The 72089-nt window shown below is 35.7% G+C and overlaps 3 protein-coding genes across 4 annotated transcripts in view; 2 read left to right on the top strand and 1 right to left on the bottom strand.

Moving 5' to 3' along the window:
• The window catches only part of LOC127848510 (centromere protein F-like), a 34342-nt gene extending 4427 nt beyond the window's left edge, over positions 1 to 29915 (top strand). The window contains exons 3-12 of the mRNA XM_052381012.1: positions 1386 to 1544; positions 3966 to 5063; positions 7406 to 14083; positions 14628 to 19187; positions 19398 to 19544; positions 20215 to 20330; positions 23783 to 23876; positions 24236 to 24281; positions 26044 to 26101; positions 28577 to 29915. Coding sequence (XP_052236972.1) covers positions 1386 to 1544; positions 3966 to 5063; positions 7406 to 14083; positions 14628 to 19187; positions 19398 to 19544; positions 20215 to 20330; positions 23783 to 23876; positions 24236 to 24281; positions 26044 to 26101; positions 28577 to 28598 — 12978 coding nt within the window. The 3' untranslated portion in view covers positions 28599 to 29915. The remainder of the gene's footprint in view (positions 1 to 1385; positions 1545 to 3965; positions 5064 to 7405; positions 14084 to 14627; positions 19188 to 19397; positions 19545 to 20214; positions 20331 to 23782; positions 23877 to 24235; positions 24282 to 26043; positions 26102 to 28576) is intronic.
• A 2123-nt stretch (positions 29916 to 32038) lies between these two features.
• Positions 32039 to 49183, bottom strand: LOC127848499 (glutamyl-tRNA(Gln) amidotransferase subunit A, mitochondrial-like). Of its 2 annotated transcripts, none has more exons than XM_052380997.1 (10): positions 49037 to 49183; positions 44486 to 44630; positions 43814 to 44003; positions 40959 to 41144; positions 38759 to 38934; positions 37643 to 37755; positions 37184 to 37376; positions 34173 to 34293; positions 33644 to 33849; positions 32039 to 32260 (listed from the first exon to the last, which is right to left on the bottom strand). In XM_052380997.1, the coding sequence occupies exons 1-10, from the start codon at positions 49058 to 49060 to the stop codon at positions 32094 to 32096; spliced, it is 1521 nt and encodes a 506-aa protein (XP_052236957.1). In that variant the 5' UTR covers positions 49061 to 49183; the 3' UTR covers positions 32039 to 32093. The 2 variants fall into 2 exon arrangements, with proteins under 2 accessions (XP_052236957.1, XP_052236964.1); XM_052381004.1 differs by having other exon boundaries at positions 40959 to 41072.
• On the top strand, positions 49153 to 67911 carry LOC127848489 (putative uncharacterized protein DDB_G0282133). The gene is made up of 5 exons (XM_052380985.1): positions 49153 to 49283; positions 49556 to 49697; positions 57169 to 57303; positions 58695 to 58879; positions 61046 to 67911. Exons 2-5 carry the CDS (start codon positions 49608 to 49610, stop codon positions 67254 to 67256), a joined length of 6621 nt encoding a protein of 2206 aa, XP_052236945.1. The 5' UTR covers positions 49153 to 49283; positions 49556 to 49607; the 3' UTR covers positions 67257 to 67911.
• Positions 67912 to 72089: the final 4178 nt, after the last annotated feature.

Genomic DNA, 72089 nt, shown 5'->3' with positions numbered 1-72089 from the left:
TACTGAAAAGGCATGTGAACAGGTCATACATGCAATACATTCATGATTTAAAGCTGTCCAGCTTTGGGGGGTTTTGTTTCACTGTTCTAACATGAGACAATTTGTCCTGACATATTAAATAAAAAACGATGCTTGTTCTATAAGTTATCTTTGAAAGTTGCAAATCCAGTTTGTTTTGGCCAAGAATATGAATCACATTACTGCCAGCTAAAAAACAACACTTGCTAGCAAAGTGTTGTTGACAATTTATCAGCCATACAGGTATATTGGTTTAGTCACGCTCTCATGATAAGCCATATGACTGCAGTCCCCACTCTCCTATTGTTACAGTACTGATAAAAGTTTTGCTTTGTAAAAAGCTGACCGTAGGTTTTTTAAGCAATGATTTCAGATAATGAGCTGATTTGTGGTATGAGAGTCTACCAACATGAGTGAGTTTTGTTCCTGTTCATTGATTTTTAGCAAAGTTATAGGCATTGGACTTCCCTGCAACTGTGCGGCTTCAAAGTGCCATAGGGGGCATTGTGTTTCACAAACACAGGTTTTGTTAGGATATAATGGATGTTGGATTCAATCTCAATTTAAATTCTTTTGTTTATTTTTCAGTTTAAATAAATAGGAACAGTGCCAAATGTGTGCACATTGGGTTATGATTTTACACATGTTACATAAGACCTTAGACATCCCCATATATGTATTGAAAAGATAACATTCAACAGCAGAGCAATTTGTGAGTTGCATGTAATTAAGATAAGGTGTTTCATGTTAACATGTTTCTAACTTCATTGATATGTTAATACACATAGAAAGCCTATCTATGACTTGATGTTTGCAAATCCATCAAGAAAACTTTTTGTAAGTAGAGATTTATGTACCTTATTCGCAGATGCTTCATACAAGAACTAAGGTATTTAATCAAAGAATAACTTTTTAACATTATCATACCCATATTGATGTTCACATCCACTTGAATAGTAAAGTTACTTTTTTAATCAATTAGTTGTGTCATCAAGTTGTTAAAAAACAGACAACTTTCACACAGAGATATTGTTTTTGTCTGTTATCTATTGTCCAAACTTAGTTGTAAAATTCCTTATACTTACCTTTTACAACAGTGATTGAAACTGTAAACCCTTTACCCCATAAGAAGCAAAGTGAAAATGGCTTTTGCAACCAGCATAAAACCAGAACAGCCTGTGAGTAACTCGCAGTCTGTTCAGGTTTTATGCTGTTTGCTTCTCATCAGTAACTAAGGGTATGAAACAAAGCCTTTAAAATTTGAATTCAGTAAGAAATGTATTAAATTATATGTAACTTTCTAAGTGACTACAAATGCATCAAAATACGTATCTAAGTGGTTAAGGTTTAATGTTTGGTATTTGCAGAGTCTTCTTCAGCAAATGTACGCCCAGATTGTTTACAAGGACAAGAACCTTCTAGATCTCAACAACAACATCCTGGAGTTAGAGCGACGATTGATAGACCTCCAGGAACACGTTGGGGACAAGAATGAGGTGATTCGGGGTCGAGATAAAGTCATAGAGGTAAGCAAACTTTTTTTTTGTGATCGCCTTTTGTCCGTCGTCCGTTGTGCGGCGTCAACATTTGCCTTGTTAACACTCTAGAGGCCACATTTATTGTCCAATCTTCATGAAATTTGGTCAGAAGATTGTTCTCAATAATATCTTGGATGGGCTCGAAAATGGTTACGTTTGCTTGAAAAACATGGCTGCCAAGGGGCTGGGCATTTTTCCTTATATGATTATATTTGGCTATAGTAAAATCTTGTTAACACTCTAGAGGCCACATTTATTGTCTGATCTTCATGAAACTTGGTCAGAAGATTCATCCCAATAATATCTTGGACGATTTCCAAAATGATGCTGGTTGGTTGAAAAACATGGCCGCCAGTGGGCGGGGCATTTTTCTTTATATGGCTATAGTAAAACCTTGTTAACACTCTAGAGGCCACATTTATTGTCCGATCTTCATGAAACTTGGTCAGAAGATTCGTCCCAATAATATCTTTGATGAGAACGAAAATGATGCCAGTTGATTGAAAAACATCGCCGCCAGGGGGCGGGGCATTTTTCCTTATATGGCTTTAGTAAAACCTTATTAACACTCTAGAGGCCACATTTATTTTCCGATCTTCATGAAACTTGGTCAGAAGATTTGTCCCAATTATATCTTGGATGAGTTCGAAAATGGTTTCCGTTGCTTTAAAAATATTTTTCCTAATATGGCTATATATTGCTTTTGTAAAACCTTATTAACACTCTAGAGGCCACATTTATTGTCCGATCATCTTGAAACTTGGTCACAAGATTTCTACCAATGATATCTTGGATGAGATCGAAAATGGTTCCAGTTGGTGGAAAAACATGGCCGCCAAGGGGGCGTGGCATTTGTCCTTATATAGCTATAGTAAAACCTTGTTAACACTCTAGGAGCCATATTTATTGTCCAATCATCATGCAACTTGGTCAGAAGATTTGTACCAATGATATATTGGACAAGTTTGATAATGGTTCCAGTTGCTTGAAAAACATGGTCACCAGGGGGTGGGGCATTTTTCCTTATATGGCTTCATGAATCTTCATGAATCTTCATGAAACTTTGTCAGAATATTTGTTTACATGATATCTTGGATGTGTATGAAAATGGTTCTGGTCTGTTCAAAAACATGGCTGCCAGGGTGTTTACTAGTCATGAAAGTTGGTAAGAACATTTTGTTCTAATGACATATTGGGCTGCACAGAACAGGTCAGTTCCTTTGAATCTTGAGCGACTTTGGACCTTTCAGGCCCTCTTGTTTGGGGTATGTTTAATTATTTCTTAAAGCCCATAAACATTCAAAATTAAATCTATGTTTGATGATTGAGGTTAAGAAACGCTCTATAACAGCAGCATGTTTTGCTGTTTTGCATTTCAGCTTTTGGGTGATTGTTGCAGATATGTTTTTATAATCCCTGAAATAAAATTTTGGCGGAGCATATAGTTGCCAGTTTGTCCTTCTTTACTTACCATCTTTCGTCACACTTTTGCTACCGTTTCTCATAGCACCTTCAATACTTTACCAACTGCTTTCATACTTGGCATGTAGGTACCTTGCATTGACCTCTACCTTTTGATGAGGTTTGTGGTCACTGGGGTCAAGGTCAAGGTCACAGAGGCTAATAATAGACTTCCTTCCGTCACACTTTTGCTACTGTTTCTCATAGTGCCTTCAATACTTTACCAATCGCTTTCATATTTGGCATGTAGGTACCTTGCATGGACCTCTACCTTTTGATGAGGTTTGAGATCACTGGGGTCAAGGTCAAGGTTACTAAGGCTAATAATAGACTTCCTTCCATCACACTTTTGCTACCGTTTCTCATAGCGCCTTCAATACTTTACCAATCGCTTTCATATTTGGCATGTAGGTACCTTGCATGGACCTCTACCTTTTGATGAGGTTTGAGGTCACTGGGTCAAGGTCAGCGAGGCTAATAATAGATTTTTTAGGTGTTTATTAACACATACATTGACAAAGCGCATCATCGGGGAGCATCCATCAGTTTTATTGATATTCTTGTTTAATACAAGTACAATGCATCTTTTTATTTTTTTAACTTAAAAGTACAATAGTTTGCTCACCAATTTCAATATTCCAATATTTGTCGAATGTAAAAAAACCTCCTCATTATTCTGCATCAACTTAGGGCTCTTAGCCATCTTACATCTTCCTTCTAAGACGACTGAACTCAAGAAAGACCAGTTAAACAAATAAACAAACAAATGTCATCAATACACAATCATATTATATAATTGTATTAAACAAATAACAAATTTGATGCATATATACACTTTGCCATTAAGACAGGCGACCTTAAAAAAAATTATGCTCAAGTATCTTTAATGTGGATATTTACATGTAATATTGATATGCTTTCATTCATAACAACATTTATCTGTAACAGGTCTTACAACTTACTATCCAAGAAAAGGAGAACATGATAAGCAACCAGGCTAAGTTGGTGTCCAAACTGTCACAGAATATGGAAAGCAGTGATGAAAAGGTATCTGAGCTACAAGAACAGTTGGTGAAAGCTAACTTAGAATTGACTAGTGAACGAGAACGATTTAATGTTCGACTTTCGGAGTCCCAGAAGTATTTTGAAGAAATACTTAAAGAGCAAGAAGACAAAATTTTGAATTTAAAAGAGAAGTACAAAGAAAAGGAAAATGAGCTGGAAAATGTGCATGCAGAATTTACAGAACTTATCAGAAGACAGGATAGGAATATTAAGGAAATCATGTCAGTAAATCCAGTCAACATAGAGGGCAGTGTGATACAAGCGCTGCAACAGCAGATAGGGGACCTGCATGATGTTATTGCTCAGAAAACCAGTCTCATAGAGGCACTGGATAGTAAGTGTAGGCTTCAGGAAAGTGAGTTAGAGAATGAGAGAAAAATTCAGAGGTCAATGAAAGAAAAGCTTCAGGATCTGTCAGAGAAAACCATTTTGTCTGAGTCACATCTTATGCATGTGGAATCTGAACTAAACATTCAAAGGCAAAACTTTAAAAGAAAATTAGAGGAATTGTTAGAAAAACATGAAGCAGAAAAGACAGAAAGGGATCAACAATTGAGTACTTTGAAATCAGTGTGTGCCAATTATGAACAGTTGTATAACCAATCAATGAAAGAATATAGCTCTTTACAGGACAGGCATTACAAATTGTCTAATCAAGTTTTAAGTTTCAAGAGCTCTGCATCAGGGTCTGAAATTGATGCAAGTGCTTTGATTGCAGAAAACCATGGTCTTAGTTCGGATCATGAGGTAGTGAAAACTGATGGCCTTAAACAGTTGCAAGATATGTGTGAGGATTTGTCAGCAAGGTTGAAGGCAAAAGAGGAAGAACTTTTGCATTTACAGGACACAGTTGACCAGCAAACACCAAAGAAAGATGAAAAGAATGTAGCTAAACTCAAAGAGAAAATGCTTTTAAAGACCAAAACACAATTATTAAGCAAGGGTAGATCTGTGAAAAAAGAAGCAAAACAAGTCCGAGAGGTAAATATATTATATTCTTGTTATAGTTAAATATATTTAAATACACAGATGGTCAATACGCTGATTTAAAGGTTTAATTCGAATTTGGAGCATGTAACTTGGAGCATGTCATGGCATTTGCGTACACATCAAGCACTTTTTTCCCTGAAACTGACTTATGAAAGCAGATAAAAGTCCAAGGTATTCAATGCAATCTAGCAAATAAAAATAAAAAACAACAACTTGTCATAAGACCTCGAGATAAATACTCCATTTGTCTTCATGCTATTTTAAAATCACATGGTTATGAAAAAGTGTATACTTTTGCCTAACAACTTAGTGTCACAGATTTTTTATTACCTGCAGGAAGGCGTAGGGATAATATAGAAAAGGAAAAGGTCACGTCCTTGCATTTGCGCTTCTGTCAGTCACACTTAAGCGGTGTGCGCCAGGTTTATGTATCAAGGATATTTCAACCATATCGTTTGTCATATGCTATTACATGTATTCGGATATTGTGATGTTTAACTTCTTGTTTTCAGGTACATTTCAATTTTTTTTAGTTTATTCAGATTTATTTTGAAAAAAAGGAGATTTATGTCTGAAGATGTTGTATACTGTTTATTGGGTATCTTTACCCATGTAATTTTGATACATGTATCGTCTTTGATATACAAAACAACTTAAAAATCATTGCATAAATTTTAGCTCGGCTGTTTTCGGAGAAAACCTGAGGTTTTGTCATAGCCAGCTCGTCGGCCATCCGAATCGTTCAAAAACCTTAAGATTGGCTCTAAAATCAAAGTGCTTCCACCTACAACTTTGAAACTTCATATGAAGCTGCACCTTGATGAGTTCTACACGCCACACCCATTTTTGGTCACTAGGTCATACATGGGTCATGCCAGGTAAAAAACTAGGTCACGGGGTCACTTAGTGCATTTCAAGGATTTAGCATGGTGTCTGCTCTCTAATTGAAGTTTGTTTCATCCAATCTTATCCAAATTTGGTCAGAAGTTGTATCTAAATGATATCTAGGTCCAGATCAAATATGGGTCTTTCTGGGTCAAAAACTAGGTCACGATGTCACTTAGTGCATTTCAAGCATTTAGCATGGTGTCTGCTCTCTAATTGAAGTAATTTTCATCCGATTTTCACCAAATTTAGTCAGAAGTTGAGTCTAGATGATATTAAGGTCATGTTCAAAATGTGCTGCTTAATTTTCAAAAATATATCATTTTGCCACTAGAATGGTAAACTTTTAAACTTGTCCAAAACCTTCAAACGGGCGTATCTTGTGACAGTTTGGCACTCTTGTTCATATACCATTTGTTTGTATTATTTCTAGACAAATGTTCAAAAATATATTTATGGAAAAAATTCAAAAACTGCTGCAACACCCCTTAATCTTGCCATATCTCAAGACAAAAAAGTAATTAAGTTAGACTGGTTTAACTCTGTATGTTGATAGAGTGCCATATGGAAAATATGCAAATTTTAGTTTTTCATCATACTAAAATTGTGGTTGCCATTATAATGAATTGTTACATAAATAAGTGAAAAGTAACATCTGGATCTCACACATATTTAAGCTAGGTTGATGAAACTCAGTATGTGGATAGAGGACCATTATGGGAAACACAAATAATTGGAATCTTAAGTCTGGATCCTCAAAAAATACTTCAACAAGCAGTGGACCATATGGGGAATATGCATGTTGTATCAGTTTTTCTGTCAAGACTTCACAGGGTGAGCACAACCCTCACTGTCTTACACTGCACCAATAATGTTTGGCTGTGTTGCTTGGCACCATAGTTTGTTACAAGTCAGGTGTGCGGCCAGAACCTCCGCCTTCAAGACTTGATGCCTTTGTCAGGGTTACTGGGTTAGCTCATGGTTTGAGGGCTTGTGTTACAGGGATCCTTACCCTGGGGAAAAATGTATTACCGCACCTCTGGATCGCTTCAGTTTTCTGTCATTGTATATTTGGGGTTATCTCTGTTGGGGATGGTGCCAAGCTTACTCCCCCCCCACACACACATTTTGATATGAACACCCCATAGTTGGTTCCCATGTTTATTTGTTCAACAGGCATGGTTTATCTAAAAGCTATGTCGCGAGACCGTCCCCTTTCCGCAAACTTTGAACCCATTGGGTTGAGGATTGTCACCCCACACCCTAATTTTAAGAAGTCAAGCACATTTATTTTGTCTGTGACAAGGCTCATCGTTTTCTAATGGCATTGCAAATTCATACAGTATCCTTTCAGCAAAAATGCACCTGTGGCTGGATATACACAGAGTGTGATAACTTTTTTTTCTGATATGATTACAGGTTCTTAGAAAAATTGCATTATTTTTCAGGATGATGAGGATTGTAAAGCCAGAATGAAAACAGACGTACCTATGGAACCGGAATTAAGAACTACAGGAGGTTTTGAGTCATTAGAAGATAAAACAGTAACCAAAATGTCTGGAGGAGATAACAGTGCTGCATATGATGTTGTTGAAATGGATTTAACAAAAGAAAGAGTAATGGAACTTCAGCGGTTGAATCAGTCTCTTGACGCCCTATGCTGTAGACAAGTAATTGATATTAATGTTTTGAAGAAAGAAAACAAGCAATACAAAGAAGAAATAAGAAAACTTTTTTCTCACCTGCTAGATCTAAGAATGTCTCTCTGTCAGATATTAGATAAAAAAGATACTGAAGACCAAGGGGATACAAAACACGTGGCTGATGTTAAGCATATACCTTTAGGAGAAGGTGATAAGACATTTGATCCTAAAGAAATAAGTGAAATGATGCAGCAAGTTTCTGACGATCTAAATAAATACAAGAATGACAACAAAAAGGTTCAGAAGATAAGCAAAGGTAAAGATGCAAAATTAAAAGCATTGAATACAAATCTAGAAGAGTTGAGAACAGAAAGAGAAAATCTGTTGAAAGAAAAATATCTTCTTGAAAATAAAGTGCAAGACTTGACTGGAAATTTCATTACAGACTATGCAAGCTCATCTAATGTCGACCTGGAAGTGAAATGTGCAAAGTTAGAATATGTTTTGCAGCAAAAAGATGAAGAAATTCAAAAACTACAATTTACAATAGAGTCAACACCAAAGTTTACAGATAGAAATACTATGCATTCAAATTTTGACTTGCTAACAAAAGAAAATGAGAAATTGAAAACAGAAATAATTAGGTTAACAACCATTGACAAAGCAAAAACTGCCAAGATTAGGCAAATTAATGAAAACACTGATTTGGTTATGAATGAAAAGACTGAAGAATTAAGTAGCAAGAACACTGAAGCTCAAGAATTAGAAAAACTTTTCACAAGTAGTAAAAGTCAGATTCACGTTTTGGAAAATGAAACTGAAAAGTTGAAGGGTGAGATAAGTAAATTGCAAAAGATTAATAAAGGAAAAGAATCAAAAGTAAAACAAATGGAGGAAATGGTGGCAGAGAAGACAAATGTGCTAGAACAAGTTAATGCTGAAAATAGTAGACTAAAAGAGAAACTGATACAATTAGAGCACGAAGTTGGAGACTTGAATAATGATATAATGCAACTAAGAAAGGTAAAAAGTCATTTTGAAGAAGAATTAGAAAGATCTCATAAAAGTTTGTTTGACATTAAGGACAAAATGGAGTCCATTCAAGAATCTGAAAATGGCGTGCGAGAAAAAGAATTATCAAAAGTAACAAGTTTAGAAGAAACAGTAAAAATTTTGCAAGAGGAAAAAATAATTTTAGAATATGAACTTGATACAGCAAAAGAGGAAGTGAAAAATCTTAAGGCTTCACATGATGATTTTCTACCAGAAGGTGATCAATTTGAAACAATACACAAAGATTATGTTGAAGATCTTGGTCATGAAAATTCTACAGCAGACATTGTATTGAGTGGGGAAATATCAGTGTCAGATAATGAAATAAAAAAGAAACTTGCAAACCTGAGTCACAAAAACAAAATGCTACTGCAGGAAAATACAAAAGTGAAAATGCTAGTAAAAGGAAAGGACAAGAAAGTCAAGAAACTGGAAGAATTATTAAAAGATCAGCAGGTTCTTATCAGCGAAAAAGAGACTGATGTACTAATTTTACAGGAAAGTGTCAAAGATCTCAATAATAAAGTCAAAATGCTGGAGGATATTGAAGATGATTTAAAACATAAAATTGATATAACTGCAGATGATTTATGTGAATGGAAGGAGAGCTGTCATGATCTAGAAGATCAGTTAGACGCTGCACATGATATGTTAGATAGAAAAACAGGAGAAATTTATAGACTAGAAGATGAAATTGTTGCTTGTAGAGATGACATTGAAAAGGTTTGCATTGAAAGGGATGAGCTTGAAAGACAACGAGACCTGCTGAAAGAAGACTTAGACTTATTTCAGAATAAAATTTCAGGTGAACAAGATCATTTAGCTTCATTAAGAATGCAAATGGAAAAGTTGGTATCTGTGAATGAAGAAAACAAAGCTGACATACAGAATTTAAACAAGATCATACAAGAAAAAGATTCAATTATAATGGAAAGTGAGACACAACTTAAAGCAAATGAACTGCAATTGCAAGAAAGTGCCACTTATATTGGTCAATTAAGTAATGAAATAACTTTATTAAAAGAAAGCTTAAAACTTGAACAGGATCAGTTAGCCTCGACCAGAATGCAAGCGCAAGATGTAATGACTATGAATGAACACAGCAAAACTGAAATATTTAATTTAAACAAGTGTATAGTAGTTTTTGAGCAAAAATTGAATGAAGGTGTGATTGTTAATGATCAATTAAATGATGAAATTTCAGCATTAAAAGAGTGTTTAAACTATAAAGAAGATCAGTTAAGTTCTTTGCAAGTGCAATTACAACAATCTTCAGAAATTTATAATAACAACCAGACTGAATTAGGGAAATTAAATCAGATGCTTGAAGAAAATGCTGTTACAATTAATGAAAAAGATACAATGCTGGAAGCCATTAAATTGCAACTCAAAGAAAATACTGTCTATAACGATGAGATAAATAATGAAATGGCAATCTTAAGTGATAGGTATAAAAGTGTTTGTGATGAATTAGACTGTGAAAAGAAATCAAATGTTGAGTTAAGATCTAAATTAAACAATCTTACAAAAGAAATAGAAAAAATGACTGAGGAAAAAGGTAATTATGAAAAAGATATGTGTATGCTAAACAAACATTCTGAGAGCCTTCAGAAAGTGAAAGAAGAGCTTGAATCAAAATTAAGAGAAAAAGAAAACGAAATAGTAACATTGAACTCTGACCTTCAGAAACATGTTGAAAGATTGTCTAAAAATGAATTTGAAAACAACAATATTCTTGCATCCCACCAACAGATAGCTGAAATATCGCAATCTTGGGAAAGCAGATGTTATGATTTGCAGACAGCCTGCACACATTGGCAACAGCAGTGTGAGTCATATCAAAATGAGCTTCAGTCAGTTACTGATAGGTTGAACTTGGCAGAGAATGCAGCGCAAATGCATACTGAAGAAATTGTCAGATTAAACGAACAGGTATCTGCCTCTCAGGCACAGGTTTTAGAATTTAACTGGAAAATGACCGAAAACGAAAAAGCGCAAGAAACTGTTTATAAAGCTAAATTAAAAAATGAAATGGAAATGTTAAATGATAGGTTTAAAGGTGTTTGTGATGAATTAGACAGCGAAAAGAATTCAAATGTTCAGTTGAGAACTGATTTAAGTAACATTACAAAAGAAATGAACAAACTGACTGAAGAAAAAAGTAATTATGATAAACATATTTGTATACTAAGCAAACAATCTGAGAGCTGTCAACAAGAGATAGCAGAACTTGAATCAAAATTAAGAGAAAAAGAAACCGAAATAATGAGATTGAACTCTGACCTTCAAAACCATGTTGAAACATTGTCTAAAAATGAAATAGAATACAATAATATTCTCGCATCCCACCAACAGATAGTTGAAATATCGCGATCTTGGGAAAACAGATGTAACGATTTGCAGACAGCCTGCAGTCATTGGCATCAGCAGTGTGAGTCATATCAAAATGAGCTTCAGTCAGTTACTGATAAGTTGAAAATTGCAGAGAGTGCAGCGCAAATGCAAACTGAAGACATTGTCAGATTAAATGAAAATATATCTGCCTCTCAGGCACTGGTTTTAGAAGTTAACTCGAAATTAGCTGAAAATGAAAAAGCACAAGAAACTGCATTAGAAAGAATTGCAAGTTTAACTACAGAGACTAAAGAAAAGGAAATGGAACTAGTTTCACTACGGGAAAAGTTGATGGCTACAGAGAAACATCTAGAGCAGTTTGTTTCAGAGCAAGATTCTTTCAAAAAGGCAATAGTATCACTTGAAACTACAGTAACTGAACAAAACCAGACAAACAAGAGACTTTATGAAGATTTATGTACCAGGATGGCTGAAGTGGAACAGCTGAATTCGGATTTGGTGAATACAAACCTGTCAGTTGGAAATATTAAAACTGAAAGTGAAGAGAAAATGCAATCTCTTGAAAATGATATCAAGCTCTTAAATCAAAAGTTAATGGAAACATTAACAGAATGTCAACAATACAAGCAAACTCTGTTACAATTGAATGTCTCAGTGGATGCCTTATTTCAAGAAAAACAAACATTAGAACAGAAAATAGACTGGTATCATAACAAGTATGAAGAAGCACAACAAGAAGTTGGTACAAAAGACCATAGTTTAATGCAGATAAGTGAACAACTCCAAAGTAGACAAGTACTTATGTCAGAGACAGAGAATTTTATTGCAGATTTGCTAAATAAAACTGTATTAGATGATGAATTAGAAACAAATAAGTCAAATGCTGATGATTTAGCTTTGGCACAGGTTTTCAATGAAAATGATGCAGACAATAATATTGTTAATGAAGTTGATGTCAGTAGAAGAAGAATACAAGGCTTGTTGAAAAGTTTGGAGTCCAGATTTATTAAACAGGCTTCACTTGTTAAATCTGTTCAGGACAATATTACTTCCAAGCAAACACTTATCCAAAATGAAAATGTGCTTGATGAAATTGGAAACAACGGTTCTGCAATTGACACTGCTGATGGAATAATTGTTGAAACAATCCAACCACTAACTTCAGCAGTTTTGGAAACTGCAGGTGTTACACAAGGGCAAACATGTATGGATTCCAAAACAATTAAAATTGCTCAGTTTGGCCATAATATTGAAAATGTATTACAAGACCATATGGAGAAAGAAGTTTCATATGAAGAAGAAATAAGTCTGCTTCAGGATAAAATAAAGAATCTTGAATCAAAAGCTGAATCTGAAAATGAATTGAAATTTGAAACAGAAAAATTGCATCAACTGATAAGATCATTAGAAGAGGAGTTAAATACTGCCAATGTTGATGCTAAAGATCTTGAAAAGGTAAATATTTCTCTAAAAAGCACAGAAAATGAATTGAAAAATCAAATAATACAGTTGAAAAAACAAAGTCAATCATTACACGTTGAAAATGATAGTCTTAGAAAAGAATTGAAAGATACTTCTTTTAAAAAGTCAGAAGAAAACCTTCTACTGTGCAGAGAGAGAGATGATAATTTACAACGCACAGAACAAATTTATCGTGAATTGTCTGTGGCTCAAAGTACAATTATGAATTTGCAAGCTACAATATCGCAGCTGACTGCTGAAAAGCAAGCAAATGACGATTATGTAAAAGACAAATTAACAGAATTAGATACATTCAAAAGTAAATTGTCTGAACAGGAGGAAGTGATAGAAAGTTTGAAAGTTGAACTGCAGCAGTTGCATCACCTAGTTGAAGACTTCACTGCAAAAGATCATAATTCACAAATTCTTATTGCTGAGCTCAAAGAAAAGTGCAATATTATGAAAGAAGAAGCTGATAAACAAAATGTGAACATGACAGACCTTCTGCTGCAGTTAAAAGACAAAGATGTTACAATTGCTTCAAGAGAAGAAGAATGTTTGAAAATGCAAGAGAAGTTAAACACAGTTATAAAAGACCTTGAAAACTTGACAATGTCTCAAAATGATATGCAGAAGAAATTCCAAGATCAAGAAATGGAAAGTACTAGTATGAAAGAAGTGATAGACACAGAAAAAGAGGAGGTTCAGTCATTGTATGAGCAGATGAACCAGCTTGTATCTGAAAAGTTGGATCTTGAAATGACAGTGGAGCAGTGTAAAAGAGATTTGCAAAGAGCTGCTGAGGAAATGAGAAAATTTTATCAAGATAGGGAGAACATGGATGAAATACAACAAATGAATGAAAACATGGTTATAGAAAACAAAGCATTAAAGCAAGTGAATGCTGATTTTTCCAAACAGATTGAGTTAAACACATTAAGAATAAAAGAGCTTGAAAATCTGCTTGCTAACAGTAATTCTGAATTAAGTACTTTGAAAACTGAATTTGAAAGTTCATTTGCTAAACAACAGGAATTGGAACATAGAGTTACTGTTTTGACACAGAATTTAGAAGAGGAAAGAGACCAAGTTCAGAGTGTGTCTGGTGAATTATATGCTAAAAGGGAGAGTTGCAATAAACTGAAAGTGCTTCTTGAGGAGCAAAATATGATGGTGCATTCTTTGAAAGAGACAATAACATCAATGTCAGATGATGTTGACTACTCTAAGAAGCAATCTTTTAATGTTCAATCTGAGCTTGATCAATGCAAAGTCAAGATTGGGGATCTCTTGAACATAATAGAATTGTTAAAGGCTGAAAAAGAGCAAGTGTGTGAGAGCAATTCAAAACTAGAGGATATTGTTTCTGAGAAAACTAGAGCAATTCATACAATTTTTACTGAAGTAGTTAAAATGAAATCAGAGTTCATGAAATTGAAAACATCACTTCAAGAGAATATTCAGTCAGTCAATGTTTTGCACACAGCTGTTGGTTATGTTGGAGTTGCTATCTGTGTAGCAAATACAGCTGAACGTATAGAAGGCCATCTTGTACACTCAAGCGATGGCGTTGGGACTGGAGATATGGCTGACTTTGCCCTTGAAGTCATGAAGGTACAACAGTCATATCAATTATTAGCATGTCTTGTTTGTTCAAATATGTGTGTAATAAAAATCAGTTTTGTTGAATTAAAAATTAAAAATATATTTACAATTATAGCTGGTGTAATACTTTGGAATCTAGGTTATATACTATATTTTTTATTCGTAGTTTGTTCCAAAGAACTGTTTTGGTACTTCCAAAATCGTAAGAATATACATCTACCATACAATAGCATTGAGCACATTTTAGTTTGATGTCAGTTCAGAGCAGTCAAATGTGTAAGCCCATGTAGTGAAAATATAAAGCATTGTGATTCAACATGAACACTTGCAGACAATTTAGTAGTACATATTAAATTAATTGCAAAATATTTGTATAATCAATTTAATTCTGAATAATAATTGAATACATTATTATTCTACAGTGTAGCTGAAAATGGCCACAGTCTTCATCTCTCATTGTCGCTAGTATTAATAATGTTTTATTAGTTTAGGAAATATTATTTTATGGGTATATGTTTTAAGTGTTTGAAAGTTTCTTTTATTTGTATTTTAGGATGAAATGGAGAACATGTCTATGAAGGCAATCATAGACTGCATGAAACAAGATCTCTTTGAATGGTCCACTCAGTTGTCTTCTGGAACTCAGGACAACACTCAGCTGTATGTTAAAGTGTGTTCCTTGAAAGAGGAGATAGACAAAGTAAGAAATGAAAATAAATTAATGGAAGCAAGAATTTCTGAAATGCAAAGTGAAAGTGAACATGCTGAAAAAGAAAGAAGCATACATTTAATGTTAGAAAATCAGACTCAGACAGAAACCAATACCGACTCAGGTGATACCCTTAAAAGTAAAATAGAAATCTTGGAGAAAGAAAATGCAACTCTCAAGCAAACTGTGAATGAGAAAGAAGAAAGATTTACCAAAGCTTTGGCAACTGCGAAGAAAATAAAATTTCAGTTAACAAAAGCAAATGAAAGCCTTCAAAAAGAAATTGCCTTGAAAGCAAAGTTAGAAAAAGAGTTACAGGATGAGAAAGAACAGTCTGTGTCAAGAGAGCAGACATTGCAAGAAGAATTAAATTTGAGTGTTGAAAAAATCTGTTCACTACATGAACAACTTACTCAGAGCCATACCATCGTTAAAAATCTTGAGAAGAAAGTCTTGAAGGTTGAAAGTGATGCTGATAATCAAATGAAGTCCTTGCTTGAGGAACATAACACTGCCCTAGATGATGTTAAGAAGGCCTTTGAAGAAAAAAAATCTGATTATAATACACATATTATTAATGAAGAAGCAATAAAGAAGAAAGAAGAACAAATTCAAATTCTTTCAAAAGAAATTGATGAACTTAGAACTTGTTTGAGTAGTTTTGAAAACAAAACATCATCTATGATTGAAGCAGTGGCAGGAATGGTAGTTAAAATGACTGTTTTGAATGCCAAACTTGAAATACAAAATACACATGAAACATTTGAAGCAACCATAGACCATGCAGACATTGGTAATTTGGATAGTTTAAAGAAAGATACAAGTACACAAAATAAACAGTTTGAATCGAAACAAATTTATGAATTGCAAACAGAATTTGTGAGGCTAAAGAGAATGCTTGAACAAGTAAACATGTCATATGAAACACAGTTGGACAGGAGTGATAAACTTCAACAAGAAAATGAATCTCTTAAGTGTCAGCTTACAATGATGCAATCTGAAAGTTATACAGAACCTGTGGTAGTGGATGAAGTGACTGTTGAAACAGTAAGACCAGTCACATCAGCTTTATTGGAGTCTGCAATTGGTGCACCAGTCAAAACGGATTCTTTCGCAGACAATCAATCGCAATCAGTCAATAATGATAACTATCAAAAAACAGAAGTTGTTTATGAGAAAGAAATCAGTCAATGCCAGGAAAAGGTACTGAATCTTGAATCAGATATTAGTAGTACAAGTAATATGAAGGAAGTTTTGCAGGAAAGAATAATTGCTTTAGAAAATGAGTTGAGTACTGAAAGGGGTGGTGTTCATGAGCTCAATATGTTTATTATTTCTCTTCAGAATGAGCAACAAAAATTGATTGATCAAGTTGCCCATTTGGAGGACCAAAGGCAAGCACTAAAAATTGAAAATGAAGGTTTTAAGCAAGAATTGCAAGAACTTGTTTCAAAGAAGTCAGAAGAAAGACTTTTATTTGACACAGAAAATCAGCAGTCAATAAAAAGGGTTGAGGAACTTTCCCGAGAACTTTCAATAGCTCAAAATACAATTGTGACTTTGAAAGATTCATTAAAACAAATAACAACAGAGAAACTAAATCATGATAATAATGAAAGAAATATGTTGACAGAATTAGATAATTGTAGAAGTCAGTTGTCTGAACAAGAGGAAAAGATATCGCATCTACAAAATGATCTGCAACAGACACAATATTTAGTTGAAGAGTTCACTGTTAAAGATCAAAAATCACAAACCCTTATTGCAGAGCTTAAAGAGCAATATGTGATGCTCCAAAATGATAATGCTTCATATCAAGAAGTTTTAGAGCAGATGAAATCATCAAACATGGACTTGCAGGAGGTAAATAGTAGGCAAACAATAATGTTGAAGTCACTTCAAGAGGAAATTTCGAAGGCAGGCTCTGTGTCTGAAACTGTGGAGCATTTGAGGAATGCACTAAACTTGGTAAATGAAGAGAAAGAAAAATTAGAACAAGATTCACTTACAAATCAGGCACAGCATGGTGAAATACAATTACTGGTTACTAAGTTGCAAGATGAAAATAAAAATCTGGAATTACAGCTGGTGGAAATGCAAAGGAATATGGAAATGCAAGAAAGTCAAAAGAAGATTTTGGAAGAACAATCTAATGGGCTTAATTCAAACTTTGAAGCAGTGCAAAATGAATGCAAATTGCTTGAAGCCCAGACTGTGGAACTTAGAAGGAACGTGGACATGCTACAAAATGAACACACAATAATGGAAGAAAAATGTGCTAGTCTAAACAACAAGTTTGAAGCAATACAAAAGGAAAATGGTATGTTGGAAGCACATAATGTTGAACTGAATGCAGTGGTTGAAACATATCAGAATCAAAAGAAAATGCTGGATGTACAATTTGCAGACCTTAAGGGAACAGTCGAAGGAATACAAAATGAGAAGGAAATGTTGGAAGTGCAGCTTGAGGAACTTAGTAAAACTGTGGAAATGTTTCAAAACGACGAGAGATTGTCTGAAGTAGAATCCAGCAATCTCAAAATGAATTCGGAGACAATACAAAATATAAACACTGTCTTGGAAGCTACCAACGCAGAACTTAGTAGAAAGGTGGAAACACTTGAAAATGAAAAGAAAATGCTGGCATCACAAATTATGGAACTTAATTGTATGGTAGAATCAATGCAACATGAGAAAGAGAACGTGGAACTGCAAATTGATGATCTGAAAAGAGTTGTGGAAACCATACAACCTGAAAATAAAATGCTAAAAGACAAATTAAATGAACTTCAAACATTGCAACATAAATTCACTATATTGGAAGAACAATCTGTGGAACTTTACAATACATTAGAAATACTTCAAAATGAAAAGAAAATGCTTGAATCTCAAATTTTAGAATTAAGTGGTACTTATGAAACTCTACATAATGAAAAGGCATTGTTGGAAGTGCAATTTGATCAACTAACAAAAATGATGAAAGAACTGCAAAATCAAAACGAAATACTTCGAACACAATCAAGTGAACTTAATACGACTGTGGAAACACTGCAAAGTATGCTAGACTCGCAGTCTGTGAAGCTTAATAAAAAGTTGGAAATATTAGAAAATGGAAACAGACTGTTGGAAGCACAGACTGTTGAACTGGGTTCAACAATAGAAACACTGCAACATGAAAAAACAGTGTTGGAAGCAAAAACGGAAGATCTTGAAATATCTATGGAAATGGTGCAAAATGACAAAAGCTTGTTTGAAGCTCATTCTAGTGAACTGAATTCAAACATTAATACACTACAAAGTAGAAACACTACATTAGAAGCTAAGTTGTTGGATCTTTGCACAAATTTAGAAACACTCAAAACTGAAAAGAAAATATTAGAAGAGCAATCTTCAGACCTGCTTAGAAATGTGGAAACATTACAGAATAAAGACAATATGCTACAAACTCAAAACAGAGAACTCAATATTCAAATTATTTTGCTGAAAAATGACAACAAAGTACTGGAAGACCAAATTTTGAATCTTAATGCAACTATCACATCTACACAAGCACAATTAAAATTGTCTGAAAATGATAAAGAAGAACAGGTAAAGATAATAAAAGAGCTAGGTGCAAATCTTGATGATGCAAATATAAGTATACATGATCTTAACACTGAGGTAAAGTGTTTAAAAGAAATTATTTCATCAGTGACTGAATATGTGAAATCATTTAATGAAAGTGATTTAAAACAAGCTGTTGATCACCATGGCTTTTCAGAAACTGGAAACATGTCGTTAAAAGAGTCCACTGTAAAAAGTATCAAAGAACTTCAAGAAAATATCACTTCAATGGGAAATGTTGTAAAAAATACACATGATGAAAATGTGACATTCAAAAAAGCTATGGCGAAAGCAAAATCACAGTTAAGTAAATTTGATGCACTTAGATCAGAGTACGAGTCATTAAGTGATGAATACACCAAGGTCATTGCTGATAACAGTTCTCTTACAACACAAGTAAAAGAACTTTATCTAAAATTCAACAAGTTAAACGAATATGATAGCCAAAAGGCAACCACCACTGAACTTCAGCATCTTGAAAAGACTAACAAAACATTGCTTGAAAGAATCTCCCAACTTGAAAATGAATGCTCAACATTACACTCGCAATATGTAAAGCTTCTTCAGAGCAAATCCACAGTTGAGACGTCCATGCAACAAACATCCCTGGAGAATAATGCCCTGAAAATGCAGCTAGAAACGAAAGGTGACAAGTCGGGGCAGCTCCACGGGGAGTATTCCAAGCTGCACAGGCAGTTTGAGGTGACAGTGCAGGAGAAAAGTAGGCTGAAGTTGGAGCATGACATGATGGAGAGACGGCTGCAACAGATGGAGGCACGCTGTCAGCAGCTGGCCTTACAGGTAGTTGAATGCTTGAGACACTTCATAACTCTTTTTGTATTGGGCTGATTTCACTTCTTACAGAGGAGCTCAATTTTGTCCATTAAAGACCTTGTAGAACTAGCTATACAGGTTATTTAATTGCAATGTTAAATAACCCATTCTACTAAAAGCTTATACTTTTAGTTTTATATTTTGCTCATAATATTGTTGCATTCAATGTATTCGCAGGTCAGTCAACTAGCAGAGGACAGAAGTTTTCTGAACAGCCAACTGGGCTCGCTGTCCAAGACCCTGCGGGGACGTGAGAAGGAGATCACCGTAGTTCAGCAGCAGTATAGGGACTTGTACAATACACACACATCTCTGCAGAGAAAGGTAGGAGTATGAGGGATTTATTAACTTATGAGGGTTTTGTTATTTTAAGTGCCATAATGCGAAACAGGCACGAGTGTAAGGTTTCTGGTAATTTAGTTGGAAGAAATGTGGTGTATTGACCTAATTCTATCTGAACCTGGTTTTGTTAGATATGTTTTGTTATTACTAGATCTCTTGCATCTCATGTTTTGTCATTTGTAAAAGGGCAAGGTCACCATTACTTGTAAGTTTATACTAATATTAAATTTAGGGGATAGATACAGGCTAATAAGTCTTACCTGCAATTTATCAAAATTATGCCCCTTTTTGTTCAACAACTCCATTTCTGTATATCCTCTAATGATATTTAATAATACATCAATGTGTGTCTCAGTTTTCATCATATATGGTCAACGGCGAAGGGCCACAATTGTGATAGGCAATTTAGTAGAATAATGCCTCTTTTGTACTAGTTTGGTTAAGGTTTGTGTTTGCTAATCAGTAACTTAAGTTTTCATTCCCAAACAAGTTTTCATTCCCAAACCTTGATGAATCTTTGGATATATCAGGTCTGCATGGAGACCCAGCATTTGGGCTCCATTGGGTCAAGGTCACTGTTGCTTCAAATAGAATAGAGATAGAGTTTCTTGTGAATGACTTCAGGGACGATGAAAATTTCTCCTTCTTTCAGATTTCTCAGTTAGAGAAGAACCTGTTTGTTGAATGCATTGACAAAGTGACCCCTCAGTCCTCTGGACCAGTTACACCTGTTGGATACAGTCCATCTCCAACACCCGATCTGAAGAGGTAGGTAATGTCTATTGGAACTGATGTTCTTTTTGCAGATGGTATGGAAATCAGCTATTTTCCCACTATTCAATGGCCCCCAAAATATATGGTGGGCACCTAGATTTCCTCTATGCAAAAAGTATTGATAGGGTAAACTATTGTCAAAATGTTCGTTTTTAACCCTATTATAGGGATAAAAAAATAGATCTTTAATGTGTTTTTCTAAAGTTTTTAAAGCATTTCCAGGACCTATGTAAATGTAAAACTTTGATTTGTAGGAGTATTTACTGAAGGTTTTTTATGTCCCCCATACTGTAGTGGGGAACATATTGTTTTTGCCCTGTCTGTTGGTTGGTTGGTTTGTGTTTGTTTGCTCCAACCTTAACTTTTTGCCATAACTTTTGCATTATTGAAGATAGCAACTTTGGCATGCATGTGTATCTCATGGAGCTGCACATTTTGAGTGGTGAAAGGTCAAGGTCATCTGCACAGAAGGGGACATAGTGTTTCTGACAAACAAATATCTTGTGTTTTTTTTTAAATATTTTTAGTTTGGAACAATTGTGTTTGAAAGCTAAATCGATGTTAAAATGTCATAAAATGCATGCATGATGGTCCATAAAACCAGCTTTGGTATCAGACATCTGTCAAGATTATGCAATGTCTGGCAATATAAATTGATTCCAACTTGTGAACCTAGGGTATGTGTGACAAGGTTTTGCAACATTAATGAGCCACGTTCTGAGAAAACTGAGCTAAATGCTTGTGCATAAAGTGCGGTTCCAGATTAGCCTTTGCAATCTGCACAGGCTAATCAGGGACAATACTTTGCCTACATTGGATTTTCATTTAGAAGAAACCTCCTTTAAACAAACAATTTTTTATGCTTCCCAAAAAATTTTGGGGGGGAGCATATAGTCGCCGCTTCGTCTGTCCATGCGTCCGTCAGTGCACAATTTTTGTCCGGGTGATTTCTCAGCAACTAATGACGGGAATTCAATGAAACTTTATGAAAAGCTTCACTACCAAGAGGAGATGTGCATATTATCAGCCGGTTCTGGTCGGATGATTTTTCACAGAGTTATGGCCCTTTGAAATTTTCCATTAACTGTACATATAGTGCAATTTTTGTCCCCCCAACTACTGACTGGAATTCAATGAAGCTTTATGGGAAGCTTAACTACCTTGAGGAGATGTGCATGTTATTTGTGGGTTCTGGTTAGATGATTTATTTAGAGAGTTATGGCCATAACTAAGTTGTTCATTGTGAGATTTTAAAATCATTCGGCACAATTGTTCACCATCATTGGACGGTGTGTCGCGTGAAAGAATTACGTCGATATCTCAAAGGTCAAGGTAACACTTTGAGTTTAAAGGTAAAAAATGGCCATAAATGAGCTTGTGAGCCATAACTATGCCGTTCATTGTGAGATTTAAAAATCATTTGGCACATTTTTTCACCATCATTGGACGGTGTGTCGCGCGAAAGAATTAGGTCGATATCTCCAAGGTTAAGGTGACACTTTGAGCTCAAAGGTCAAATATAGCCATAAATCAGCTAATGTCTTGGCCATAACTATGTCGTTCATTGTGAGATTTTTTAAATCATTTGGCACATTTGTTCACCATCATTGGATGGTGTGTCACGCGAAAGAATTACGGTGATATCTACAAGGTCTAGGTTGGCGCTAAGGAAAAAAACTTAGTCGCCAAATCTAGGGGGGTCCGGCGGCATGCCCCCCCCCCCGGATTTTTTTTTGATCCTAGATTGTCTGTGGTGCGTTTTGGGGCTATTTCCTGAGCAAAATTAAGACTATTTGTTTCTGAAATTAGCCCTTTTTTGCTTGAAAATTTTTCTTTGCTGGTGAGCCACTTGCTGACATTTTGCAGCCAATTTATTTGTTTACATAGACACCAGTGGCGTAGTGATAATGATACACTAACACCGTTAAACAGTTTTCGGTACATGTGGTATTTAGGTTTGAAACCACTAAAGCAGCCCGCCCGTCTCGGAAGTAATTATACGACATTTTATAAAATCCAAACATTTTTTTTTCGTTTTTGAAGAAATGCGTGAGGAATTACTAAGTCAGCATGAGACCGCCTTTGCATGTCAAAAAAGTGAGACTCACGACGAAACCGTGAACCTTGACAGGTATAGACGTTTCTGATTCTGCATTCAACATTTGGTCATTTCCTGAGTTTACATTATTCTGTCCGCTTTCTTTTCTAAAGAATTGTGTTAATTTCTGTTGCTTCGACTTTCCATTTTCGCTCGCAGCATCCATTTTTCCCAGAATCTGCAACTCACTTTCTAAATCGGTCTTTCAAGTCGCATAGCGACCGTAAAGGGAAGTAACTCTTATCTACTTTTTTAGCCAATCAAAATCGTTGTGTCTTGGGAAATTAGTTTATAGTGGCTATGTCAATGCCATAACTCCGCCCATCTGATTAAATGCCAATCCGTACTGGTCGATTCGATAACGTTGAATCATAACATCTATAGCATAGGTCATTACACGGCACGCTTCAGTGATTCAGTCATCACGTAAATAGCCAAGTAACCAAAATGTTCAAAAAGTCTGGTTGCAGTGTAAAGCTTGACCAATTAAGACATTAGCCATGTGGATTATCGACCTGGGCGGTCGTCATTATCCCCTGGGGCCTTTCCGGTAAGGATGTTAACTTTGTAATCTTGGCGATGTTTCTGGCGATTGATACGGCCTGAAAACAGGCATTTAGAGTGTGCATTTGTAAAGCATAGGGTCTATTTTTTCCAATCGCCAATTTCATGAAAATCTTATTTTTAATCGCCAGCTAGGAATTGTAATCGCCAATGGCGATTTCGGCGATCGGTAACGCTAACGTAGAAGGTCAAGGTCACACTTTGAGTTCAAAGGTCAAAAAAGGCCATAAATGTGCTTGTCTGTGCCATATCTATGTTGTTCATTGTGAGATTTTAAAATCATTTGTTCACCATCATTGTACGGTATGTTGCATGAAAGAATTATGTTGATATCTCCAAGGTCAAGGTCACACTTTGAGTTCAAAGGTCAAAAATGGCCATAAATGATAATAGCATAATAATTCTTAAAATTCGCCATAAATTAGCTTCTCTTGTTTTGTGAAGACAGCATGCAAAATAGTCTGTGTCAATGCCGCACGTGGGGGTATACGTCATGTCTAGTTTTGTCCAAAGTTATGCCCCTCAAGACGTTTCCTTTTATCTGAATATATAGTGCAATATTGTGACCAAAAAAAACTTTGGGGAGCATCACCCGTCTCCGACGGTTTCTTGTTTTATAAAAGTGATAAGTGTCACACCTGATTAGCCTGCATTGACACCTGATTAGCCCGTGTGGACTTCACAGGCTAATCTGGGACGACACTTTGTGCACATGCGTTAAGCCCAGTTTCCCCAAAAGGCAGCTCATATGGATGTCAACCCATGTTCCAACTCTTGTCTCTAGGCCAGAGAGTGTGCCCAGGTTTGTGAAGGGAGATCACCCTCACCTGGAACAGACACTGGAGATAAGTCTGCACGAGAGGCTGGGAGAAGAACAGGTGAGCTGAAACATTCGATGATGTGATAATTTATTGGGCTGATTATGAGCTGATAATGAAGTTCCAGTGTTAAACTGTTGTATCTGCTTAAAATTCTAGAATTGAATAGCCTTTTTGTGCATTTTTGTGGTGAAGGGATAGGGACTGAATAAAAATTAAATTGACATCTTATTTGCAAATGCAAACAGAATTAAAACTGTTCAAACATCAAAGAAATGTTGAATAATAATGGTAAACTCTTTAAAAATGGTCTCTAAAACTGCTCGAGTCAGTAGTGTTGTTTAAAACCGTAAAGTAGTCCTATGCTAAGTTTGGTTTTAAAGTACCACAAAATAACATTGCCGTTAATCCTTTTTCAGATCATGAAATCAGATGAAAGTGGAAAGATGCAAGACATAGAATTAAGTAAGTATTCAGTTTTTGAAAGACCATTCTTTATTATCAATATGGAATCATTGATTTTTAGCTCTGCTGTTTTCGCCATACTTGCTATCAGATTATGTGGAGTTTTTTCAATGGGAAGAGATGCAAATGGTTTGGTGTTTTCAATTTCTATTCAATTAACCGAATTATTCGATAATTCTTTTAAGTGGAATCTACTGTATTGTCATAGCCAGCTCGTCGTGTCGTCCAACGTCCGCCATCCGCGTCGTGCTAAAACCTTTACATTGGCTCTAAAATCAAAGTGCTTCCACATACATCTTTGAAACTTCATATGCACCGTAGATGCATCTTGATGAGTTCTACACGCCACACCCATTTTGGGGTCACTAGGTCAAAGGTCAAGGTCACTGTGACCTTTAAAAAATCTAAAAAATCTGACATGCTTTCATTTATTCAAAACTGCACCGGCAGCCAAGCGGTGGCACCCGTTATGGGGTGCTCTTGTTAGTTATCCCCCGCCAGAGGCGGAGGGATATTGTTTTGGCGTTGTCCGTCCGGAACTTTTGTGCCCGGAGCCATATCTTGGAAGTGCTTTGGCTGATTTAATTGAAACTTCGTATATATATATGCATAAGAGGATGATGCACGCCAAATGGCATTGTACACCATCTGTTAAAAACAGAGTTATGGACCTTTGTATCTTGAATAAATGCTTTTTACTATAGGCTTTTTTGTGTCCGGAGCCATATCTTGGAAGTGCTTTGGCGGATTTCATTGAAACTTGGTATGAGTATATATATGCATAAGAGGATGATGCACACCATATGGCATTGTACACCATTTGTTAAAAACAGAGTTATGGCCCTTTGTATCTTGAAAAAATGCTTTTTACTATAGGCACTTTTGTGTCCGGAGCCATATCTTGGAACTGCTTTGTCGGATTTCATTGAAACTTGGTATGAGTATATATATGCATAAGAGGATGATGCACGCCAAATGGCATTGTATACCATCTGTTAAAAAACAGAGTTATGGCCCTTTGTATCTTGAAAAAATGCTTTTTACTGTAGTCACTTTTGTGTCCGGAGCCATATCTTGGAAGTGCTTAGGCAGATTTCATTGAAACTTGGTACGAGTATATATCCCCCGCCAGAGGCGGAGGGATATTGTTTTGGCGTTGTCTGGCTGTCCGTCCGTCTGTCCGTCACTTTTGTGTCCGGAGCCATATCTTGGAAGTGCTTTTGCGGATTTCATTGAAACTTGGTATGAGTATATATATTGATAATAGGATGATGCACGCCAAAAGGCATTGTACACCATCTGATAATAACAGAGTTATGGCCCTTTGTATCTTCAAAAAAATGTTTTTTTAGTGTCAAATATAACACTTTTGTGTCCAGAAGTATATAGGCGGGGGATATCAATTCAACAAATTTGCTTGTTTAATATTTCACCTGGTGACCTTTTTTAGACCTAAATTCGAACTTAGCCTTGATATTGTCAAGATAAACATTCTGACCTTGTTCTAGGATCAGTCATAAACAAGAAGTTTCTAAAGCTGTTACAAGTTTTTCTTAGATTTTGACCCAATGACCTAGTATTTGAATGGACTTGATCTGAATTCGAACTTGGTCTACAAATTTTCAAGATAAATATTCTGTGCAAGTATCATTGAAATTGAGTCATAAGTGGGGTTTCTAGTGGGATAACCATGTTGTCTTTCGGTTTGACTATTTGACTTATGAACTTACAGGATTTTTTATATAGTTCTCTCTCATTGTAGCCCGTGATGCTAGTGGCAGCTACCTTCGACGACTGCAACGCTGGATGGCTCTACAGAGGTACGAACATATGTTTAAGAGGGGGTATATTGGAGTAACCCTGTATGTGAATTTGTATGCCCCTATGAAGTGAGAGGCATTAAGCCATGCACTTGTCTGTCTGTAAGTCCTGAACCTTGTGTTTTTATCTCCTCTTTATCTTCTGGGTGGATCTCAAACTTTTTCACAGTGGAATTATGATAATGTGTTGATAATAATAAAGAAAGGAGTCTTGGATTTGAAGAGCTTTTCAAAATTATGGCCCTTTGTCTTTTTTTGAACTGTGGAATATATAGTCGAAAAAAAGTGTTTTCAACTCATTTTAAACTGCTTGGTTGATATTGCTTAAATGTTCAGTTTAACAGCCTCACTTTGTAGGTGACCATAAAGAAACAAATATTCGCACTGACAAGTTGGCCCTAATAATGCCCTTTCTGTTTTTTCACATTAGAATGCATAGTCCCAAAATGTAGTGTTTTTGACTCACCTTCAACAACTGGTTGGATCTCCCTCAAATTTTCACAATAGCATGACCTTAATGTGTAGACTATTGTAAAAAATGGAACTTTGGCTGTGACTAGTTTGGCTGAATTATCGCACATAGTCTTTTTTTCTACTCTGGAATATATATTCTTAAAATGTTGCGTTTTCATATCCTAATTAAGTGTCGGGCAGATTTTGCTCACACTTTTACAGCTAAATTACCTTAATGTATAGATGATTGATAAGAAGGGAATTTCAATTGCATCCAGTGTTGGCTGGATTATGGCCCTCTGTCTTTGTGTCCGCTGTAGCATACATGTATATGGTTGATTTGATTGTGTCTAACATGTGTTGTGGGGGCATGAGGGGCACATTTCTAGTAAGGTGGGCTTCATATTCAGTTGTGATCAGCTCTTTATAAGATTTAGTGTTTTTCCGAGGAGGGCAAGGGGGCATGGGGCATTACTTTCAAAAAGGGCATTTTAGCGCGCAGTTTAGGCAAAAAAGGGCAAAAACGTTCCCTGAACATTGAATTACGGGGAAACATGAAATCGCATCAGAAGCAGTTGTGGAAAAAATTACATATAATCAAGCACATTTAATGGTAATAGATGTATTTAACTTACTATGATTTATATTAATATATTTACCTTGCAATGTACATTAAGTTCCATGCTGTTTCAATAAACTGTACAGCACGACAAACATAATAAAGCAATATATGCATATGAATCTGATTATACACAGATCCACTAACATATAAATGAAACCATGTTTGTCTTATCCCATTTTCTAACAATTATCTTGACAGATGTTTAAAATAACATTGCGAGTAAATTGATCGCTAACAATATGCAAACACTCGTTTCCGTGACATACATCCACCGAGTAGATTACAAATAAATAAATAATGTTGTTGCTATCTAAAAAAAAATTATGCATCGTTGATTATCACAGACATTTCATTAATCCCTTCTTAATGTATAATCTCTATCGTTAATTCGATCGTTTACGACGTTATTTGCCATTTTTACCGAGTCGCAATTTAATTCTGTATAGTCCGCCATGTTGATAAAATGTCAAATGATGTAAGCGACAGGTGCGCATAGCAACGTTAAATCGTATACGCGATTCGCATTTTGTTAAATTAGTATAGATCTACGTCTCAGTAATTATTTCAATAATTAGATCTAATTATCTTAAAAAGGAAAACGATAAAGAATAAATTTGTTTGTGATTTTAAATGTAATTATGCGTAAAAATATATGTTTTGATATAACTGAATAATGCATGCAATGCACAATTGCCACGAGAATAACATCGAGTTTTTCATCAAAAGTGTCCGAAGTAATGAATTTATCGTGGAGGAGTACACATTGCCGACCGAAAAGTGCGCTTGGTATAACATAGCCTCCGGCATTATCGATTGATACTGACATGGGGTTATTCACGCATGACTAATTCACAGCTTTGGAGCAGTCAGTAAGACCTACCTATAAATCGAGCACTATAATAAGATTAAGTCTGCTCAATTAATATAGTCGATTAGACGTTGACGTCTCTCGAGTAAATCAAGCACAGTCGGAGCGTCACAGACAATCAAGGAAGCTGATTTTGTGGACCAAGTAAGATCGAAAGGCAAAGGGCGCGTGGCGAACTTTGCCTTTGAAAAGAAGGGCGCGTGGCGAAATTTGTCTTTGAAAAGTGCAGAGTGATGATCGGGGAGGGCGGCGTGGCTTTTCGCCACGCTAAAATGGCCTGGGAAAAACACTCAAGATACTTATTTTAAATACAAATATGTATTCAGAGACATGAAATGTGTAAATCCAGTTAAATTGCTACGTCCTCATGAGTCATGTGTGTTGTTTTATTGTGAATACTATTTTTGTGCTTTCTCACCAGTCCAAAAAGAATCTTACTTTTTGTTTGGATTTAATACAGATGATCCATAAAAATATACCGGTGTTTTGTGATATAAATATGTACGTCAGATTGTGTTTTGTTCTTTTGCAGAGAAAAAACTCATACGGAATAACCGTTTTATGGACGATTTTACTCGGCAGTGTAAGAAAAACGGACTTGTGGATGATTTTACTCGCCAGTGTTAGAAAAACAGACTTGCAACACAGGCTGGATCAGACATAGAGGCTGTCACACATACTATTCAATGCTTAATCAGTGCTTCCATAAACATTTTGTAAATGTGTTAGATGCCAGATTTACAGTGCTTAAGGTTGAAACTGAGGGGTATGAAATCGGTAGTGGATATTAAGGTGCATTATATGTGGGTGCATTTGTGTCACCAAAGTGTAACAGGTGTCATGTGTACATAAAATCCTGTATAACATATGAGTCGCGTTCTGAGAAAACTGGGCATAATGCATGTGCGTAAAGTGTCATCCCAGATTAGCCTGTGCAGTCGGCACAGGCTAATCAGGGATGACACTTTCCGCTTTTATGACATTTTTCATTTAAATGAAGTCTCTTCTTAGCAAAAATCCTATTTAAGCGGAAAGCGTCGTCCCTGATTAGCCTGTGCCGACTGCACAGGCTAATCTGGGACGACACTTTACGCACATGCATCAAGCCCAGTTTTCTCAGAACGCGGCTCATATAGTCAACAGTGGGTGCCCTGTACTATTCTTCCAAAAAGTGTTCTGTGCATTCCAAATGGTCGTATGTATTGCTTGTTAAATAGATTTTTAATTATGTGTATATATAATTCTTACATTAATTTATATTAAGATTTGTGAATCATTGATTAGACTCTGTTATCATGGACAAAAAATCTGTGCAGTAGTTGTATTAATGCACCTTTAAAATGTTTAGGCACTATTTAATGGAAATAGTTATATTCTAGAATCATTCCTTACAAATTAATTTATTAAGTTTTGTAAATGGATTTATTTACATGAAAAATGCTTGCAAGTTATTTAATACAATTTTTATATACATTATCATTCCTACCCATTTGAATGTTTTGTTTGTTACAGATCATCGATTGCAAAGTTTATAGATTTGTAAATGGTTTGATCACTTTTTATTTTATTGATTTGTTAAAAATGTTCACTTAGTTTTGGTTGTGTACTGTACAGCTACCTTATGTGATAGAGGTGAAGTTTTCGTTGTGTACTGTACAGCTACCTAATGTTATAGAGGTGAAGTTTTCGTTGTGTACTGTACAGCTACCTAATGTTATAGAGGTGAAGTTTTCGTTGTGTACTGTACAGCTACCTAATGTTATAGAGGTGAAGTTTTCGTTGTGTACTGTACAGCTACCTAATGTAATAGAGAACTATTGTGATGCTTATGATTAAAAATATTGGGTTATAAAGTATCCTGGTTAACGGTATTGATTTTGTTGTATTTTTAATCTGATTAGGAATAAATACAGATTGAAGTGAATAACATTTTAAACATGCATTTGAAAGACACTGGTCGCATATTGAACAAAAGATATATAAAGTAATTTACAGCAAATTTGTCAAGCAAGTTTAAATTAGTTATCAAATATTGAGAACGCTTTGTAGGGACAAAAGCAGGAAGTGCAGCGACAAACAGGTGGTTTCAAAGCAATAGCTTAAGTTTGAATTGCCCAAATCTTGATGAAACTTTGGATATAGTAAACTATTGATATTGTAAACTTGGATGGTATTTAATGCATGAGGGGTCAAGGTCACTGTTATTTAAAACATAAAGAGTTCCTGTTTGATAGGGGCCCCTTTCTATTAAAGCCAGTGCTATCTAGACTGATATTACTGGGCCACCACTCAACCTCTGACTTCCTTTCAGTGACCAAGTTTGTGCAGCAACATACACTCTCACTCAAATAGATTTGATTTCAGAGATTCAGCCACATATTGTACACCAAATGTTACAGAATGAACAATTTGTGCAGCCAGTCATGGGCTCTAGCCAAGTGTGTGGGCTCTCCTTTGAGCTAACATGCCACCATACAACCTTTTCCCTTATATGACCAAGTAAACCAAATACAAACAAGAGCTGTGTTTGTGAAACACTATGTTCGCATATATTTGACTTTTGACCTTGAAGGATGACCTTGACCTTTCACCACTCAAAGTGCAGCACCATGAGATACACATGCATGCAAAATATAAAGTTGCTATCTTCAATATTGCAAAAGTGTACATTAAATGAGGGATTTTGACCTATATATTTGACCTTGACCTTTCACCACTCAAAGTGCAGCACCATGAGATACACATGCATGCAAAATATATAGTTGCTATCTTCAATATTGCAAAAGTGTACATTAAATGAGGGATTTCGACCCATATATTTGACCTTGACCTTTCACCACTCTAAATGTGCAGCTCCGTGAGATACACATGCATGCCGAATATGAAGTTGCTATCTTGAATATTGCAAAAGTTATGGCAAATGTTTAAGTTTGCACAAACAAAGCAACAAACCAACAGACAGGCAAAAACAATATGTCCCCCACTATAGTGGTGGGGGACATAATTATAGTGGAGGACATAAAAACCATGGATTCTCGTCATACATATCTTTGATTCCTGGGATCCATGTATGCCAATCCAGTCTTTCACAATTACTGGCGCTTCAGCAAATAAATAGGGACCCAATTGGAATTACAAACATGCACTTTCATTACCCCATATGATGTAATGTCAAATAAACAAACCACATATGACCTGGACTTTGAGCTTGGGACACAGGCTACAATTGTAACGGTCCTAGTGGATAAGGCGTCAGCCTCGGGATCAGGAGGTCGAAGGTTCGAGTCCCATGGGGAGCGTTTGTCGAAGGATGGATGTTTGTCATGGGACTTGTTCCGAAATGGCTGTTCGTGAGCCGCGAGCTAGTTAAAATGAATGGTTACCGACTTCTACCCGCCTGGCGCCTGGCATAGTGATAGGAGTTGGGAGGTACATGGTATACACGCAAAGGTGTCTCATAAGACAAACTGGCTGGCCCTTTCAATAGGAGTGACACTATAATAAAAATGACCTTTACCCTTTTTGTAACACTATTATGAATACTTGTGTCCTATGGTGAACATTTAAGGCAATTTCTTGTTGTTGTTTTTTCATTATGGTACATGAAAGTTAGGACAAGCCTAGACTGACACACACGTTCACATTCACCAAACTGATGTCAGTGACACTGTTTTATGGCCGAAGTGAATTGTAATAGCTTTATAGAGCTGACCACAGGTGTTGTTTTTTTTAGGACCCCCAGTCTATACTGGGGGACATATTGTTTTTGCCCTGTCTGTTTGTTGGTTTGTTTGCGTCAAACTTTAACATTGGCCATAACTTTTGCAATATTGAAGATAGCAACTTGATATTTGGCATGCATGTGTATCTCATGGAGCTGCACATTTTGAAAGGTCAAGGTCATCCAATCGTTCTTCAGTTTGAATCTATGAAAATTAACTGACCTTGAGTTTGAACCAATGAAAATGAATGGATTAAAACAAAAACAGTCAGATCAAATTAAACAAAGTTTTAATTCTATAAAATCATGTATGTATTTATAAAATATTTTAACTATCCAAATAATCTAGATTTAATTTCTGAAAGTTCGTATTCATCTCTATCCACTTGGCCGTGTTCAGCATGACCCTGTCCTTGAACCTTTGACCTACGACCTGCAGGCTGATTGGCAGACCACTTTCTGACAGCCTCACGGGTATACTCACTGCTGGCAGACCTGAAAATGAATTCATCTTAAGGTTGAATCTATAAAATGAATGGGTCTTTAGGTTGAATCTATGGAAATGAATGGGTATTTAGGTTGAATCTATGGAATTGAATGAATCTTTAGGTTGAATTCATGGAAATGAATGGATCTTTGGGTTGAATCTATGGAAATTAATGGATTTTTAAGTTGAATCTATGATGAATTGAATGGGTCTTTGGATTGAATCAATGGAAATGAATGGATCTTTGGGTTGAATTAACCATCTATGCTTCTATGGAAATGAATGGGTCTTTGGGTTGAATCTATGAAAATGAATGGATTTTGGGGTTGAATACATTGACATGAATGGACCTTGAGGTTGAATCTATGGAAATGAATGGACCTTTAGTTTGAATCTATGACAACCAATCGTTCTTCAGTTTGAATCTATGAAAATTAACTGACCTTGAGTTTGAACCTATGAAAATGAATGGATCTCTAGTTTTAACATATGACCTTTAGTTTAAACCTATTTATCAACACTCCATTGCATTCAAAGATGAAGTCTTATGTATACACCCTCAAGTCTGGTTCCTTGTTAGAACCAGTCCTTGGTGTCTTAAAAGAACATACATGTACTGAGAATACTCCCAGAGTGTGTATTGAACCCTGGAACACCTGATGGCTGTTTGCTAATTACCCATATAGTCCTAACTAGAAAAAAAAATCACTTTAAAAACTGCCTAATACAGGCAATTTATTTTGCCTTTAATCATTCGCGTAGTTTGCTAGCATCCCACTATGAACCATGATTAAAACTTTACCTCATTTAAAATCATCTGAACAAGTGTGAACCTGATCTTGTAAGAAAAAGAAGGTTGTAAGAGCAAAAAAAGCATTCAGACTCACTTGATCTCTAATTGCCAGGTGAACCATTGGTTCACTTGAGCAGTAATTGCCAGGTATACTGGAGCAGTGAAGAACCAACAACCCTGCCTATGAACTAATATTGCTTGCTTGATGATCCTCTTTCCAAGCTACCAATCAGTTTATCACCTATTTGTCAGTAGGATTAAGGAAGTTGCATCATATTCAGACTTCCTACATTGAAATATGAGGAAATGCAAGCTACAGTGTTTTACAGTACAGACCAACAAGCCCGTTTATCAATGCCATGTTGATTTTATGTATGAGAGCTTATGTGTTATTTTTTGTGTTGATTAACATCTGAAAACATACATTTTAACTTGACACCGAACAAGTTTCACTCTTTCCAGATATATTTCGCCTAAATATGCTTTTCCAAGTTTGTTTTTACAAATCGGATACATTTTATTTCTGTTTCTCAACAAAAAAAAAGATACGAAACTGAATACATTTTAACTACAATTTGTAATAAGACATTAAACCAACCAGCCATGTTTATAGGTTGCGTGAAATAATCCTGTTCAGCTGTCCTTGTACGATTATCAGCCATAGAGAACTTGGAATATGGAAGAGCAACCGACAGAGTGGTGGGAGTTAACAGAACATCAACACCATCCCCATACACCTTGGTGAAGTCGTCACTTATCAGTCTACGCACTTTTAGCGCCTGTTGAAAGTATCGTCTATAGTTCCTACAAATATAGGAGATCACAAGTCAATGATTTGATAAATTTCTGGAAACATCATTTTAATTGATAACATAAAATGTTAACTAAGATCATTGACCCGAATGATTCTTGATGATAGTATAAAAAACCTGTTACATATACGATTTTCGAATATTGTCTATATTGCACAACATCAGAACACAAATAACCCAGTGAATTGTAAAAAATGGCTGCTTTTAACAAATCTGTGGTTTACCACAGTAGTCTCCCAATTATCAATACATGGGTATGTTGATAATGCAATATATACAACAAAGTAACATTCCCAGGTCAAAACTTGCACTAACTTTCTAAGTAAGAAATAATTGCCAGCAAATATCCTCCCTCGGACCACCTCGTTAAATCCCTCATGTCGGCTTTGTGCATACAGGCTCTCAGTGGACATGTTGTTCCCTTCTGCCCTGTGACCTGCAAACAAACATCATTTTATCACATAACATATTGTTTTTCATGTAACACAACTATCACATATAGTTTTTACCATAGACATACGGTAAGTATGATAACACTCTGAGCAATTTCATTGGATAGACATTCTTTGATTGACCAATCACATAATGTTACTTCGACATATATCGTTGACAACACCAAACAGATTCATGTCAGTAAACAAATGTTATGTCTTTTTGCATATTTTGGTAAAAAAGAGGTGGTGTTTTGTTTAAAATAATTTAAAGAAAAAAATCCGAATTTTGATGCAGTGCAAGAATATTCCACTCCGCATATCCTGACAAGTTATTTTTGTAACAAAGGTACATCCGGTTAAAATATCATGTTTATTTAAAATTGATAATGTTTACAACAGAAAGAACTGTCACATTAAAATAGCACAAAATAACTGAACAGTGTTCTTAAATCCAACCTGACATATATTAAAGGACAAGTAACAGTCACATTATGGCAAGCTTAAAATCACTGACTGTTTTTTAGGAACAGTGCCTTAAATTATAAGTTTCATGCCCTGCTTTATGTAAGTTAGTACCACAAACTAATTCACTTGTCTAGATACTTTGTTTGTCAGCGCACCAAAGAAACAAAAATACTTAGAAACTTTCTGAATTTGATTACCACTCTCAGTTCAATTTAGAGAATACTAATTGTATTTTACACATTAAAAGGGTAACAGGAAAGAAGAGGAGGGATTTTTTTTGTATGTATCCATTGCAAATTGACATTTTGAATTTAAATAAGACACTCATATTTAATTATGGTCCCATCAGGGCACACCAATTCCACTTGTCAGCTTGTCCAAAAGAATGATTTAAGGTCAAGGACAAGCTGAATATTCTTGCTTGTTATTCAACAGGACGAGTCATTTTGGTTATAATATATTTGACCCATTGATGTGCGAATATATAAAACAAAGGCACAACAGCATAACATCTTTTTTGACGATGCTGCGAAGCACCTCGTCTAAGTTATCATACCATGAAAAAATTCTTCACAATGGCGACCTGTGTAAAAGACCGAGCCAGTCCGATTGAGATAGCTCGATTTTTCTAATCAGCATACCTCGCTGATTATCATTGATAAAGGTATAGAAAGCTCAGCTATAAATAGGACAGCATATTCTGGGGGAAAAGATTTTATAGATTGAAAACGTTAATTTAAATCAGTTATATTTAACCCACTATATGTTTATAGATCAATGAAACAACTATGCATTTTCTGTATTGTATTTGACATTTGTCGTGATTCAGTAAATAAATTGCGAATTAAAACGTGTATAATTAACTTTCAATGCGATCATGAGTGTAAAGAAAACGAATTATTTCGAACCTGCCATTTGTAAACGTTGTATCGACTATGGTATATAAACAGCATAATAGCCGTATGACATTTGTGAAACTCGCTGTTATGCGTGCTTTCTCATTTTGCATATTTAAGAAACTTTTCAAACAAAAATTACAGAGCCACATCAGTGCACATACAATGTTTGATAATTCATTAGTTTGTTTGATATTGTTTGCTGTTTTAAACACATATTAGGTCATATCGCGGAGATTTAGTTAATCTTACCATGTGTTCATGGGCGAACTCACGTATTCAAGTGCTCTTACGACTATGTGATCATACCTACTTTCCGGAATCATCATGAAATCATTGCCATACTTAATGAACAAACATGCCTAAGTTTATTGAATTAGAGAAAAAAACAATAATCAAAATATAAAAATTATATGTTCATGCACATGGGAATGTGAAATCACGCCCGTACACATAGCATCATTAACTTAGGAAAGGAAACAACAAAATATAAAGTTTGGTATGATATACATGGGAAATTAAAGAGCATGGTGTAATTAAAGAGCATGTCAAGTTTTGAATTTATATGCTGAAACGTAATGTTATAACCCACAAACGTTTTACAGTAACAGAACATTTTTTTAAGATAAGTGGTACAGAAAATACACGTCGAATATCTTTTTAAAGATATTTCTTGTTATATTTGATCGAGAATGTAACCCGCCTCCCAGTTTTGCTGAATGGATCAAGTTCCCCACGGGTACTTCTTCCCTGTACCCCCATTTTGTTTTCGTACCCTACATTTTTCGTACCCAATTTTTTTCGTACCCAATTTTTTTTCTACCCAAATTTTTGCTCGTACCCAAAAAAATTTATGTACACATTTTTTTTCCTACCCAAATTTTTTTCCAAACCAAATCTTTTTTCGTACCCAATTTTTTTGGCATAATTTTTGTACCCAAAATTTTCGTATCCATTTTTTTTCCTACCCAATATTTTCGTACCCACATACACAATTGTGGTGATGTAGATAAACTTAAATAGATGCTTTTATATCAATCCTTTTCAAAAGCATCGTCACACTAGTACTTTCAGTACTTTGATTTATCATTACCATTAAAGTAATCAATTTAAATAAAAGAAAACATTATAAATACACATTGTTAATTAAACAAACCCTACTTTAACAAAAGGAGAGTACAAATCACAATAGAAAAAGTGGAATCACTGGAACTTGTTCTACATTAAAATATAATTTTCATGCCATGCCCATCACTACAAATTTTTGACAGCCTAAGTTCAGTTTGAGTTTTACCAATTCATACAATCAAAACCAAAGCCCAAATGTAACAAACATTATGATTGGTCAATATCTTGAAAAAAGAATGTCACAGTTCTGACCCCACGGCTGCAAAACACCTTAATCTACAACTTTTCTCAACTTCAAATATTGACTTATGCGATTTCTGTCCAAAATTGAGCCTCCATTTTCATGGCATATATTTTTTTAGCTTAAAGGAATATAAAGTCATGACGCCAAAGGTTTTCTTACCAAACTCAATGCCGTCGTATCTGGCCATGTTTGAGGCGACCTCACAGGCACACAGAATGCTGTAGGTGTTGATAGAGTACTGCGTGTGAGGCAGGGATACAAGCGACACGCATGCTCCCGCAGTCTCAAGTGCATTTGCTACGTCTTCCCATGCCCTCCGAGTCTCGCCACATAACCCTGGGGCATTGTATTCCTGAAAAATATGGTTTTCGGAAATTGTACAGACAGATATGGAATCAAGGTCAAATATATGTTGTGCAGAAATCATACAAGATTTTCTTGACATTAACATGACATAATTGTTGTCCTTATGCTTTAATATATACATATATGTGCATGTACCTTTTTCATTACTGATGCATTTGACTTATATTGTGCTTTAATTCAATTTAATTATATTTATTTCTTTTAAACAGACTGTTGCCATTACAACAAAATAAATGTACAACACTATGAAACCTTTGGAATGCCTATATGCAAGCCTTTCACTGATGGCTGATCATCCAAGTCTGTCAAATGTAGGGATTCAGACACTGTTGTAGAATCATTAACATCTCTGCCAGCGATAATTCCTAAAATATTCATCATCAGGTCTAAGATATAAAAAAAACAAGAGATGTGTTCGTCAGAAATACAATGCCCCCCATTGCGCCGCTTTGAAAAAAATAAAATTTGTTTGACCTTTGACCTTGAAGGATTACCTTGACCTTGAACTTCCACCACTCAAAATGTGCAGCTTCATGAGATACACATGCATGCAAAATATCAAAATGCTATCTTCAATATTGTAAAAGTGATGGCCAATGTTAAAGTTTTCGGACGGAAAGACGCCATATATTTGACATTTGACCTTGAAGGATGACCTTGACCTTCACCTTTCACCACTCAAAATGTGCAACTTCGTGAGATGCACATGCATGCCAAATATCAAGTTGCTATCTTCAATATTAAAAAAGTTATAGCCAATGTTAAAGTTTTCGGACGGACAGACGCCATTTATTTGACATTTGACCTTGAAGGATGACCTTGACCTTTCACCACTCAAAATGTTCAGCTCCATGAGATACACATGCATGCCAAATATAAAGTTGCTATCTTCAATAGTGAAAAAGTTATGGCCAACGTTAAAGTTTTTTTCGGACGGACGGACAGACTGACATACACACATACTGACATACTGACTGACGGACAGTTCAACTGCTATATTCCACCCTACCGGGGGCATAAAAACAGTTGTGATCATGGCAAATTGATTTTTGTGTCATTGCCATTTGCATATGAAAATTGACAACTTGTTTATTAAGAAGCTATGATGGAAATTGCGGACGTGTCTTGCATATGAAGAAATGTGTACCCAACATCTTGATAAGAAAGTGCACCAGGCATTATCTAACATTACAACTGCACATAGAAATCTAAACTATTACATGGGAGGGAAAAAAAAAATCCATTCAAAAAAACATACAAATATTGCACAGAACAAATCTCCTTATTTGAAGTGAACTATAATTGAGCTGTATCACTACTTCAGCAGCACATCATGACATGTAATATCTCACAACAACTATAACTTACGCAAAAGCAGGGCAGCATCGTCAACAGTTTTTGTCAGTATTCCAGGTACATCAAGAGAGTTCACCAGGGGTATCAGTCCGTATCGTGACAGGGACCCATACGTGGGCTTCAGACCCACAATGCCACAGTAAGAAGCTGGGTTCCTGGTAGATCCCCCTGTGTCCGAGCCCAACGCACTGAATTGTGAAAGATATGGAACAGCTAAATTCTAGGCCCTTATTTCTCAACTTTTCTTAAGGACAACACAATATTTCAATGAACACAAAAATTTAACTATTGTCATTATCTGATTATCTAAAAACGTCATTTTCTCTGTAAAACACAAGTAAACAAGTGATGTGTTTGTCAGAAACACAATGCCCCCTATTGCGCCGCTTTGAAATAAACTTTCAATATATCATTTGGCAGGTTTAGAAATTATCTCCCATTTAAAGCTTATTACTTGCCTTGGATGGTATTTTTTTACTTTTGACCTTTGTTGAATGACCTTGACCTTGACCTTTCACCACTAAAAATGTGCTGCTCCATGAGATACACATGCATGCAAAATATCAAGTTGCTATCTTCAATATTGCAAAAGTTATGGCCAATGTTACAGTTTTCAGACAGACTGACGGACGGACGGACAGTGCAAATGCTATATGCCACCCTACCGGTGGCATAAAAAGTGAGCTTAAAGTTAACTTCTTAACACCAAAATAAAGTTTCCTATACAACATGCACTCACAATAATACCGTAATTACTCTATGTTTTCGGACACTTAAAAATAATAAAAAACTTGGATACGAAAAATACTCACAAAATACAGGTGTCCGAAAACTTAGAGTTGAAAATTAAATTGTCCGAAAATAGCGTCAATTATATCAACGACTATCGGTAATAGCATGCGCTTGTAAAATACCATGCCGTACAGTACAAATAACAGTAATATATGTTTGCCCTGCATTTTAAATGCTTAATTTTTTTGACAGAAAGTTACTACAAGGTTGTACTTTGACCAACGAGTTCAAAGATGAGCCTGTGATGTACCGCTACTCGCTAGTATGAACCTGTAATTAACGCAATAAAAAAAAGCTATGAATTCTTTGTTTGTTCATTTCCGATAGTTGTTGTCTAACACCTTCATTGTTCGTAAAACTTGCAATAGGGTGCATCACACTTTGAAGCGTTTAGTATTTGTCATAGTTTTAATATTTTACTGAGAAGGGGTACTACCATTGCGGTAGATAATTAAACTGTTAATTGGCACTACCCCTGGTAATTGTCATAACACTTATGCTATCTGGCGAAACCATTGTTTAATACCGGTTTACAAGGTTATAAAACCCAATAATGCAAATGTAATGGTCCGTTGCCCTCAGGCATGCACCTGCAATGTTTTATGATGTTAATCTGGTTGTAAAACCCCATGATCGAAGTGCCATAAGATATCGAAAACAGGACCGAAATTTGGTAAAATAGCGCTGTAAAATATACTGTCCGAAAAGACATTAATTATGGTCGAAAACTCGTGTGTCCAAAAATTAAGAGTCGCAAAAAATAAAAAAAATTTGCTAAAAAAAGGGGTGTCCAAAAACTTAGAGTGTCCCATAACATAGAGCAATTACGGTAATCTCAAAATTGTTTCCCTTTATAATTCATTCAGCAAATTATGAAAAAAAAAATCAACAGTTGACCTTCTAACAATATTTCAACTGACAATAAAGGGCTTAAAATTAAATTTAAATTCATTTACATTTGTTATGTTTATTTATGTCAACAATTTCTTTGACACTTTGAAAACTGCTTTAAAAAAAACACAATTCCTCTGGACATTTACACTTAGCAAACATTTGTCACATGCAACATTTTTTCAAAACCTAAAAAAATACACTTGTTCATTATTTTATACTTTAAAACAATTTTAAACCTTACAGGGCTATAAACAGTTGTCACAGAAATATATCCTTTGTACATTAGTTTTTGTTAGACAGGAAGAACACAATGAAATGCTGTTTTTTGCAAAAACATTTATTAACCTAACCAGGAATAAAAAAGCGAAAATGGCAAAAATAAATAGGACTTCATACCTCAGCAATTATCCAATAATAAGTGTTGCACTTAAAAACAATAGTTGAGATTGAAAACATTTAGAGTAAACAGATGATTTTAAACAGTCATATAAATTAAGTTTTTTTTTACTTGTGTTATTGCACTCACCCAAAGCAAGTTCCTGTAGCCACAGCCACAGCACTGCCTCCTGAGCTTCCCCCTGCTATATACCAGTCCCCTCCTGAAGTTGGCCCCTCCTTTGACTGTATAATCACGCTAGACCTGGCAGAAGACTGAAACTTGTACTTCCACGGGTTCCTGACTGGCCCATATCTGCTGTCTATACTGCCACACCTACAATATCCCTTTGCATGCTGGGAAATTTGTCTTCTGCTAAAATGTCGTCTGCTGAATTTCTAAAATTAGCATTTTCTTCACTTTTTTTCAAAGAATACTATCAGAATAGCAAACAGTTTGGATCCTGATGAGACGCCACGTTCTGTGGCGTCTCATCTGGATCCAAACTGTTTGCAAAGGCCTTCAAAATCCGATTTCAGCGCTCAAAGGCATATTACCTAAGGTCTACCACTGCCTCATAGCAGGGCTCAGCCGTGAGGGAGACTTGAGAGATAACTTATACATGTACATAATATAAACTTCTTCTTCTAATAACATGAAAGAGGGGTGACTTCTACTCCTTTTGAGATTTAATTTTAGCCAAAAATTGACATAAAATATATGAGTTAAATTCAGTTAAATTCAGTGAAATGAAATAATAACATGACATTAACACTTAAGAGTGTTTGTTTACATTTTTAATGTTAAATTGTTTTCCCACAAACTTTCAAATGTGAGATGTTTCATCATAATAATGATGGACATGGGGTTATGAGGAGGAATAAATAATTGAAGAGTTGATTAAACGCTGAACATACAAAACTTCTCCTTTAAGTTGCCTCATTTTATCCATATTTCAACTGAGGGAGAAGTTACTTCTCCCTTGAATTTGAATGTAGGCTGAGCCCTGTCATAGCCTTCAAGCAAAGAGTTGATCGACAGCCATGAGCTAGTGAAATTTAATTCATGGTAGTGGAAATTCAACAAAGTACACAGTCAGGTAAGTGAACAGATTTATAACAAAGGCTCAGTATGGGACCATTTCAATTCAAACCACACAACCACACAGATCATTATTATATGCTTTCAAATGGTTTATAGGCAAATATCAGTGATTGAAATTTGTAAATCACCGTTTCAAACACAGAAAATTATTTATTATTTTTTCTCTTTGACTAAGAAAGCAGTAAATGAAACATAAGAGTCGAAAATTCTGGACTATTTATAATTATTCTAATGAACTTATGTCAGTAAATACATTATAAAATGCACACTAACAGCAGAAATAACATAAAATAAACTAAACTTTACTGTTGCCAACAGTTGGTTTTTAAATAAAATCCACATTTATTATAGAAATAACAAGAGCATCGCCTTGCGGGTGCAGACCGCTCATCTATTTTCTTTTTAAAGGTGAAGGGACTCTCAATTTCAATCACAAAGGAGGGAAAGGTGGAGTGAAGAGGGGTGTATAGTGTGGGGGTGTGGACATTTATTACATTATCTTCCAAAAATGCGGAAAAAAAAATGCAAATTTTTTTTTTTTTAATCGGGGTTTGGGGGGGGTGGGTGGGGGGGAGGGGATTCTTGGGTGCGATGGTTGGACGGTATTTCAAAAATAAAATAATAAAAATAAATATTTGTGTTTTTTAACCGTTTAAAAAAATGGGTGGGGGGTGGGGGTGGGTAAAGTGTGAGGGTGTGGTGGTCATTTGTGAGATGATCTTAAAAAAAAAAAAAAAAAATAGGGGGGGGGGGATTCGGGGGGGGGGGGGGGGGGACGGGGGGATGGTTTGGGTGGAGTCTATTGTGGTATGTCAGGTAAGAGTAGTTCTGTCAAAGTATCAATCAAATCTAATCATAAATAAAGAAGTTATGGCAATTTTAGCAAAATTTAATAATTTGACCTTGAGAGTCAAGGTCATTCAAAGGTCAAGGTAAAATTCAACTTGCCAGGTACAGTAACCTCATGATAGCATGAAAGTATTTGAAGTTTGAAAGCAATAGCCTTGATACTTTAGAAGTAAAGTGGATCGAAACACAAAATTTAACCATATATTCAAAGTTACTAAGTCAAAAAAGGGCCATAAATATGTAAAAATGACAACCATAGTTATGCAACTTGTCCTTTTACTGATAGTTTGCTAGTGTTCCAAGAATAAAAGCAATATCTATGATACTTTAGGGGTAAAGTGGACCAAAACACAAAACTTATCCAAATTTTCAATTTTCTAAGAATAAAGGGCCCATAATTCCGTCCAAATGCCAGTCAGAGTTACATAACTTTGCCTGCACAGTCCCCTTATGATAGTTAATAAGTGTTGCAAGTATGAAAGCAATAGCTTTGATACTGTAGGAATAAAGTGGACCTAAACACAAAACTTAACCAAATTTTCAATTTTCTAAGTATAAAAAGGGCACAAAATTCTGTCAAAATGCCAGTCAGAGTTACATAACTTTGCCTGCACAGTCCCCTTATGATAGTTAGTAAGTATTGCAAGTATGAAAGCAATAGCTTTGATACTTAAGGAATAAAATGGACCTAAACACAAAACTTAACCAAAATTTTCAATTTTCTAAGTATAAAAAGGGTACATAATTCTGTCAGAATGCACGCCAGAGTTATCTTACTATGCCTGCTCAGTCCCCTCATGATAGTAAGTAAGTGTACCAAGTTTGAATGCAATAGTATTGATACTTTCTGAGAAAAGTGGACCTAAACGCAAAACTTAATCGGACGCCGACGCCAAGGTGATGACAATAGCTCATAATTTTTTTTCAAAAAATAGATGAGCTTAAAATGTATATGACCACTTGTGAATTAAAATCAATCATAGACCACAACCAACAAATATCCTCTATTCATATGATAAAATGCAAGGAATTTAAGAAGGTTCATTTTTTACCCCATTGCATATTCGTCCATGTTGGTTTTGCCCATCAGTACAGCCCCACTAGTTAGCAGGCGGTCTACAACTGTGGCATTGTAAGGTGGCACATAGTTATCTAGCATCTTTGACCCACATGTTGTCGGAATGTTTCGTGTACAGAAATTGTCTTTGACTGCTATGGGTATTCCTGCCAACTCTGATTTTCCTAAAAAGAGTTCAAGATAAGATTATAAAATTACATAAACATATAATGGTAAGAATTATTTGGTAAGATTGTATGCATTTACCTTTGATTTATTGGTGTCTCTTAAACAAATAAATAATACTACATAATTTACTTTTTATAATGCAATAAACTGAAGATACAAATTATTTAATATAATACATGTTCAATATTCTCTTGTTATAAATACATTTTTTTACATCACTGGCATACATGTAAATTTGCAGTATAGATTTAAAGTGGATGAAACATGTTCTGCCTTCATAGACTTTAAATTTGACTTATTTTCTTTTTAAATATTTACTTTTATTTGAGTTTTGCAGGTCATGAGTGATGCGACCAAAATTTTATTCTAAATGCTAATACATGTATAATGAACGATTTGACCAACAACGCCCAGAGTATTGCATCTGGCAATTTATATTCAATCTCATGTAACACATGTTGTTAAGAAGTCAGGGTACCTGGTGCCAGACCAACTTGGCTCCAGGCCAATTCATGGGTTTCAGTGATGTAGGCATTCAACTCCCTTACAGAAGTCGCCCTCTCAATACATTTCTTCAATAAATCTCTTGCTGAAATTTGCTCTGTTTTTATCAAGTGAAGGACCTGAAACACAGAATGTTATTGAGGACACAATGAAATAACATTTTAAAGCCATTTAATAAATATATTTATTATTTTTCACCATATTTATTTAAACAGGTACAAAATGTACATCTTCAACAAAATTCAATCACTCTCCATGGTGGAGTTATCATATAGTTTTGCTACTTTTAACAACTAGTTAATGAACATAAACAATTCCTCTAGATTAATGAATAACGATTAAATGTTAAATTAATAAGGTTGTCATGACAGTTGCATAATAAATATCTCTGTTTAATGTTCATATTACCGCTGATTGTTTTATTTACGCAAGCGATGGCCCTTCTCAACACCTTTACCGATAACACATGTGCCACCTTTTTTAATATAACATTTAATTCCATTTGACACGCAGCGAGTAACAACGATTAAGTTGAACATTTTCACAGGAAAAATTGTGTTCTGCTCTACATTCGTATATAATACGCACCCCCTACTTGAAGAACAAGAGATGTGTTTGTAAGAAATACAATGCCCCCTTATGTGCCGCTTTTTTTTTTACCTTTGACGTTGAAGGATGACCTTGACCATGACCTTTCACCACTCAAAATGTGCAGCTCCATGAGATACACATGCATGCCAAATATCAAGTTGCTATGTTCATATTTCAAAAGTTATTGCAAAACTTTAATGTAAGGTTAAAGTTTTGGTGACAGAATGACAAAATGACAGACAGAAAGGCCAAAAACAATATACCCCCGATCATTCAATCAAAGGGGCATAAAAATTCAGCAGGTAAAAAAGTGTGTATTATATTCGTGTATTTACGGTATTTCGCTTCTAACACTATTTCATTCTTTATTTTTAAGCGATTTAAAGGTTTTAAATGAGAATTATATTAACCAAACGTCCTCCACTTTTTTCGCAAAAACGTGACGTCACCAATGTAACAATGAAAATCAAATGACGTTGTCTTCATTCATAAACAGTGCGTGGACAATCTAAGTGACGTCACTTTAAACAACCATTGGTATATCGGGGTTATAACCCACGGTAAGCTCCCTTCTCATTCTAATGTGCATGCGTGTGCGACTGTGGTAGAATATATGTCAATCTATAGTTAAATGTGTATTATTGGACATAACAACGAAAACTGCATTAAAATCGGCATTGTTTTGACAAAAAGTGGCTAGACTTAGCTCCCTGTTGTTATCTGTATCTTGTACAATGGTTCTCATTATATCAGCCCTTCTGATTGGTTGCTAAGATATATTACTATGCGCATGTGCTTATTCTAAAATGAGTCCATGTATCTTAATGGAAAAACGAAACTCTTGCTCATGTTCTTAAAATATTTTTACATTATATTCACAAATAAGCGGGATATAAAACATTTGATAAAGCTATTTATCCATAAACAAACTAACATAATTGTGTGTTACGTAATTTAACAAGGGCTGTTTGTAAAACATGCATGCCCCCAAAATGGGCTATCAGTTGTAGTGGCAGCCATTGTGTGACCTTGACCTTTGACCTAGTGACCTAAAAATCAATAGGGGTCATCTGCGAGTCATGATCAATGTACCTATGAAGTTTTATGATCCTAGGGTAAGCATTCTTGAGTTATCATCCGAAAACCATTTTACTATTTCGAGTCACTGTGACCTTGACCTTTGACCTAGTGACCTGAAAATCAATAGGGGTCATCTGCCAGTCATTATCAATGAACCTATGAAGTTTCATGATCCTAGGCATAAGCATTCTTGAGTTATCATCCGGAAACCATTTTACTTTTTCGTGTCACTGTGACCTTGACCTTTGACCTAGTGACCTGAAAATCAATAGGGGTCATCTGCCAGTCATGATCAAAGTTCCTATGAAGTTTCATGATCCTAGGCGTAAGCATACTTGAGTTATTATCCACCAACCATTTTACTGTTTCGAGTCACTGTGACCTTGACCTTTGACCTAGTGACCTGAAAATCAATAGTGGTCATCTGCCATTCATGATCAATGTACCTATGAAGTTTCATGATCCTAGGCATAAGCATTCTTGAGTTATTTGGAAACCATTTTACTGTTTCGAGTCACTGTGACCTTGACCTTTGACCTAGTAACCTGAAAATCAATAGGGGTCATCTGCCAGTCATGATCAATGTACCTATGAAGTTTCATGATCCTAGGCTTAAGCATTCTTGAGTTATCATCCGGAAACCATTTTACTATTTTGAGTCACAGTGACCTTGACCTTTGACCTAGTGACTTGATAATCAATAGGGGTCAGTTGCCAGTCATGATCAATGTACCTATGAAGATTCATGATCCTAGGCCTAAGTGTTCTTGAGTTATCATCCGTAAACCATCTGGTGGACAGACCGAAGGACCGACAGACCGACATGTGCAAAACAATATACCCCCTCTTCTTCGAAGGGGGGGCATAAAAATCATAGCATCAACTTACAATAAACATGACCTACTTTCCAATGAACACCGGAAATCATGAGAATGATCGTGGTAATAGTCATGGATAACCATCAAATAAATTACAACTTTTAAAAATTGAAAAAATGTTAAATTTCCAGCACTTCTTGAGGGTTTTTCGTTTTACCCTTTGCATGCTGGGAAATTTGTCGTCTGCTAAAATGTCGTCTGCAGAATTTCTAAAATTAGCATTTTCTTCTATTTTTTTCAAAGAATACTATCAGAATAGCAAACAGTTTGGATCCTGATGAGACGCCACGTTCTGTGGCGTCTCATCTGGATCCAAACTGTTTGCAAAGGCCTTTAAAATTCAGCTCCAGCGCTTTAAGGGTTAAGTCACGATACTATGATGAGGGCTGATACTATGAGAATAACGGATACCATAGTTGCAATAATTCAATTCTCAGCTTTATAACTCAAAGGATTGCTGAGAGTTGCAATATACCACAAATATTATACACAAATTATACGCACTTCTTAACCTGCCGATTTTTTTTTTCAAGTAGGGGGTGCGTATTATATACCAATGTAGAGCAGAACAAAATTTTACCTGTGAAAATGTTCAACTTAATCGTTGTTATTCACTGCGCGTCAGCCATTTTGAATTAAACCATTACATCAAAGGGGGGCAACTGTGCTTACGGTTATTGTCATGGCTACACCGTACATTACCATACATGCTAAATAAACCAACAATCGGTATTATAGATATATAATAATAATACTTATTATTTTATTATCATAATTATTATCGTTCTGAATATTGTCAAAAGGAATTAAATGTTATAAAAGAACAGCGTCTCTGTTTCTTTCTTTTGCAATTATGACTGCTTGACCCGGGTGTCAGCAGGTGGCCAGTGACTGTGTGTTATAGGTAAAGGTGTTGAGAAGGGCCATCGCTTGTCAAGGGACCCGTGTATTCGAGGTGTTGATAAAAGCTGGGGTATAACTGTGAAAAAGATGGTTGATAATGCCAAACTGATTTGCTATTTCCACAACACAAAAATATATTGACACATTTTTTTGGAAATTACAGCGTCATGGCTGATTTCCGAAAATGATTTTTTTATTGGGTAGTTTACTCAGATTTTCAATTTTTACCGATAAATTTGAACCAAACTCGGCGGTGCGTATTAAACACGAGGGCGTATTTTATTTGTGTATTTACGGTACCATCTTTTGTCCAACCGTGCAAAATTTGATCACCACTGAAAATGCTAAGGAACACTGATACTGCAAAACTTATATCAACGTTTACCTGTCTAAAGCACAAACTCATGCAAATGGTACCATTAAAGCAAGAAATACCGGTAATTGCTTTTTATTTACTTTGTTATTCTTTGGTAAGCCCTATCCACCACATCGGGACACTGTCATAATGTTGCCAACTAAATGTATCGGTATTGGTTAGGTCGAGTACATCAATCTTTTGCACATCATAATATTTTATGTAACCCATGTCGATAACGATGTCGAATTAGGAATATTTACGCTGTTTGAAATTTCAAAATGAAAATGTCAGTAAGACTGGTGTGCACGAAATCTGTGCCCAGAACTGAGATTATGTTTATGAAGGGGTACACATGTACTCCCAGAGCTGCCATAGCAAAAATTATCAAAGGTTCTGGGAATACGTTTATATGGACTAGAGATAACGGAGACACTCGATATTGGGGAATCGTACGATACAGTCTGTTTAATAAATTAATTTAATTTTAAATTGAAGCCGACAAAAAATCAGGTACTTTATTTCTACAAAATATTACAATTAAGAACACAACCGATTGCTTTTAACAAATTGAAAAGGTTGATCCGAAAAATAAACACGTCCGATTTCTAAAACATTCAGTGATCACCTCATTTTGCAAGATGATTCATATCAGCTGAATATTAAAATTGAAATGCATGCGTACATATTTTTTTTATTTAAAAGCGATCGTAAATACCTCTCGTAAACTTAATGACAACATTGGATTTATTTTATTTGGATTAAAACGTCTCGTTCAATGTTGTTTATGTTGTTGTTGTTCTATAGAAGAAATCGAGAGTAGCCTCCCATATGTTTTTAAAAGAGTTACATCCCTTTACGAACCGTTTGTATTGTTTTGAACAATCGAAGAAGATTTAATTAACTATTATTTATATTTTCAACAATCGGTTATAGGGCACATAAATAGGGAATCTATATTTAAAGTTAGTTTTTTAAAAATACATTGTGTTTTCTTCTTAATGATGTTATTGTTCACACAAATATTGTTCCCGCCATCTTTACTGATACCTTATTAAGTTTCGGACAAACAATTATATTCGGATTGTTTGTCATCGATGGTAATACCCACCATGTCATGGTTTGTTTAATGAATAATTGCACGTTCATGAAGATTGTAATTGAATATTAATTATTAAAAATTATTCTAATCATTATAAGCTTTCTTAGTTCAATATTAGTAAATATTATGTTTCAGAATTTAGCTCAATCATTCATGATTAAATGATTGGTGAATTATTGGAACCAGGATGACTGACAGCACAGACAACAGTGATTTCGATCTGTATGACGATCTGCTAGAGCAAGATCATCAGGAGCAGTCAGCAACATTTGAAGAGGTACAAATGGATACAGTTATTGTAAAAAGGTTTAACTCACCCAGACGCAAGTTCACCCATGATATCACTGCTACCTTCTGTAGCGATAACAGTAAAACGTCGATTGCGCAATCGCATATCTGCCACCATTGTACAAATACCTTTTTTGTATACGTTTTTCATCATAACTATTAAGCACAAAACATAATTTAATAGCTTTGTTTGACTGATAAAATGTTAATATTTTATTAAATGTTGTTATCTTTAAGGCAGGACTTTACTTAGTTGCAATAATTCAACATCAGCTTTATAACCCAATGGGTTGCTGATAGTTGCAATGCACTCTCTCTTGGCCATGGGTGCAAAATGTTATCAACAATGCAAGGGTAAAGGAACACTGAAACTGCAAGAACTTATACAAGTTTACCTATCTAAACCACAAACTCATCCAAATGGTACCATTAAAGCAAGAAATAATTGATTTTATTTACTTAGGTTTTGTTTTGTACGCTGTATCCGCCATATTGGAAAATTGACCCAATATTGGTTAGGTGGCAGTACACCAATATTTTGCACATCGGGTTATGTGCTCCAGCCTATAAAGTCAATAACGATGTGGTATTCAATACAGAATGCACTGTTTCAAATTTAAACATAAACATGTCAGCGAGAAAAGTGAGTTGAAACATCGTCGTGTTTTTATAGGGTGCATGCAAAGGATGACATCCGTAGGTTGCCATTCAGGTAAATTTAACATGTTTATGAAGGTTTATTCATTATTTTCCTCAATTTGTCTCGAACGACGTCTGTTTAGTGAAGTGCACAGATTCGCTGCGCTGAACTGCACCCATGTTTATGAGTGGTGCATATGGACTGCCAGAGCCGCCATAGCAAAAATTATCAAAGGCTCTGGGAGTCCGTTAATATGGACTAGGCTTTCCTTTGACCCGACCTCCCGGGTTTTGACGCTTGAAAATTACAGAACACCCTAGTTTGACTCGTGAGAAAATTACGTCATGCGTCACATTTGACCCGGGGAAATTTACCGACTTGCGTCAACGAGATCAAAAGTTGTTAAGATTAATCGATAATTGGCTTGGGGCGGAGTATCTTTTGGTAGACACTAACCGTTATCGCCCGTTTCCAATCATTGAAGCACAAGTCCGCTCAGTAGGCGGAGTTTGGCCCATTGAGAAATCTAGTAATGACCAATTAAAACACTGCTGGTTCGATGACGCGTGTATCAACGTTCCATTATTTATCTGAGCGTTTGTTATGAGCTGTTTGCAGAAATGACATGTATTACACCCACCAAAACAGAATGGACTCACCCGTGTCAGTTTTAATAATAATATCCAATATATAATGATCACATCCATATCCACAATATTTTGAGAAATACTTCCACATTATGTCAGAATGTATTTCTAAATCTGAATACACCCAACCCTGTTTTAGTTCATGTTTGCTCCGTTCAAAGACGCGGGAAAGTTATGCTGGCACATGTACTGTCTACAACGTCACATTACACGCTTTACATCAGATTTGCTAAAAATAACCATAGAACCGGTATAACTGACCTTGTGGCAAAGTGACAAATTTGGATGCTGCATGTGCTAATTGATTACAACATAGGTGCAATAATTGACCATTTGAGACAGCATAGAAAAATGGTGTGTTTGTGGCACGTCTTAGGTAAAGATGGCACATGAACTAATTAAATCCAGATTTGAGCTGTCCAGGGTCGCTTTTGAGATGAATATAAATTTTATGAGTTATTTTAAGGGGGTATTTATTTCTGCTTTTTGATGGTAAACGGTTGGCACTGACATGAGCAGTAACTGACAAAACATCTTCGCTACTTTCAGAAAACCGTAGGTACCATTCTACGAACGTTGCTAATGTTCGCCATCTATAAATTATCTATTAGCAAAGTAAAGCACTGCAATATCATACTTTAAAACAATAAATAAATCATATTATATATTGATTGCGTATTTGCTAGGTTACTTATTACTGGCTTTCATTTTCTGCAGTCAAACAAAACACATATTTTGTTTCATTCGCAAAAGACATATCTCGACATGTTTTCAGACAGTCGTTTTCGGATACGGTATGGTTCATCGATTTTAATATATTTCCAACAATCTTTATAACATTTTTATAGAATGATGAATACACATGCGGTGTTACGGATGGTCTAATTGATAAAATTTCGTATTGTACTCACAAGAAATTGCAAATAAAAAATAACAATAAGCTAGGGCTCTGCCCTTTATTCCCTTTAACCTACGGTCTCTGAATCTCTGCTTAATTTTCCGGATTTCGAATTTGGGACAATTGACACCTCTGAAATATATTTTGAGGTCACTACCAGTGCGAGTGTTTTTTTCGTATTGATTTCAATATGCTCACAATGTTGGTCACAATGTATGTTTGCATTATGTCTTTTATTGACTGGAATATAAGAAAATAAATGTTTAGGGATTTGTTAATTTTTTGCTTTTTATATATTATATCTCAGTAATTTGCTTAAAGTACAAAAGATCATTGACTCTCCTGCTTTATTATTATGACTCATACAAATTTGATTTTGACTCTTGAAAATATGGTCCCAAGAGTCATTGACTCTTAAGATTTGAGGTCTAAGGAAAGCCCTGTTTCCTTTTTGGGAAGATAGCCCATGGCTTTGGAATTGGGAATTTTATCGGCATTTTCATGAGATTGGGAAAATAAATTCATTAGCCTTTTTTTCACACGAAAAGTCCACTGATGAGGTAAATACTAAATTTGATATAACTCTTTATAATCATTCAAATTAAAAGAACAAAATCATATAATACTTTGTTAGATGTAATTGAATTAAAATTGCGATAAATACGCATTAGACACTTCTTTCTAAAAAAAAATATTATTTTTTTTTGGAAATTGGGAATTTTTTGCCACATTTTGGGTAAAAAGTATACTTTTTGGGATTGGGAACATAGCTGAATTTCGGCTATAAAATCGGGCCAAAAAAACCTTGGTATTAATACGCACAATATGTTATTTTGGTCCATATGTGAAGCCTATAATCGTATCTTCCTCACTTTTAGCCGCAGCAATGTTTGATTTATACATGATAGTCATGTGTAACGGAAATGCATTATTCAGCAACCACTTGACCTACAATAATGTTCAATACATCATTTGAAAAGGCAAATTCCAAGCTTTCATTGGTCAAACAAGTCAATTTGCAGTATATGAGGTTTGGGTGGTTTTACCTGACTAAAAATGGCAATTTTCAAGCAGAAAGATTGAAGCCTTGCACAGCCTTTAGTCATATTTGGCTTCTAGAGCGCTAACAAGTAGTTTTTCTAGTGACCTAGCTTTTGGCCTTATTTGACCCAAATTAGAAATTGGCCTAGATATTTTAAAAATTAAAAAATTAAGTTTCTAAACATATTTCAGCATGATTGAGTCATATATGCTTTTTAGAGTTGTTGCAATTCATAGATTTGATCAGGTGACTTTTAATAAGCGATTCTAACATTTGACCTGGTAACCTAGTTTTTGACCCAAAATTCCAACTAGGATATGTTTGAAACCAGTCAAATATCTGCGTTAAAGTAAATATCATTCCCAAGTTATCCCCTGCCAAAGGCGTCTGTCAGTCCGTCTGTCTGTCACAAAACTGTTTAGGGCTATATGTCAGATACTATGTAAGATATCAACATGAAACTTCATATGTGTATAGATATCTATGAGGAGAAGTGCCTTGCATAAGAACCATAACCCTACACTTTCTTTAATAAGAATTATTTCCCTTTGTTATGTCCCCCACTATAGTAGTGGGGTACATATTGTTTTTGCCCTGTCTGTTGGTCTGTTGGTTGGTTGGTTGGTTTGCGCCAACTTTAACATTTGCAATAACTTTTGCAATATTGAAGATAGGAACTTGATATTTGGCATGCATATGTATCTCATGGAGCTGCACATTTTGAGTGGTGAAAGGTCAAGGTCATCCTTCAAGGTCAAAGGTCAAATATATGGGTCAAAATTGCTCATTTAATGTACACTTTTGCAGTATTTCAATATTCAAGATAGCAACTTGATATTTGGCATGCATGTGTATCTCATGGAGCTGCACAATTTGAGTGGTGAAAGGTCAAGGTCATCCTTCAAGGTCAGATGTCAAATATATGTGGCCAAAATCGCTCATTTTATGAGTCCTTTTGCAATATTGAAGATAGCAACTTGATATTTGGCATGCATGTGTATCTCATGGAGCTGCACAATTTGAGTGGTGAAAGGTCAAGGTCAAGGTCATCCTTCAAGGTCAGAGGTCAAATGTATGTGGCTCAAATCGCTAATTTTATGAAGACTTTTGCAATATTGAAGATAGCAACTTGATATTTGGCATGCATGTGTATCTTATGGAGCTGCACATTTTGAGTGGTGAAGGGTCAAGGTCAAGGTCATCCTTCAAGGTCAAATATTTGGGTCAAAATTGCTCATGTAATGTCACTTCTGCAATATTGAAGCTAGCAATTTTATATTTGAAATGCATGTGTATCTCATGGAGCTGCACATTTTGAGTGGTGAAGGGTCAAGGTAATACGTCATATAGGGGGACATTGTGTTTCACAAACACATCTTGTTTTTTTATTTGATGTAACTTTTTAGGACTATATCTCACATACCATGCAAGACTTCAACATGAAATGTCATGGGTGAATTGATATTAATGAGGAGAATTGCCATGCTTAAGAACCATAGTCCTTCACTTTTTAAAATATGAGTTATTGCCATTGTTTGTTTTTGTATGATGTAACTTGTGAGGGCTATATTTCAGATACAAAACAACATTTCAACATGAAACTTCATGGGCATGTAGAAATCAATGGGAAAAAGTGCCATGCATAAGAACCATAACCTAACAGTTTCTTAACTAAAAGTTATTGCCCTTTCTTGTTTTTGTAAGATGTTACTTTTCAAGGCTATATCTCAGATGCACTACAATAATAATTATTTCAACATGAAACTTCATGGGTATATAGATATCAATGCGGAGAATTGCAATGAATTAAAACAATTACCATACACTTAATCATTTTTTAGCTCATCTATTTTTTGAAAAAAAATTATGAGCTATTGTCATCACCTTGGCGTCAGCGTTAGCGTCGGCGTCCGGTTAAGTTTTGCGTTTAGGTCCACTTTTCTCAGAAAGTATCAATGCTATTGCATTCAAACTTGGTTCACTTACTTACTATCATGAGGGGACTGGGCAGGCAAAGTTAGATAACTCTGGCGTGCATTTTGACAGAATTATGTGCCCTTTTTATACTTAGAAAATTGAAAATTTTGGTTAAGTTTTGTGTTTAGGTCCATTTTATTCCTTAAGTATCAAAGCTATTGCTTTCATACTTGCAACACTTACTAACTATCATAAGGGGACTGTGCAGGCAAAGTTATGTAACTCTGACTGTCATTTTGACAGAATTTTGTGCCCTTTTTATACTTAGAAAATTTGGTTAAGTTTTATGTTTAGGTCCACTTTATTCCTACAGTATCAAAGCTATTGCTTTCATACTTGCAACACTTATTAACTATCATAAGGGGACTGTGCAGGCAAAGTTATGTAACTCTGACTGGCATTTGGACGGAATTATGGGCCCTTTATACTTAGAAAATTGAAAATTTGGTTCAGTTTTGTGTTTTGGTCCACTTAACCCCTAAAGTATCATAGATATTGCTTTAATACTTGGAACACTTACAAACTATCATAAGTGGACAGTAAAAGGACAAGTTGCATAACTCTGGTTGTCATTTTTACGGAATTATGGCCCTTTTTTGACTTAGTAACTTTGAATATATGGTTAAATTTTGTGTTTCGATCCACTTTACTTCTAAAGTATCAAGGCTATTGCTTTCAAACTTCAAATACTTTCATGCTATCATGAGGTTACTGTACCTGGCAAGTTGAATTTTACCTTGACCTTTGAATGACCTTGACTCTCAAGGTAATTTTTGCTAAAATTGCCATAACTTCTTTATTTATGATTAGATTTGATTGATACTTTGACAAAACTACTCTTACCTGACATACCACAATAGACTCCACTCAAACCATCCCCCGTGCCCCCCCCCCCCCCCCCCCCCCCAAGAATCCCCCTCTAAATTTTATTTTTTTTTAAAGATCATCTCACAAATTTGAAACGGTTAAAAAAACACAAATATTTATTTTTATTATTTTATTTTTGAAATACCGTCCAACCATCTCACCCAAGAATCCCCCCCCCCCCCCCCCCCCCCGAAATTATTTTTTCGCATTTTTGGAAGATAATGTAATAAAAGTCCACACCCCCACACTATACACCCCTCTTCACTCCACCTCTCCCTCCTTTGTGATTTAAATTGAGAGTCCCTTCACCTTTAAAAAGAAAATAGATGAGCGGTCTGCACCCGCAAGGCGGTTCTCTTGTTATGATTATACCGTATGTCAAGGGATTTGCACCCATCCATAATCACAATTTATTTGGCGGAGGATATCAAGTCAGCATATTTTCTTGTTTTGTATTAAAGTCAATGTCATGCTGCAATTTATGCATTTATAATTAACATATCTGAGTAATTATTTAGTGACATAAATAAGGCTATGATTTGTTGTTTTTTTAATCAAAAACAAGCTTCATCAGGCTGCAATTACAGGTCATGTCTTAATCACTAAAATATCTAAGTACACATTGTACTTAGTAAGTGACATTTCAATTCAGTTGTTTGTCTAAATAAAGCCATAAAAGTTTAAACTCTCGTAAAGTACTAGGTTTTTTATCAATTTTACTTCAAAATATTGGTCATGAATTTTGCTTTGATAACAATGTATATAGGGTATTGTTAGTATAGATAATGATTTTGCAGTTTTCATTTTTTTACACTTTATGAAGTGACCCATTAACAGACAGACATTAGACAAGCTGGTCAGTGTAACAGACTGAGTATTAAGTATTGTACTCAGAGTTTTTTAATTCGTTGCCGTTGGATTCATAGTAGAACATTTTCACCCATATTGAATGTGACACAAAATGAAATTTGTGGACATGTAAAAAAAAACATGCACAAAGAAAACATTTCAATGAGCAATATGCCTATGGTGAGCTTTTGTGATTGCCTTCTCAAGACCTTTGCCTTTCAAAAAACCTTGTGGACAATCTAGAGGCCTTATTTCACCGTCTTGTTTTCATTTTATGTCCAATATTGTATTGTGCATGGGTTTGTCAGTCCTTTATTTTAATTCACACTCATTACTTACATCATTCTTTATTTTGAAAAATATGGTGTTACATAACTTTCAAAGCAACGTTTGTTATTATCATATTATGATTGCGCAGCTTTGTACACTCAGAAGTGTATTAACAGTAGGCAAAGTCTGTTCTTTAATCTAAGAGTTGATTGGTGAGTCAGGAGACACAGCTTATGATGTTTAAACTATTTAAATTTGCTGTTTCCTCAGTCCACATCAGAGCCAACCAGTGGGAGAGACATCAATGACGGCAGGGACGATACCTTGGTCAGCAATAGGGATCTGGACCTGTATGAAGATCTAATAGCCCACGACAAGCAGGAGCAGTCAGCATCAAATGATGAGGTAAGCAGATATGTTTTGTTTGGGTTTGTTTGTTGGTTTATTTAACCCTTTGCAACTTAGATATGTAATATGACGCGTGTGTAGTCACTTATAAAGTTAAATTTAATTAAAGACTTTTCTTACTATATTCAAGTTTTAAAGGCTTCATTTCCTACCCTTAGATACTGTTGAGAAGCAAACAGCATATAACATGAACAGACTGCGAGTTACCTGTATGAAAATCTGATAGCCCACGCAGGCTGTTCTGGTTTTATGCTGGTTGCAAAAGCCATTTTCACTTTGCTTCTCATGGGAGAAAGGGTTAAAAAAAAAGCAGGTTTTTTACCAGAATCTCGGTGAAATCACAGCAGTCAATAAACCAAGTCACACCTTTTTTAAGTAAGCTAGTTTACTATAACCAGTACTTGGTCCACACATGAAAGTAGCTGACCACTGCACTACTTAAACCAGGGGGGGGGGGGGGGCAATTTGTACACCTCCAAGTTATTTGGCTTTACCAGGCATCAAACTATGACCTTTGACTCTGATATATTAAATAATTGTATTTGATTCTTGTATTTGAATACATATGTGTTTTTATTCTTTATTTTTTCATTGTGAGGTTCAAGTAATAACCAACACACAAAACAAATCACAAAGTCTGACTGAGAATCCGGCCTTGATCCAACTGCTTATAGTTAGTTTGTTAACCCTTTCACTTTTGTTGTCTTATAACTTAAAAGTTATAAGATCTGTAAGATGTTTGAGCAGTGTGAAGAATGTTATGATTTTATTTAGTTTTGAAGGGTGTTCCAAGGAACTTAAGAAGTAATTTTTAGCTCGGCTGTTTTCGGAGAAAACCCGAGGTATTGTCTGTCATAGCCAGCTGGTCGTGTCCGTCGTCCGCCGTCCGCGTCGTGCTAAAACCTTAACATTTTGTCAAGGTTTTGAACATTGGCTCTAAAATCAAAGTGCTCCCACCTACAACTTTGAAACTTCATATGTAGCTGCACCTTGATGAGTTCTACTTGCCGCACCCATATTTAGGTGACTAGGTCAAAGGTCAAGGTCACTGTGACCTCTAAAAAAAAAATTCTGACAAGCTTTCATTTATTCAAAATGCACCCGCAGCCGAGCGTTGGCACCCGTTATGCAGTGCTCTTGTTAAAATAACATTTTCACTATCATTGACATTTAGAAAGTGTATATTTAAAGGTTTGAAAGTCTAAATGAGGTGCCTATAGATTACATTTGTTACCTTTATGGTATAACCATTTACTTAAAAAAGGGGAACTTATATTTCTCTCACCGACCACAATCGTATATAGCGCTTCTCACTTGTATGTGCCTTTACTGACTGTTCTATATTGTGCCAAGGAGCACAATTGATTGTTTGATTGTTTCTATTTTAGTTAAGCAGGCGATTTGAAAGTGCTTCTGAGTTGGTCCAACAGTTGGAAAGTGAAAATATCAGTCTGAAACAACAGCTTTTGAGTCAACAAAACCATGTGAAAGCGTTGCAGCAGAACTTTGCTCATCTCCTGAAAACTGCACGTGGGGAAATTGCACGCAAGGAAAAGGAAATAGCAAACCTAAGGTAATTTAAAATTGTATGAGTATTGCATTTTTGGATTTTAAATGTTATCCTTGATGGTCAGAACTTGTTCCAAGGAGGGCATATAGTGATAGCACTGTCCGTCTCTCAGTCTGTCCATCCATCTGTCCGTCACACTTTGTGTTTAGGTTTCGAAAAATGCTCATAACTTCCATGTCGCTTCAGATGCAACCTTCATATTTGGTATGCATTTGTATATGGACAAGGTCTTTCCATACGCACACAAATTTGACCCCTTTGACCTTGACCTTGAAGTTAGGGTCCGTGTTTAGGTTTCTAAAAATGCTCATAACTTCTATCAAAGCGTTTATCGGGGGCATATGTCATCCTATGGAGACAGCTCTTGTTTTTCAAAAGTTGACAATAATGCGCTTTTGCATTCCAAAAATGAAATATTAAATTCAAGCTAAAACAAATTGATAAGATGTTTGTTGCTTTGCTGCATCTTAAAAACGTGAAATAAAATAAATATTTTGTCATTTTGCCACGCATCTGTATTTTTTTTGTGAGGAAAATTATTTTCTTTTCATGTAAGTATTTACATGTTTATGTTTTGACATAGTCTGTTTACATTTAGCTCACCTGAGCACAACCTAATTTACCTTGTCTTATGTGAAATGGCTACATTTGCTTCGTTAACATGCTAAAAACCACATTTTTGTCCAATCTTCGTTTAACTTGTTCGAAGATGAAAACTAGGTAATTTGGTCAAATGTAAAAAAGCTTATTTACACTCTTAAGAGTCACTTTTTTTTCATGATACTTTGTCGAAACTTTTCTTCTTATGAGATCCAGGAAAAGATAGAAAATAGTTCCGGTGTGTTGAAATACATGGACACCTGGGACGCGAGGCAGTTTGCCATATATGGCAAAACACCGCAAAAGTGTAACCTTTTTAATACCTTAGAAGTAAAATTTGCCACAAAATTTGAGGCCAAATCATGATGAAACTTGCTCACAACATAAATTTGGTGTGTTTTTATTGGCTAATTTCAAAAATGGGTTTTGTCTGTTAAAAAACATGTCCACCAGGGGCGGAGCAGTTTTCCTTATGTGGCTATATAGAAAACTTGTTAACACTCAAGAAGTTACATATTTGGTTCAATTATCATGAAACTTGCTAAGAAATTTGTTGTGATGATATTTCAGTTGAGTTTGAAAATGGTTTCATTCTTTTGAAAAACGTTGCTGCCAGTGGGCGGAGCAGTTTGTCTTATATGGCTTTATTGAAACCATTTTATCACTTGGAAGTCACAATTTTTGTCAAATCATAAATCAACATGAAAATTGCTCAGAACATGTTTCCCAGTGATATCCCATCTGAGTTAAAAACATGGTCTTATAGAAAAAGCTAGTGAACACTATAGATAACACATTTACTGTCAAGTCTTTTGGAATTTGGTAACAACAATTGTCCTAATTATAACTGGTCCGGTTTTATAACGCTTTGAGGCCACAAAGCCTTGGTCTGAACATTTGTCTAATTATTTCACCTCCAAGTGAGATGTGATTCCTCTCCATTAAAAAATAGCTACTATGGTTTGTAAAAAACAACAACCTTGCTTCCAGGTGTTTGGGCACTTTTGTTCTGAATACTACTTGCTCAAACTGTTAATTTCCATCCATGTTAAGCTCCTTAGGGTCTTTCTCTCCCTTAAGACCTTTGGTCTTCTTGTTTATTTAACTCATGTTCTTAGTACAAAATGGCAGCATTTGGAAGAAATTTAAATGCAATATGTATATAACAAGAGATGTGTTCGTCAGAAACACAATGCACCCTATTGCGCCGCTTTGAAATTATTTATTTATTTTTGACCTTTGACCTTGACGGATGACCTTGACCTTGAACTTCCACCACTCAAAATGTGCAGCTTCATGAGATACACATGCATGCCAACTATTAAGTTGCTTTCTTCAATATTGCAAAAGTTATGGCCAATGTTAAAGTTTTTTTCTGGACAGACTGACTGACTGACTGACTGACTGACGGACAGTTCAACTGCTATATGCCACCCTACTGGGGGCATAAAAACTTAAATTATTCTACGCCTTGCATTTGCTTTCGATTATATTGAACGTGTAAAAAAAAAATGTTTCATTTATATTAGGATGATGATTAATATCCACCTGTGTGACCTGTTGTTTCAGGCAAGGTCAGAAGCCCCCTCCACACAGGGGGAATAGGCAGCCTGCTCCCCGAAAAAGCAGTGTGGACTCCTCCTTGGATTCTACATTTGAGCCACTGTTTGTGTCCAGTCCATCTACGAATACTTCCCAGAAACCTGATGCTGGAGTAAAACCTTTTCTGAATGAACATACCGATAGAATGGAAAGTTCAGGATCTAAAGTTTTTAGCGTTGCTCCTCAGTGCACTAAAGAAGTGCTTTCAGTTAAAAGAACAGTCAGCGTCACGCCTATAGACTCAGGCAGTGCCAGTGAGGACAATACAATTGTTCAGTATAATCCAAATGCCAGTGAAACACTGTTCTCTAGAAGGAAGAGACTGATCAATTCTGGGAAACATAAGAACAGAGTTGAAACCAGTAATCAAATAATTGATGATAAAATCATTGATAAAGAGCATGCCTCACAAAAACATTTATCGTTAATTGAAAAAAACAGTTCCATTAAACCAGCTAACTCTGCAGTAGGAATTGCTCAGGGTCTTCAGCAATCATCTTGTGATAGTAAAATAAGACTTCGTGATGATGTTATTAACTCTGCTGGAAATCTTTCATTAAATGAAAGTAAACAAACCTCTGAAGGTTCTAGTATAAAGGAAGTGTCAGGTTTCTGTGATAACTCAACAAACAGTTTCAGAAAAGATTCAAGTTCAGCTGTAAATTCTGCTTCAGTAGCAGACAGTTTGTCATCTGTTCATGAACAAAGCACCATTTTAAGCATTAGCAACAGTGGGTTATCAGAAGAGTCTATATTAAATAGAAAAAGTGCAGCGGCAAATTGCATGACATCACGGGCATTAGTTGGCATTCCTGATGAAGGAATATCAGTAGCAAGAAAACCACAGCTTCTGAAACACGTCACACATCATGCCTGCTTGCACATTGGCTGTACAATAAAAATAAATCACCTACATCCCCATGATCTAGCTCAAAGTGAATCCTTAACAAATCATGATATATCAATGGACATAAGTGATAGTGATGACCCAAATGACTTACAAAATGACTTACATAGCACACTCAGCAGTGACATTGGTGTCCAAGAGAAAAACCAAGTACAGAACAAAGATGTAAAACAGAACAGATCTAGTGACATTATTGAAATTGGTTACAAACATGACAGACTGGTCAGTGACACTGGAGTCGAACAAAACAGCGACACTAATGACACTGGTAACAAACATAACAGCCACATTAAAAGCACTGGTGCCAAACAAAACAGCAAAAGCAATGACGCTGGCATCAAACAAAAGCATCTTAGTAACCCTGGTGCTCTGGAAGATTTACATCACAGTGGTTCAAACCCCCATGGAAACACAAAGCAAGATATCCAAATAAAAGATCATTTTTCAAAACAACAAAAGCACAGTATAGACCAAGTGAAGGATAATGTGACTAAACTGGACAAGCACAGACAAGATGTTGATTCCAAAGTGGATAAGCAGAGAAAAAATGATGTAACTATTCAGGACAGGCATGGAAAGGATTATGCTACCAAAGTAGACACTACCCAAAAAGATGACAGTACCAAACCTGACAATTACAGAAAAGATGATACCAAACATGAAAAACACAAAACATATGATGACACCAAACAAGACCACCTCAGAAAATATGTTGGGGTCAAAGACAACAAGCAGAGAAAAGATGATGAAACTAAACAGGACAAGCGTGGGAAATATTATGCTACCAAAGTAGACAATACTGAAAAAGATGATGATGCAAAGCACAGAAAAAGTGATGGATCCAAACTGGACAAGCACAGAACATATGATGATTCTAAACAACATGACCAGCTGAGAAAAGATGAAGGTACAAAAGTGGACATGCACAGACAAAATGGTTATATCAAAGTGGACAAGGACAGAAAAGATGATAGTACACACGTTGTGAGGGACAGTAATGGTTCCAAAGTTGACATGCACAGAAAAGATGACAATACAAACGTGAACAAGGACGTTGAAGGTCATGGTTCCAAAGTAGACAAGCATATTAACGATAATTCTATCAAACAGGACAAAGGCAAAAAATGTGATGATATAAAATATGACCCGCTCAGAAAAGATGATGGTTCAAAAGTGGACTATCTCAGAAAAGATGATAATAACAAACAGGACAAGCACAGGAAAGTAGATAGAACCACAATGGACAAAAATGGTAAAGGTAACAGTACCAAACAGGACAATAGGCGGGATCATTCTAAACTAGAGAAGCAACTCAAGGATTTTGGTAACGAACATGACCAGGTTAGAAAAGAAGATGGTTCCAAAGTTGTCAAGCAAATCAAAGGTTATAGTCCCCAAGGGGAAAATCACAGCAAAGATGATTATTCCAAAGAAGACAAGCACAGTAAAAATGTTGGTGCCAAGGACAAGGATGGTAAAGGTGACAGTACCAAACAAGACAACCACAAACAAGTTGGTGCTAAGCCAGACAAGCACAACAAAGATCTTGCTCCCAAACATGAACTGCTTAGAAAAGAAGATGGTTCCAAAGTGGATAAACACATCAACGATGATTGTTCTAAAGTGGAAAAATACAGAAAAGATGCTGGTTCTAAAGTACTAAAGCTCAGAAATGATGATCATACCAAACTTGACAATAGCAGAAAAGACAATGAGTCACAAGTGACCAAGCACAATAAAGATGCAGGTACTAAACCAGACATACGCAGAAAAAATGACAGTACTAGACCAGACAAACACAGCAGAAAAAATGAGGAATTGAAACAAGACAAGCACAACAAAAATGAAGGTTCCCAGTTCAATAAACATACGAAAGAAGATGGAATCACACCTTGCGATCCCAGAACAGATGATGGTTCAAAATCAGAAATGCCAAACAGTGGTGTTGGTTCAAAACTGAAGAGTCACAGCAAAGATGATGGTTTCCTTCCAGAGAAGAACAGAAAAAAATATGGTTCTGAACCAAACAAGCCCACCACTGAATATAGTACAAAATCTAACAAGCACAACAAATATGATCAAACCAAACCAGATAACAAAATTGAAAATGGCAGTTTCAAATATGACAAGTACAACACAAATGATGGTTCAAAACAAGGCAATTATAAAAAAGATGTTCAAACTATAGAAGACAAGCTAAGCAATGACGATGTCACCAAGCTTTACAAGCACAACAAATATGATGGTACAAAAAATGAGAATTACAACAAAGACTCAGGTAGTGACCAAGCTAAGCCCAACAAAGATCATGGCCCTTATAATGGCAAGCACAACAATGATAATGGTCCTAAAACTGACATCGACAACAAAGATGATGGTTCCAAAGTGGACAGGCACAAAAAAGAGGATTGTACCAAACAGTTCAGCAAAGATCCTGATAACAAACTGGGTAAGCACAACAAAGATGATGATTTAGATGGTGCAAAAATGGATACCAGCAGCAAAGACAATGATACTTATCAGGAGAAACACAGCAAAGATGATCAAACCAATCAGGAAAAACACAACCAAGAATTTGATGCTAAGCAAAACGCGTATAGCAAAAACGATGGTAAGACACAGAATAGTTATAGAAAAGACCATGGTTCCAACTGCAAAGCAGATGATAATAAAAAGAAAAACAGCTGTGATGAATTAATAAACAAAGATAGGGATTCCAACCAGACCATTCCCATCAAAGTCAGTAATTGTGCTATAGAAAATTGCTACAGCAAAGACAGTGGTAATAACAACAGGCAGTTGAGTAAAGAGTGTTGTGCCACAACTGACATTTTTGACAGTGACCCTGAAGGCCAGCAGAATAGTGACTGCATATCAAAACAATGTAGTGAAAGCAAAAGCAGCACTGGTAAAAAGAAGGTCTCAAGTATTGACAAAAACGACATAAATAGTAATGACGGCAAAAGGGATGAACATTGCAAAGTAATTAAAGATATTAAGAGGCCGTTGTTGAAAGAAAATGTTGCAATAAAACATGCATACTCTAGTTTGCAGCCTGAAATAAAAAAACGAAAGTATGAGGTTAAAAGAGTACCAGAACAATGCACAGATACAAGTTTGTCTCCTCTGCTTTTGAAATTAGTCAATGCAGTCTACCAAGAACTGGACAACTGTGTTGGACATAACACTTGTTTAGGTAACATTGCTTTAACACAGAGAGATTCTTGCTCAGAAGATATTGTCATGAAGCAGTGTGGTTCTCTTTCAGAAGACAATGTAATAAAGCAGAGTGTTTTTTGTCCAGAAGACATTCCATTGAAGCAGAGTAGTTTAACTGAAAATAATTCATTGAGACAGAGTGTGTCTAACTCAGTAAACATTTTATGCAAACAGAGTGATTCTTGTGTGGAAGAAATTTCTTTGAAAAATTGTGATTCCATAGATATTGTGGCTTGTGATGACATTAATACTGTAGGTAATGTACAAGATACAGTGGAAGAAAATCCAAGGGCACCAACAGAGTATCAATGTGACGAAGGGATAGAAACGACGTCAGATGTAGATAAAAACGTACTTATCAACAATCCGTCTGATATTTCACACGAAAACCAGAGTTCTAGTGATGAAATGACTGCTGAGGAGGAATTTTCTGGGTCAGAAGTATCTCTACATGAAGATTCAACATACTTCTCATCATCTGATGAATCGTCCTGCTCTTCGTGTTCAAGTTCTTGTTCTTGTTCTGACTCAGGTACCAACCTGTCTTCTGAAGGATCAGATAATTGTTCAGAAAAGTCGAAAGCCAGGTATGTGGACATTGCTAAAGATAACACAGGGCAGCTTAATGAACCTCAAGTTTATGCCACAGCAAAAATATCTATCACTGAAGGTAGCAGAGAGCAGGGGAAGATTATGTGCCAAAATCCAACCAATACAGATAATCAACTAAATGGCAAACAGTCAGAACCGGAAGTAAACATGTCTGGATCTAGTTTAATTTTCAATAAGTCTATTGGTAATCCATATTTTGAAGTAGATGAGGCCCCAGTGTTTTTGACGCAAAAACATATGGAATCAAATGATCATAAAATGAACTCCAAAGTGTTAGAGAATCATATAAAAATCATCAAAGGTAAACAAATTAAAAGTAAAGGTCCACAAAAGAATTTGTCAGTGAGTCCAAATGTAAAGAAAGCAGACGTCAAAATACATACCAAGTCAAGTACTGACACTTCTACAGATAGGTTCCCACAACCAACAAATGGGGAAAATGATAAATTATTTGCCAACATTTTACTTCTAGATGATGACACTATGGATTTTGTTGATTATGAAGATGATGATCACCTACAAAAATATGAAAGTGAAGCAACACATCATGATGCACTGAAAGGGAAGAAGAGAACATCTAATGATAAAATCAGTACAATACAAAAAGAGGAAGGTGAACTAAGTTCAGACGACAACAGCCATGATTCATTTAAACAAGGAGAATTAATTAACTTACAGAATACTGTTAAAAGTATTGAAAATTTATCAGAGACAGTAAAAAGTAAAAAATTAAGCATAAGTCCCATTAAATTTCCAGAAGGTGTGAAAAGGATTGGTAAAAGAAATAATAACATTTATGAAAGTTCGAAACAAAAAGAAAACCTGAAAATAGAAAATAGGGTAAGCGTGATGGAAAAGTCATACACACGCAAAGAAGAAAAATCTAAAGACAGTAGTTACAAAACAGAGAGTAGAGAGCTGTACAAACACAAGCCAATAACATCGCACAAAGACGGAAGACGATCCTCTCCGAGAAAGAAACCTCACTATTTTAAGGAGGTAACCTCTCCAAAAATTTCAAGGAGATCTTTTTTAGATGATTCAAAGGAAAGACCAAGAATGCATCAGAGGCATGACTCAAATTCTCCTCCTTGCAACAAACGAAAAGTTCTGGACGAGAGATCGAAACAGGTTGGCAAAGAAAGAAAATATATTTTCAGTCCTAAAGACAAAGTTAATACACAACATGATGATGGGGTTTCCAGTAAAAATAACTTAAGTAAAACAAGATCACCAAGATCCAGCAGTAAACATGAAAGCAGGTCTAATAAAAGTCAAATATACAGCAATTCCAGTAGACATGATCAGGAAAGACATATTCATCAGTCCCGAACACCTACGAGAAAACGGAAAAGGCACTCGCCTGATGACCGCTCTCTGTCTAGTGGAAAGAGATATCACCCAAGACAAAGGCGTACTTCTGGTGATTCTGATGTTTAGAAAGCCTGTGCATTGAGAAAACAACTTTATTTTGTGTGCCGATTATTGGATAGAAACGTTTGGGTGATATATTTTTTTACTGAAACAGGCCAGTGAATAATTGAAAATAGCGGTAAATTGTTGCCTGGAAGTTTTTTCGAGGAACCTTTGTAATAAAACATACGGGTTAATTATTGTATTGGAATATTTTGTTGAATAACTGGAATGAATTTGAGTGTTTACTGAGGTTCCCCTTGACATTTATTTATTACTCTAATTTTAAAGTTATGTGTTATTATTATATTAAAATTCATACTGCAGTAAGCATAGTCAAATCATAGGCATGTGAGCATGAATAGATCTTGACTTTGTTATTTCATGTTGTAAATATGGCTTATTTTTATTTAACACATTGATATTGTATATACTTTTAAGTTTTGTGTAAAACATAATATTGAATGGATGAAAACTTCTAATTAGCATTAGCAGTATTATGCTAAAATTAGAACGCATTTTTTTTGTGATTCGCCATGTTTGTGTGTTGGTTATTTTCAGTTCAGTCATAATAATGTATGATTCCTTCATTGTACTTGGTATGGCTGTTGTTAATTCTTTTTAACTTATATTTTTACCATGATATGTTTAGTCTATTTACAAATAAAAATAGTGCAATTTTGTTCTGTATCATGTAATGCATACCTAAGACTTTCTTTATTGCTAATCACATTCTTACCTGGTTGCATTAATGTATCCTACGAAACATGAGGACATTTAAATATGGCAAATGTCTTTTGTACATGTCTCGGACGCCTTTTACAAGCAGAAAACCTGGGTTTAATTTGAAAATATAATGATAAGTATACTCTTAACAAACATTTTACGGCACCATTTGGGAAATATTTATTTTGCTCTAATAGAAGTTTAACTGCATAATATCAAACATGTAAATACTTATTATTATTCTCTTAACTTTTGGTTTAATCTTAAGCGTATACATTTCAAATAATAATTGCTAACATTTCTACCTCAATATGTTTTAATTATGCCCCCCTTTCAAGAAGAGGGGTTATATTGTTTTGCTGGATGTCTGTCGGTAGACCAGTTCTTTTCTTATCAATAATTTGTGAACAGACGAACCGATTCTCTTCATACTTCCAATTTGAATTGGCCTTGGACAGAAGAGGACCCTATGAAAATTGGGGTCAAAGGTCACTGTCACAATAAGTGTGAAAATAGTTTCCGATCAATGACTCCTCAACAAATCAACCGTATGACTTGATACTTACTTTACATGTGCATTGGCCATAGACAGTAGATGACTTCTATTGAAATTGAGGTCACTAGATTAAAGATCATGGTCACAATAAGTGGAAACATTGTTTTTGATCAATAAGTGTCAATGAATTGACTGATTGGCTTGATACTTCACATTGGAATTGGCCTTAGATGTAGATGACCCCTATTGAAATAGGGTTCGCTAGGTAAAATGTCAAGGTCACTGTCACAATAAGTGTGAAAATCGTTTATGATCAATAACTCTTCAACGAATAGACCGATTTGCTTGATACTGCCATTGTGTATTGGCCTTGGATTGTTGTTGTTTTTTTTTTATTGAGTGCACCGGGATTGTCTCCCATATGGCCATCGCCCCCAGAAAGACGTTTTTTAGTTGGTTACGGGGGATAGTACAAGATACAGGAGACACCCCGTTCAGAGGTGACCCTGGGTCTTTTTGTGCCCGGTGTATAGCACCTAGTACACTGCACCTCGATTTAACGTCTCATGCGAAAGACGAGTTAGTAGGTTAGGTGCAGCGGGGGATCGAACCAGCGATCTCTGGATTGTGCAGCCAGTGTGTTACCACTAGACCACGGATCTGCTACATTGGCCTTGGAGAGTAGATGACCCCTATTGAAATTGGGGTCACTTTGTCAAAGGTCACTGTCAAAATAAGTGTAAAAGTCGTTTCCGATCAATAACTCATCAACGAATATACCGATTTCTTGATACTTCCCATGTGCAATGGCCTTGGACAGCAGATTACCCCTATAGAAATTGGGGTCACTAGTTGATAGCCCTGTTTGGGAGGCATATGTCTCCGATCGCGGAACTCTTGTTAAAAACATGTTTTCAATTTGATGCAATAAAACTTGATTACCGTTACCAAACGTAAAATAAATATTTGCTTTAAATTTGTAAATTGTACTCGATTATTTTATCATGTTAAGTTTTCATGTTAATCTATTGCCGATTTAAAAGATAAAAATATCCATTTAGGGAAGTCACCTTTGTCATTAAAACAGTATTGTTTCCAGACAGACGAAAATTGCCACAACGGGGTAATTGCGTCGGAAATGCATCGTCATTACCAAGACAAAATTGTTATAACAACGGTGTCATTACGTCATTCATAATTCCTGTAACAACAGTTTCGATCCCGTCAAACTACATCATAGGTGTTACAAAAGTGTAATTCCCGTCACCACGATATTGCTGTAACAACAGTGTTATTCCCATCACACTTCAGTCAGTGTCGTAACAACAGTGTAATTACCGTCAATACGTCATTGCTGTTACAACAGTGCCATTACCGTCAATACGTCAGTGCTGTAACAACAGTGGTATAACCGTGATTATTACCTGATGTCTTATATAAATGATAATAATTTTTTGCTATTTCCTCTTCGAAAATAAATTAGCAATGTTTTAAACTGTTACCGGTGAATATCGAACTGTTGACCGGTCAACAGTTTGAACTGTTGCCCGCTGGTATAATGACGTCATTTCGTCGAAAAAATGACGTCATTTTACAGTTTGAACAGTCCAAATTAAATATTTTATTGATAACTGTTGTGTGTAAATCAAAATTTAGTTTGCTGTTATTTCCATGTTGGAAATTTGATCAGGTAATAAAACTCTTATTTCATGGATGCTTGGTGAACAGTCAAAACTGTTGTCCCTCGGTATCAGGGCTGACATTTGGAACTGTTGCCAAAGTCATCCCTGATACCTTGGGAAACAGTTTTGACTGTTCACCGCGCATCCATGAAATAAGTGTATACTAAGCCATTGCTGTAACAACAGTGTCATTCCCGCCACTACGTCATTGCTGTAACAACAGTGCCATTACCGTTACTACTTCATTGCCGTAAAACCAGTGTCATTCACGTCACACGACGTCATAACTGTAACAACAGTGTCATTCCCGACAGTTTTCAACAACAGTCGGTGTCATTTTCGTCACTACACCATTGCTGTAACAACAGTTTCATTGCCGTTGTGAAATGACGTCATGTTATGTTATTGCCGAATAAATTCTCGTCACACTACTTCGTTTTCTTAACAACAGCGCCGTGTGCTTAACAATGTCATTCCCGTCTCTATGAAATAGCCGTAACAACAGCGCCAATCCCGTTACTACGTCAGTGCTTAACAACAGTGTCATTTTCGTCACAACGTCATTGCCGAAACAACATTGTCATTTCTGTAACTACGTCATTATGGTAAAAACAGTGTCGTTGTCGTTACACAACGTATTTGACGTGCCAACAATGTCATCCCCGTTCCACTACGTTATTGACGTAACATCAGTGTCATTCCCGTCACAATGTCATTGCTATAACAACAGTGTCATGCCCGTCAATACGTCATTCCCGCACCAACAGTATCATTCCCTTCACACTACGTCATTGCCGTATTAATAGTTTCGTTCCCGTCACTAACTCATTGCCGTAAAAAATGTACCATTCACGTCACTTCATGATTGCCGTACCAACAGTGTCATTCCCGTCACTGCGTCATTGACGTTAAAACCGTATCGATCCTTTACACTACGTAATTGACGTATTAACCGTGTCATTTCCGACACTACGTCATTGTCGTAACAATAAAGTCCGGTAACACATTTGACGTAACAACAGTGCGTTTCCATCACTACGTCATTGTCGTAACAATAGTATCATTCCCGGTTCAATACACATTTGACATAACAACAGTGTCATTTCCATCACTACGCCATTGTTTATAACAACTGTGTCATTCCCGGTACAATACACATTTGACGTAACAACAGTGCTATTTCCATCACTACGTCATTGTCGTAACAATATTGTCATTCCCGGTACAATACACATTTGACGTAACAACAGTATCATTCCCATCACTACGTTATTGCCGTAACAACAGTATCATTCCCGTCATACTACGTCATTGTCGTCACATCCGTGTCATTTTCGACATAACGTCGTTTTCGTAACAACAGTTGCATTTTCATAATAAGTCATTGCTTAACAACAGTGTCATTACCGTCGCTACACCATTGCCCTAACAAAAGTTTTATTTCCATCACTGCGTCAAATCCGTAACAACAGTCTCATTCCCGTCATAATACGTCATTGTCGTAACCAAAGTGTCATTCTCGTCACACTTAGTAATTGTCGTAACAACCTAGTCATCTTCGACACTACGCGATTGTCGTAATAACAGTGTCATTGCAATAATACGTCCTTGCTTAACAATTACCGACGCTACGCCATTGCCGTTACAAGAGTGTCATTCCCGTCACACTACGAATTCCCGTAACAACAGTGTAATTTTCGTAACTATGTTTTTGCCTGAACAACAGAGTCGTTCCCTTCATTGCTGTAACAACAGTGCAATTCACGCCACTACGTCATAGCCCTAACAACAGCGTCATTCCCGTCACACTACGTCATTGCTAAAACAGAATTGTCATTTCCGTCACTACGTCATGACCAAAACAACAATTTCATTCCCTTCACAACGTCATTGCCGTAACTACTGTGTTATTTTCGTCATTACGTTGTTGCCGTAATAACATTGTCATTTCCGCCA

Source organism: Dreissena polymorpha, chromosome 1 (assembly GCF_020536995.1).
Source record: "Dreissena polymorpha isolate Duluth1 chromosome 1, UMN_Dpol_1.0, whole genome shotgun sequence".
NCBI lineage: Eukaryota > Metazoa > Mollusca > Bivalvia > Myida > Dreissenidae > Dreissena > Dreissena polymorpha.
Note: the sequence above shows the minus strand (reverse complement) of the source record. Positions and strands in the feature narration are given on the sequence as shown.

Bases quoted from the DNA above. Each gene is read 5' to 3' on its own strand.
- LOC127848499 (XM_052380997.1), bottom strand. From the start codon at position 49,060: ATGTTGTCATTAAGTTTACGAGAG. The intron at 38,935-40,958 runs GTGAGTGCAATA...TTCACAATTCAG, and splicing joins GCTACAGGAACTTGCTTTGG to TGCGTTGGGCTCGGACACAG. The intron at 37,377-37,642 runs GTTTCATAGTGT...CATATTTTTCAG, and splicing joins TGCATATAGGCATTCCAAAG to GAATACAATGCCCCAGGGTT.
- LOC127848489 (XM_052380985.1), top strand. From the start codon at position 49,608: ATGACTGACAGCACAGACAACAGTGATTTCGATCTGTATGACGATCTG. The intron at 49,698-57,168 runs GTACAAATGGAT...CTGTTTCCTCAG, and splicing joins AGTCAGCAACATTTGAAGAG to TCCACATCAGAGCCAACCAG. The intron at 58,880-61,045 runs GTAATTTAAAAT...CTGTTGTTTCAG, and splicing joins AAGGAAATAGCAAACCTAAG to GCAAGGTCAGAAGCCCCCTC.